General features: G+C 40.3%; 2 protein-coding genes and 1 long non-coding RNA gene across 4 annotated transcripts; 1 reads left to right on the top strand and 2 right to left on the bottom strand.

The window, feature by feature from the left end:
- Positions 1–248: 248 nt before the first annotated feature.
- Positions 249–44,580, top strand: mtnr1aa (melatonin receptor 1A a). Of its 2 annotated transcripts, XM_080880975.1 has the most exons (3): positions 12,272–12,294; positions 15,984–16,058; positions 43,042–44,580. In XM_080880975.1, the coding sequence occupies exons 2-3, from the start codon at positions 16,046–16,048 to the stop codon at positions 43,908–43,910; spliced, it is 882 nt and encodes a 293-aa protein (XP_080737101.1). In that variant the 5' UTR covers positions 12,272–12,294; positions 15,984–16,045; the 3' UTR covers positions 43,911–44,580. The 2 variants fall into 2 exon arrangements, with proteins under 2 accessions (XP_080737100.1, XP_080737101.1); XM_080880974.1 differs by lacking the exons at positions 12,272–12,294; positions 15,984–16,058 and adding an exon at positions 249–593.
- A 5,828-nt stretch (positions 44,581–50,408) lies between these two features.
- Positions 50,409–51,636, bottom strand: LOC308395756. Its single transcript, XR_013971452.1, has 3 exons — positions 51,449–51,636; positions 51,028–51,310; positions 50,409–50,900 (listed from the first exon to the last, which is right to left on the bottom strand). It is a non-coding gene; the product is annotated as an uncharacterized lncRNA (long non-coding RNA).
- Positions 51,637–57,475: 5,839 nt separating this feature from the next.
- On the bottom strand, positions 57,476–59,936 carry LOC308395812 (E3 SUMO-protein ligase ZBED1-like). The gene is made up of 3 exons (XM_080880804.1): positions 58,590–59,936; positions 58,161–58,413; positions 57,476–57,998 (listed from the first exon to the last, which is right to left on the bottom strand). Exons 1-3 carry the CDS (start codon positions 59,705–59,707, stop codon positions 57,582–57,584), a joined length of 1,788 nt encoding a protein of 595 aa, XP_080736930.1. The 5' UTR covers positions 59,708–59,936; the 3' UTR covers positions 57,476–57,581.
- Positions 59,937–65,368: the final 5,432 nt, after the last annotated feature.

Raw genomic sequence — 65,368 nt, forward strand, 5'->3', positions numbered from 1 at the left:
AGCCGTGGAGTTGCTCTTTCACTGCTCGACCACGGAGCGACAGCATTTCTCCCTCGAAATAAAAGCGCCCTCTGCGAACTGTTTGGTCACATGCTGCGATGGTTTGAAGTGGCGGCTTCATGTCACACATGCGTACCGACAAAGTGAATGGCACACGGGCGCAGAAGTGACACCGAGGCGACCAAAGAGAGGGGGAGGCTGCCAGAGCTGGGCGGAGCTCACTTTGGCGGAGAGGAGAAAGAAGAAGAGCAAGAAGAAGGAGTAACAGCGGCGCGTGGAGGGGATGAAGATGAACCCCGCGGGAGGTTATAGGATCCCACCAGCAGCAGCAACGACTCCGAGACCCGGGCTCTAGGAGTGCAGGGTGAATTTGGCTCAGTTGAGAAAGTTCGGCGACTGTAGCTGTACAATGGTTATGAATGGGTCTCACCTGAACAGCTCCTTACCAGACCCCGCTGACACCGTCCTGAACCGCCCGCCGTGGGTTGCCACAACTTTGGGGTGTTTCCTCATCTTCACTACGGTCGTTGACATCCTGGGCAACCTCCTGGTCATCTTCTCCGTTTATCGGAACAAAAAGCTCAGGAACGCAGGTGAGCCCGGGGAAAGTATGCGCGCGAGGCGCCAGAGCGGCGCGCGCCTGATTACTCAGCTAGGTTTGGGGAGAAAATAAAATAAAGCGAAACAAAAACTCTGGTTGACTCTAATTTGCAAAGTGACAACGATAACAGTTTTAGCTGAAAATACGTGCTTATTAATTACAGCTCGTTTCCAAGTGTGTTATTGTTTTGTTTATAGCCACTAAATTATTTTAAGTGACAGAAACGTGTCGTTTTGTTTTGCGATTTTAACGGTTGTCATTTTCTTTTTTTGGTTTTGTTTGTTTTACCAGCGAGCTGATAATTAGAAATCCGAGCAAGCGTAAAGATGCTTCCGCTCGCGACAAGCTTGTCGCACAGTAGGCTAAAGACACAATCCATGTTTTTCTTCTTTACCCCCACTTGTATTACTGACATCAGTATTTTTGCTTTGATATTTATTCATTACAGAGGCCAGTTGTACCAAATAGTCACACACATCAACTCGCCATAGCCTACTTTTGGAGCTGATATGATTTATGATTTACTGTCAAGTACGCGTCAGCTAAGCAGCCTCTGAGGAGAGCGAAGCGGAGAGAAACATTATAGCGATTATTGACAGTGTGAAGCGACGGGGAATGCCCATCACCCAGAACTGCTCGCACTAATGCTTCCCAGGCTTCTCCTTTATCGCCGTTATTCCAGCCATATTTAACTCAGTTTAATAAACGATACTATCAGGCAAAATGTTATGATATTACCAGTCCGATGATGGAACTTTTGTCATATATGCGTGGGCTTTTTATATACACGATCGACCAGTAATACAATTATGATTTCGGCTGAGGATTAAATTGTGCGCCCCCGAGTTTGAAGGAGATTGACACAGCGGTGTTTGCCTTGCTCAGCGGAGGTGGTAAAACGCTCATAATTTAATAGTCGGAGGACAGAGCGCTGCTGAGAAAACCCAAGAGGCTCCTGTCATGCTCAGGTCTGCGCGCATTAGCTGGCAGCTACGCGTACCAAGGTTGTCATCATTTGGAGGCTGTAGTTGGGTGATTTGCTAAACACACCCCTGACATTACAATTCCGCGTACTGCAGAAATGTTAGGGTCAGAATAGATTTCCATCATGTGGATCGAGACCGCCGGGAAGACCCTATGGGATGTACAAGGATATACAGGCTCTCCTTACTTTGAGAAAGCGCGCAGAACCCTCTGCTACAGCTGGATTAGAGCTGCTCACAACACAGTCGTTCTGAGGTGGATTTAGTCTCTCAGGCTGAAAATACATCTGTGCGATTTTGTAAGCCTCTCTGCTGCATGATATGTGGGACAAAGTGCGAGACAAGAGAGGAGATAAATTTAGGAAACAGCATCTTTTGAAGTTGCTCCATTAATTACAGCTAATTGCATGTAAGGAGGTCATAATGAACTTGCAGGAATTCGACCAAGCATGCGGCTGATTTATGTCGCTTCAAAGCTTTAATGTTGCACACCAGCTTGAATGATCCATATGTTTCAGCTATGTTTTCCGTTTTCCATCCGTCGTCTGTCCTCTAAGAAAAGTCTGACACGTGAATCTCCAGAGGAAGTTAGAGGAAGGATCATCAGCTTAATTGCGCTTCGCAAATCCTTCCCATGAATGCAAACAAGGCCTCTGGAAGCTAGTGACGTGGTTCCCCAAAGTTCATGCCTCCGAAGCCCCTTTGCTACTTTTCCATTCAACTTTCAAAGACGTGCATGACTAACTTAAGCTGCTTTCAATTTTATGTTCAAAGCCCATTGGCAAATTGTGTGCAAATTGGCAGACATATTGATTCAGACAAAAGCTTTTGCAGTCATACTTTAATCAGCATTTTTGTTATCGGACCTTATCTGTGGGAATTTGAATCAGAAATGATTGTATGACCACATATTCTACTGACCATCCCCTCTTAGGAAAGTGCTTTAATATCTCTCTCTCTCTCTCTCTCTCTCTCTCTCTCTCTCTCTCTTTATATATATATACATATATACATATATATATATACATATATACATATATATATATACATATATATATATATATATATATATATATACACATATACATATATATATATGTATATGTATATATGTATACATATATATATATATATATATATATATATATATATATATATATATATATATATATGTATATGTATATGTATATATATAGATAGATAGATAGATAGATAGATAAGTGGGAATTATTTTTTCTATGGCACAAACTAAATGTTGTTAGAAACTGCGCATCAGGGCGATAAATTAAATAACAAGTAATGAAATATACTCAGTGGAGAACCTGGCAGGCAATGCTGTCACATATTGCAGGCAGCAGCAGGACTGCTGCCTCTGCATGGCCAAACCCTCCGTCAGCGCATGAAATGGCCAGAGCGTGAGAGAACGTGAAGCCAGCAACACATGGTGAGCGCTTTGAGCTGCGTGGCTGGATGCAGAATCAATGCTGTGAGCTCTACTCAATGCCAATAAATCATCTTAACTGTACCTGTTTTCCAGTAGATGAAGGAAATTCTGAACAGGAAAATAAATAATGGCAACAAGGAAGGGTCTCAAATGACATTTTTGGCAGATTCTCACAAAAGTGGAACATTAGCTCATGGAATATAATCTGTGATGGTTTTTATGTTGCTTTTTCTTTATAAGAACAAAAACAAAAACTTGACGCTGTGCCATGCAGTTCCTTTCCTTCCTAAATAATGTGGCACAAGACTCAGGGCTTCTCCTCAGTTTTTGAAGACGAGCCATGTACATTTTTTTATTTTTACAAAAGACAATGAGCTGGTTTGGCATTCTGTGAAAATGGGTTCATACCCAAAGTTTTAAGCATAATGGAACAGTGGAAATAGAGCAGACCTCGTTGCCTCAGAGCGGCATCATGTGTTTTTAGTAAGCAGCTTCTTGAGTTTGTGAATGGAAATAAAAGATAAGTGTAGGGTTAGTTCTCAAAGGTGTCATTTATGTCCCAGTGTTTTCATACTGATCTCAAGACAACAACAAGCTCAGCAAAACAGGCAAGTTAAGACGGTGATTTACTACTGTACCGTTCACAGTCTGAAGTGAGAAGTGTACAGATATCTTGGTGTGCTGGGATGTGCTGCTGCATAATAAACCAAAGAGCTCCACATTGGAGCAGGGCTGTCTGTGTTGGAGTGTGACGTAGTGTTTATCCTTTTTCAGCGTTGCGTGACTTGGCCGCGTGCCCGCAGAATGTTATTTCTGATCGTTTATTACCCCTTGAGTATCTGTTACAGTGTTATTGGTCTCAGTGTAATGAATATTTCCAGGAATTATGCAGAATTAGGGGTATTTGCAATTTCCTCAAATGAAAATGAATGTTTTAGGTTTCTAAATATCCGTGGGCTTTGTCGGGAGATTCTAAATTGGCTCATCACTGTGGAGCTTAATAAAGAGATCATCCCCTTCTGTAGATGGTATACAGTAGATGTTGATTTCGCAGCTTCCTGTTTTGCTTTCATCAGAGCTAAAGCCATTTGAAACACTTGTTTTATGAGAAGCTGAAGTCTTTTATGCCTAGCTTTACTGGGGCTGCACAAATCTCTGTACGATTACACTGAGGAATAACAACTGTCTTCTGTTTAACTTGATATTTAAGAAGAAAGTTAATGAAATCATTTGCACATTCCTTTTGTATATTGTTGGTCCGAAAAGTCCAAAAAGTTGTTTCATATTTAATATCTCTTTTTCTGATACACAGTAAGGATGTCAGATAACCTGGCATCATTTTCGACAGTATCTCTCGTAAAAACCACGTAAACAATCTATAAAAAGTTTGAAAATTCTTATCTCAAACTGAAAAATTGGTCTATGCCTTCAAGGGTGATTAGACTACTGCAACACTCTATTTGTTGGATTGTCCACCTCATCAGTGGGACAACTTCGGCTTTGAAGATATTCCACTTGAACATACTTTCTTAGTACTGAAGTCAGTTTGGCTCACACTGGCTCTCCCCCCCCCCCCAACACATCTCTGACTTGCTCTGTGTCTATAATCCAACTAGACTTCTCAGGTCATCAGGTGCAGCTCTTTTAACAGTTCTCAGAATTAAATCTAAGTGTGCTGAGGGGGCTTTCACTCACTATGGTCCTGTTCCTTGGAACAAACTGCCTGCTGACTTAAGGTTAGTTACATCCGTGCATACATTTATAAACAGGCTCAAAAGGTTTCTGTTCACACAGGTGTACACTCAACAGCTGATTATGTATGTGTGTGTGTGTTAACTTATATTTTAATTCTTTGTAAAGTTTTAATTTCCTATCTTAAGATTTTCTTTCCATAAAGTTCAGACATCCTCAGCATGACTCATCTTCTCATTTCATGCTGTGCTTTGGAACCATCTGCACCACCTCCTGCTTGAATAGCTGTGGTTATTATTTACTGTACATTCTGTAGCTACTAGAGGTGGGAATCACCAAACATGCCATGATACGATATTATCACAATACTTAACGCACGATACGATATTATTGCAATTTTTTAAAAATATTTTGCGATATTCAGATTCTGTACATAAAGGTAAACTTTATCAATATTCATTTTATCTAATATCAAAGTCTCACACTCAGTCTTTCTCTCATTTCAGTCAGTTTTATTGTTGACAAACTTGAACGGTTTGTATTACAGTCTAGTCCAACTTAACTGAATTCAACCATCTGGTACAATTATAGCTATTCTGAACTATGCAATTTATGAAAACTATGCAGCCCCTTCAGCAACTGAAGAATTTGAAAGTAAATTAAAACAAAATATAATTTTACATTAAATAAAAAAGTTTTAAACTTAATTAAAATAAAACATGTCTTAAATTAAAATAAGTAAACTCATGTTTATTGCTGCCAAAAAAAAGTTAAACACATTTGGACAGTGAAGGAATGTCAGGATTCTTGCTCAGAAAAAGGATCAGCATGCTCTGAAGTCAGAGCACAAAAACCTTTTTTGTAACAAAATATCGATTTCTGCTGTCCCTGTATCGATACATTATTAGCAAACAAAATATCACGATACTACACAGTATCGATTTTTTCCCCCACCCCTAGTAGCTAGCTACACATTCTCTGCATGACCAAACACAGCCAGGCTAAAAAAAACCTTGATGTGTAAAAATCTAGATGTTGAGTTCAAAAAACTGAAAAGATGTGCCTGCAAAGAGTCCAGGCATTGTACAGCCACACTGCATAATGCATCCACTCCCAGCAGCAGTAGACTATCGATATCGGTTGCTTGTATCATGTGTTCCCACCTCTGATGACAAGGCTGCCTCTTTGCAAACCCTGATCAGCCCCTTTTGGCTTACACAGTTTCAGTTTCACCCACAGTCACTGAGGGACAGAATCTAGGAAAACGTTCAACTGTGGCTAGGAAGTTAAGCCGTTCATATGCTGCTGGGTCCACACATTGTTTTGCTCCCTACTAACTCATCATCTAATGTTTTATCATAGAAACTGTATGTTCAAATAGGAAACATTTTCAAGCAAAGTACTGTGAACTCCTTGTTTCAGTAATAAAAGTTTTTAGTTCACATTACTAAAAGACTAAAGATTATCTCACCAGAAAGTTGGTTTATGAAAGCTTTTAATGTGAAGTAGTTGCCTTAGGATATTGTGCTTGTAATAGCATTAGTGTAACGTATTACTGCTCTGTAAGAACACTAAACAGGGTGGCTGATCATCAAGATAAAATTAAAAAGCATTGCTGCTGGATAGATGGAAAAACAAACTAAACCACACAAGCAGTAAACCACCACATCGCTTCTTGTTTAGTGACTACTTACCTACAGGGTAGTGATTACTTACCTGAACAGTAAGGTAAACACAATTATTGAACATTCAGTATGCTTACCATTAAAAGTGTCTGATTTTTGTGAAAATGTACTTTAAATCCCAAACATGTATGGAGGGAATCTCTGAAGTTTCACTTTTATCTGTCAGAGATTTCATGGTCTTTGAAGAGCAAAGCAGATGTCAAGTGGGCTTCTTAGTTTTAGTTATTAAAAGAGCCATAATAACTTGAAAGATCAGAGACTACGTGTGCTCCCAAGTCCTTGACATAAGAGGTATTTTATATCTTTTGCCAAGATGTAATCAGATTATCTTATGAAAATAAACATGTTAGTCATTCACATCCTCCATGCTGCTCATATTAAATTAAATATTTGTCGTGAATTTAATACCTTCTCGCATGTTCATTTCACAGATCGTTATCATTTGAAGAAAACCATGAACTAATGCAAATACTGCCTGTTTAGTTAAGGCCCATATTTGGCTGATAATCGGCTGATGGTGTAGAAGCCAGAGCTGCTTGCTGGGTTTGTTAGTTTCTGTGGTGATGGCTGTGATAAGCATCGGCACGGCACGCTACGGCGGAAAGTTTCAGCAGGTAAAAAACGCAGATAAACCAGAGACACGTAACAGAGGGCAGGCTGCGACTTTGCAGTTAATTTATAGTTTTCCCAAGCTGAATAAGTGAACATTGAGTGGGAGAGGATAAAGATCTGCTCCTTTTACTCACCAGGCACTTAACTTGCAGGTATAGATTAGTTAATGTCCCTCCTGTCGGCCAAGACACGGAAATAAAGGAGCGCCTGCCAGCGCGCCCTGGGGCTGCTTTACACTTGATGACTTCAGAACTGACTGCTCCTTTTAATCCTCCCGCGTGTCCTGAAACATGTAAAATACTTTATATGTTTTTTACTAATTAAGCAGATCTACTTCGTACAGATTTCACACCAGAGAGCTTTTGCGCCTCTCATAAGGATTTAAACTCAAACATTAGATCACGCGCAGATCTAATTAGGCAGCAGATATGTGCATGGGCTCTGGTTCCAGTGCTGGGATTGTGGGGATGATGCTATCATTGTTTGTGTTGCCAACCTTGTCTGGCTTGTTTGCTGCAGCTTTTTGTTGTTAGTGAGTGAGAGAGGAGTTCAACAGTGCATGATGGTAGAGTTAATGATGAGGAGTAAGGGCTGGTGCGAGGCTTTTGCGCAAACTGGACGTGCGGTGAAAGAGAAGGAGGTAGATGTTAGTTTGCTGCTGGTGTGGGTTGGTTAATGCTCTCGTAACATTATTAGCAACAATCATGGGAAAATTGCTCTGTGACTCCTTTTTTTCTGTTTCAGTGTGACTGGATTATTTCAGTCTTAGTAGGTGCCACATTGTCCTGCTGGGCTTAAGCCTCCTTCCAGGCTCTGAGAAAGAAAACTTGACCCAGCAAGAACTCATATGACTTAGTCTGCTTTTTACGGGGGCCAGCATCTGCATGATTTAATCATTTTCTAATATGTCCTGGATTGCCTGACTGCACAAGCCCTGCCAGGAGAAATCCATTCGGAACATACAAGAAATGCATTTGCTGCGTGATCAGGACATCAGCTTTTGTCCCCCCGCCCCCTTATTTTTCTTTAAGAAAGCTGTGGGGGGTTTTTTTCTCTCTTTACTGGTTTACATTCTGCACAGCATTTCACATTCTCCTCACCAGGTTTTTGTGCCTGAGTCTCATCTGAGTCTCCCATCACTGTCTTTGTACTCCACCGCCTCCTCCTCCTCCTCCCATGCGTACTCACCCTCAAACACGCACAGTACACTCATTTTTTTTCTTTTCACTTAAATTTCACCTTCCAGGCTTCATATTCCATGACACCCTGTCTGTTTGCATCACTTTGATCCAACACCCCCACCGTTCTCTAAGGACGCTATGTTGTCAGACCCCGTACCTGTAGAGGAATTCTGCCAATAGCACTTTGCATCAAGCCAGTCAGGCAACAAGACGGTTATCACACAAACCCTGCAGATACCAGATTATGTAATGGCCAATGTTGTTATTGACGCGGTCGAATTTAACAAAAAATGGGCGTCCGGTGTGTGATCTCCTCTGTCGCACTCTGTACGCATATACTCACAGGGGAAAGCACATTTTAGCTTCAAAAGCAACAAATAATGAGTCTATAAATACATATAGAAGAGAGCTTATTCTCAGTCATCCACTCCACCCACCATTCACTGTTCCAGCTCTCCCTCTCTCCCTCTTTCCATGCTTCCCTGTGCTATTTTTAATCATTTACAATATTATACAGTGAAAAACGTCTCTCTGCTTGATAGAAGCCCAGCATGACACACATGGGAAGCTCGGGGCAGTGAGAAAGAAGTAAAATCTAATGCTCATCCAACGGGAACTCTGCATAACACATGCCATACTGTAGAGTGCCTACAGTAGAGCCTTAACTGTTTGATTACACACACACATTTGAGGTCCAGCAGGTTAGAAATGCAAGCTGGTATCAGGAAGGGTGCCAGTTTGAATCCCAGCTGAGAGAATCAGCAGAGGCGGAACAGGGAAACGAGAGGCACTCTTATCTGTGCTCAAGGTGCCCTTGAATGAAGCACTTGGTCGAACGTTACTAGTCAGTGGACAACAGTGGAGGACTGTGGTTGAACTCAGCAGCTTCCAGCTGTGAATGCGTCAGACTGTATGACCATTAAAATAGAAAAAAAAGGAAATCTGCAAGCTCAGCTTTTCTCGCATAAAATGTTTTTTAAAAAAAGGACAAATGCAGAAACTGACCCCATTATCAACGCCACGCTCTCGTCTTGCTCCCTTTTATCATTAAGGGCGCAGTTTACCCACTGGAGTAACGAGCAAAACAGCTCAATCAAAACGCCTCATCAGTCTCTGTGAGCCAACAGAGTGATTCACTTGAATGACATGTTATGATGATTATTATGGCAGACACATGAATGCCATTTGATGCAGCCCTGTGAACACTGTCCCATTCAGATGTAGCAGAACAGTGTCTCGGTTCAGCAGCCTGGTTTATCACTCAGATGATAGCATCTTCTTGCATGCACACTGCAGATAAAGAGTTCAACAGTGCACACACACCTACACACACACACACACACACCTACACACCTACACACACACACACACACACACACACACACACACACACACACACACACACACACCTACACATATAATTTTAGTAACATCAAAACAAAGAAGTGACAGAGTTAATTCTAAAAATAATCCTGAGGTTAGCGGGTAGATGCTGTCAGATTAAATTAGTAACACCGTTCAAACAAAGCCTCGTCTAAAATAGAAAAAAACCCCAAAAAACAGGTTTGATATTTTCACTTAATTTTAAAGTAGAAGTGCCACCATTTACAGAGCACGTAGAAACTGGCGGAAAGTGTGTGCTACTTGGAAGACAGTTCAAGAAGATTTTCTTGTAAGCCACACAGAAACAGAGTCGCTTTTATGACCACTGGAATCTGTGTTTTCTAAGACATTCATGAAGACGGCCGTTTGTTCCTTTTTATTCTGAAGCAGTGGAGATTCATCCTGACTGTTCTCACAAGCACTCTGAGAACATTTGCTTTTGCCTGACAGACACAAACATAGTGGAAGTATTAATGTTTCCAAGAAAGGGACTCTTTCGCAATCCTAAAAAAACAAAACAAAGAATGAGATGTGACTGATATAGATGTAGGTCACTGTAAAGTCCCTTGAAGCTCACAGCCCATCAGATACTGGATGCTATGAACTTACAGGAATCTCATAAATGAAGTTATTAAAGCTGTAGCAATGCACCAGTGTATCGATGGCCCTGCTCATGTGTCATATTAGTTTTTGACAACATAAATATTTAGAGATACCGGCATAAAGAGCTTAATGATTGTAATCACTGCGCTTTTCAACATGAGTATTGGTATTTAGACTGAGAAACCATAATTTTTGACTACCTGCTGATCATTATCTTAATAATGGGTCAAATGACTGTGTGTAAAAAGTGAAAAACTAGCCACAGAGATTCATAACCCAAATCAGCAGATCACCCCAGCTGTACTGAGCAGCTGAAACCACTTTGTTCTGTTTTAAACCAGTTTGTTTGGTTTAGTTCACTCTTGTTTTTTTGGTTTTTTTACACATTAACATACATAGAGCTAGAAGACTTTGAAAATGCCAAGTTCTTTCACATTTGGATTTCTTTGCTGCAGTTTGTCATGACCTGTCAGCCATCATGTAGCGCATGGTCAAACAGCTCCATAGGTTTTTGCACAGTGACATAATCTTTGTACTTTTGCTTCTGTACACCACCACAGTGGATTTGAAATCAAACAGTCAAGATGTGATTGGGTTTCTGACTTTCAGTTTTAAATGAAGTGGTTTAACAAAAGTTGTGCATCAACTCTTCAGCAATTACAGCCATTTTATACATCGTTGCCCATTTTCAGAGGCTCAGGAGGAATTAGGCAACTGAATGACAAGCCGTTTAATTGCAGAGTGAGTCCTGTTACCTTGTTATTTCATGACAAATGAAGCTTATAAAAGGCTGGGAGTTGATTCTGAGTGTTGAAGCTTGTCACCGGAACTCTCAATATAAGGTCCGGAAAACACGAAGGAAGGAAAAATTGAAGGAGGCCATCATTTGGCTGAAAAACCAACATTAACCTACCAGAGACACAGCAAAAATAATTAGGAATGGCCAAACAACAATCTGGTCCAGTCTTTAAAAAATAAATACACTGACCAGGTCAGCAACACCAAAACGCATGAAAGACCATAGAAGTGGTCTCTGCTCAGATTCAGCCAAATGCTGCAAAACCGATCAGACAGTGCAAAAGGATAATGACCCAAAGCAAACTGCAAAAGCAACCCATGAGTTTTTTAAGGCAAAGAAAAGAGATATTCTGCAATGAGGAAGTCAGTCACCTGATTTCAACTCAACAGATCATGCTTTTCAGTTTCTGAACAATAAACTGAAGGCAGAAAGACTCAAAAACAAGCAGGAAATTGGCTGCAAGTAACGGCCTTGCAAAAATATCTCAAGGCAGGAAACAATATTTGGTAGTTAAATATATGTCCTCTTCCAAAGTCTTATGGACCTAACTATATATGAGCATAAGCTAAGACTGTCTGTTCATATATCCATTAAGGTTACCAGAAACACATGCTCTGTTAGCTCAATGATCCACTTATTTAATACTTGAGGTTGCGTAATCATATTTTGCTATCCAAATACCACTGCTGTCATTGTCTGAGTAAGCACCCACTCAAGGGATTTAATTAATTATATTCACCAATGAATATTACTGTTTTTAGATCTCTAGCACTATAATGGATCTTTGTAATGAAACCAGAGTTGAACTTAGTTTCTCTTTTCTCTTTATATAACTGACACGAGGACTTGAATCCATCTCAGTGACACCTATACCTTGTTTTGCCTACAGAATTACGAGTGATTTTGGAATGGCCCTGTTCCCATAATTATAGCAGTGCAGAGGTGGACGCTAATTCTCAAGAGACAGATTATGACACATTCTTTGTGGCCCGTCACGTTCACAGAGTAATTAGTTGAGTCGTCCGCTTCCCTCTAATGAGCAGGAGCTTAGTGTGTGAGATTTCTTGGTCACAGTATGCTTTCCTTTAATGACCCATAAACATGCTCTCTGTGATTATTATCTAAATTAGTGTATTTTGTCACACGTTCACACATTGCTTGGGTTCATTCCAGCGTACTTTGGGCGTTGTCCAAAAGCAATAGGGAATTACGCAGTAGGAAGTTGGATGTTCACACTGCTAGTGCACGCTGACCCAATCTAAGCCTCACTTTCTCTGGGAATATGAGAATGAACTCATATGGCCTGTTGAGGTATGAAGAAATGATCTAATACATTTTATGGAAAAACGTTGTGCAGCAATGAAATTGAGAATGCAAATAGATGTGTGCGATATAATAGCGGGTTATGTTTATTAAGGGAGCATTTGCTGGCTTTGCAGTCAACATAATATCTTATGAGTTGTAATTTCATGTAGAAGCAATTCAGTGCCAGATTAGAAAGTTTACTTTTGCTGTGGAAGCTGTTCACCAATTATGGCTGAATGAGATGGGGAAGGTAGAACGGAGACGCAAAAATGGCACGTAGGAAGTGTATTACAGATTTGATTTTCTCTGTTTGTGTGTAGGTGTTAATAACGAATGACATTCGGACAGTTATAGAGATTAACCTGTGGTCCTCCCATTATCCTGTGCAGCCAGGATCACCCTGTTTATCTGGACTAAGTGCTAATGAGGGGATGGTGTTTTTGCAGCTACTATAGCTGTGCACAGCGAGAGCATGTTAATGATGAGGTCAGTAAGGTTGTGATTTGAGAATTTGGTTCCATTTAGAGCTAGTGCCAAGTTGCCTTGTTCATGAGAATCGTTTAGCATTGAGTGTTATCAGCTCCTCTGTCAAGGCCTGTGCGAAATGAGGGATTTTGGTTCACTTGTGGGGGAGACTTCAAAACAGGAGAAGCATAAACACGGTCCCAAAGATAAGTGTGTTGGAAAACAATGTCTCACTTAAGCATGCAGCAGGCAAAAAGCAATATCCAATCCAAAATCCTATTTCCGGACACCCAGTGAATTGAGATTCAAAGATCACTTGTCTGTTAGGTTGTTAGTTTCTTGACTTTATACCAGCGGTCCCCAACCCCCAGGCCACGGACCGGTCCATGAGTCGTTTGGAACCCGGCCGTGAGAGTTGAGGCTCAGGTGTGAAATTTATGGTTTTCAGGGTTTTTATTCGTTAACTTTGTCTTTTCCTGTGATGTATTTGTGTTTTTTTAAATAAGTATTTACGCATAACCATAGTGACCAGAGAGCATTAAGTGGCAGACAGGAGGATGTTTGTCTCTGTCGTATCATTTTATTTTGTTGTATTTATCCGCGACACCTTAAAGGCCGGTCCGTGAAAGTATTGCCTGATTTAAACCGGTTGAGTACCGCTGCTTTATACAGCAGCCAGTTGATTTGAGTTTTTGTTTGTTTGTTTTTTTGCCATGTGTCACTGGAAGGCAGCCTAGCAACAGACCAGACCCAAAAACCAAAGATGATAAAATTTATCTTACTATTTATCTGACTATGACTCTGTTAAGTCATAGTGGACTTGCAAGAACTAACATCTTTTTTTCACATTACTCAGGAGTAGTTTGTCTCTTGATTATTGTGAGAAATATAAGGTATATATTGGAAGGTAGAGAGCTTGTAAGACAGAGAAAACCCTAACAATTAAGACGACGCCCTATGAGCAATCACTTGTTGACAGTGGGAAGGAAAAACTCTCTTTTAAGAAAGCTCCAGGCTCAGGGAGTGGCAGCCATCTCTTGAGACTGGACTAAAGAAACACTGTGGAACTATAGTCATGTATCACTGTAGCTGGCATAACAGATTCATTCTTTTTAATTGATTGTAGATTAGTCTTATGCACCACACGTGTACTTTGCAGTATTTTCATTAACTATTCAGCACTGAGACAGAGAGCAGAGGAAGAGATACTCTCACACTGAGCTGAAATTAAGAGTTCACAAACTTATAGTAAACAACAAAATTTGCAATCCTTTGTATTTGTTAAGCAACTTTGTTTTGCTGTCTTTATATGGCAGCAAATCACAATATGAGTCATCACTTTGTTCCAGTTACTGGAGACCGAAAAATAATTCATACAGTGATACCACACAGAAGGGAAGCAGAGGTAGATTCTTGTCTTACTAACAGATTCATTATTTGAACTGTGGAACATAAAAATAAGTAATGATTCTTTTTGTTTTATATGTTTTATATATACGATATAAAACATCCAATTTAATTAGAGTTTTGTCTCAGCTCAGCTCTCTCGTGTCGAACTAAGTGCATGTGGACGACTTAACAATAGACCATGAAATTATTCCTGATTTTAGGGTCATTTAGGAAATGTTTAAAAAAAAAAACCTGGACTACATTTGATGGAAAAGAGATTTTTGCCATGTAGATTTTGGCACATACTTTTCGTCTCTGATGGGAAAGTTACACAAACTTGAGATGTGTAGTTGGTAAACATCCGTAAAGGGAGGGTGATAATGTTGCCAGAGATGATGAGCTGCTTTTCTGCTGAGGGTGAAAAAAATATGTAGAGAGTTGTCCATCAAATTGTTGTAAAAGCAGAATATGAGACTCAGTTATCCTCATCTTTTCTTATCAGCTTTCACGTGCAGGAGTCAGTTATCCTGTGCTTAGTGTCGACCCTAAATGAGTAACTGATCATTCATTTATTATCTTTGTTGATTAATTCCACGTATACGTTTGCTGATGTGGTTCAAACCGTAGTCATGAAAGTTGAGGTGAACATTAGGAATTAAACATCTGTGTCTATGCATAGATTTCTCACTTGCTGAGGTCTGATCTGCATGTGTTCATTATTGAGGGGCTGAAATGTTGTGTAGTCAACACACATATTGTCCAGGCTGCCGAGGTGAGCCGTGTGGTGTTGGAGGAAAGGAGGACCCAAAATGCAGGCGATGACTGATGATTCGAGTGATGTTTATTTACAGGGTGGTGTAGTGGCAAGCAGGCAGTGAGGGATGACAGGGAATTAAAGAAACCTAAACTGGAAAAACGAAATAACAAACCTGAGACCATACGAACCGGGGAGAGAGGCAGAGAGACACAGACAAACCAGCAACAGGCAGGAGAACACACAGGGCTTAAATACACACAGCAGTAATCAGGGGATGAGAGACAGAAGGGCAACACACCTGGGAGAAGTCAGAGCTGATGGGACGGGGGAAACGTAACCTGAACACACTCACATGAGACGGGGACCTTCAGAATAAAACAGGAAACTCAGACACAGAGAACCAGACAAGACACTGAACTAAACAGACAGATTCACAAGCAGACAGTGTGACGCCATAGACAGACAGAGGGAACACGGAAGTGGGACCAGGGCAGGCACAGAACCGAAACCTAACAAATGGCAAATCATAACGGAATACATAATCAGAATAAACAAAAGCATAAAGAAACACAAAACACTGAGTCGGCAAACTCAGGACCGTGACACATATATGTACTGCATACATATATATACATGCATTTTTTAAATAAATATTTTAGCCACTTAGGGATGATACACAGTGTTTCAAGCTGATGTAAGAGTGATGTTTACTCTTTTTCAGCTCTCTATAACTGTAAGCTGAATGATGCTACAACAAGGAGGCTCAAGGGAACTGCAGAATCATGTGATGACTCTTTGTGGATTTCTCTTTCCACTCAAATGCTTTTACATTACACATTATCTTAACAGTTGTTACTATGAAAAGACAGTGAATGGTGCAGCTGTTAACACTGTAAAAACCAAATAACATTTTAAAGCTATTTTCTCTCATCATATAGACTAAATAATTATTTCTATTGAGAGATTATATTATTTATTTGCTTATTTATAGTCAAAAGCACTAGGGCCATTTTTCCAAATATTTTAAAGGAATGATGTGTTCTGGTGGTACTAATTGTGTTTTGGTTCTTCTTTCTATCACCAGCTTGTTGTGGCTGAATAATTGTGTGTGTGTGAAACACACAGACTGGATGAGAGAGGGTTTAGATGACAAGCATGGGTGAGTGATTGATGTTTGTCTCCCAGCTGCTCTGTGTGTTTAAACACAATGCTTATTTTTCTTATGTATTTACTGTTGGTTCGCAAAGCATCCTTCCACACACAGATACAGTTTCTGTGTGCATATGTTCCTGAGATTGTATACACACATAGACCCACACACAGACATTGCTAAGTATGATGGGAAAGGTTGAACAGGACAAAAGGTTGTGGGACACTTGAATATGGAAAATAATAATGACTTAAAAAAAATGACAGTGGCTTTTGATACTGGGATTAGTGAGAAGATGACCCTTTGACTGCTCTGTATATGTCTTAACTTTTACATTAAGTAAGTATTAGTAAGGCTATTAAAAGTTATTAACCGTAGCAATAACCTAGTTAATCTTTCCAAAGCCTTAAACTTCGTAGTATGTAAGTCTGCAAACAAGGTCAAAAGATGGGGTTCATAAAATGCAGGAAGAATGGCATAAGGAGATTACGTTACGCAGTTTCAGGTCAATTGGGGTCAGATGGAATGATGGAAATAACTGCTGCACAAACTAATCATATATAATACAGCTCAACAGATGCTGAAGCTCTGGTCTGACCTCGATTTTCCATGGGAACAGGCATGATATATCAAAATATACAAAAGATTTTTTTTGCTGTAGGACAGTTACATAACTCATTACGCTACCATTCCATCACCTAAAGCTGTCATGCAGTCTTGTTTATTGCATATTTTTCTGATGGGAGGCATAACATAAGACAACATACTTTGGATTTTCACTTTTCCCAGTTTTAACTTCTTGCCTTTTATCCAGTGCTGCGTTTAGTTTCAGCAATGGGTTAACAGAAAGCAGTCAGTGTAATCTTTGAATCTCTGAGGCTTCAAATGCTATGTTTTTGGTGCTGCAAACAGGACTTGTTAGAGCTTTTTGCTGACCAGACACACTGGACCCACTACAGTTCGCTTACCGTCCAAATCGTTCCACAGACGATGCCATCTCTCATCTCCTCCACACATCACTCACTCACTTGGACACTAGAAGGGGGAATTATGTTAAAATGCTCTTCATAGACTACAGCTCTGCATTTAACACCATAATTCCCTCCACACTCACCACCAAGCTGGAGCATCTGGGACTCAGCTCATCTATGTGTCAGTGGATCTCCAACTTCCTAACTGGCAGACCACAGGCAGTAAGGATGGGCGGACATGTCTCAGCCTCCACCACTCTCAGCACTGGAGCCCCCCAGGGGTGTGTTCTGAGCCCCCTGCTGTACTCTTTGTACACATATGACTGTGTGGCCACTACCAGCTCCACCACCATCATCAAGTTTGCTGACGACACCGTCGTGGTGGGCCTGATCTCTGATAATAACGAGACGGCCTACCTGAAGGAGATTAGGAATCTGGAGAACTGGTGCCAGAGGAACAACCTCCTTCTAAACGTCAGTAAGACAAAGGAGCTGATAGTGGACTTCAGCACTAAGCAGGAGAGGAACTACCAGACCCCCGTCATCAACGAGTGCCCAGTGGAGAGAGTGGACAGCTTCAAATACCTCGGAGTTCACATCACGCAGGACCTGTCATGGTCCTGTCACATCAACACCGTGGTGAAAAAGGCCCGACAGCGTCTCTACCACCTCAGACGCTTGAGAGACTTCCAACTGCCCTCCAAGGTGCTCAGGAACTTTTACTCGTGCACCATAGAGAGCATCCTGGCGGGAAACATCTTAACCTGGTTCGGGAACAGCACCATGCAGGACAGACGAGCTCTACAGAGGGTTGTGCGATCAGCTGAGCGCACCATCCGCTCCGAGCTCCCTGACCTGCACTCAATCTACAGCAGGCGGTGCTGGACCAAGGCCAGGAAGATCGTGAAGGACTTCAGCCATCCCAACAACAGACTGTTCTCTCTGTTGAGGTCAGGAAAGCGATTCCGCTCCCTGAAGACCAACACAGAGAGACTGAGGAAGAGCTTCTTCCCGCAGGCGATACGGTCTCTCAATCACACCACCACACAGTACTGACCCACACATATGGTTCTTACACACACACTGGACTTTCTGGACTTTGTTTTTGCACAACACTGGTCACTATATTCTTCATTTCCGGTTAATACTTGTACAGCTGCTGTTATTGTGTATATATTTATTTCTATTTAGATTTCTTCATACATTCTTATATAGTTCTATATTGTGTATTTTGTTGTACAGTTATTTTATTTTCAACTTTAATTTATATATTTTATCTTATTCTTCCCAGTTAAATTTACCCTTCATTCTAATTTGTGTTGTACAGTTATTTCATTTTTAATCTTAATTTATATTTTATTCCTTCCTAGTTAAATTTACCCTTTTTAATTTTTCATATTTATTTCCTATCTTATTCATAGCCTTTTCCTTTTTTGTTTTCTTTAGGTCACGAGCAGTTGTCCAAGCATTTCACTACATATCGTACTGTGTATGACTGTGTACGTGACAAATAAAATTTGAATTTGATTTGATTTGATTTGATTTGAAAAGAGCTGCTAGAAAAGTGGACAGATAAAACAGCAATGCATCCTGACAAAACCAAAATAATGAGCTAAGAAGCTAAACTAACTGCAGACTTGTAGTGTTTCTCAGTTTGGACTCTGGTGCCATTAGTGCACTGCCATGTACTACATCATGTTTGCTATATAAGCATAAAGCCTTAATTTTAATAGGGTATCACTGCCTCAGTTCAAAGACAGTAAGCTGTATACTTATCTGAAGTTTGACCTTGACATTTACAGCTTGTTGAGCATCTGAACAAACATCTTTTTATAACTCCCACAAGCACCAAACAAGCCAGTGTGAGCACTTTCATGCAGTCAAAATACCAAATGTAAGAGCTGAAGTTTTAACACGAGTGATCGTTTTCTGTGCGCTCACGACTGCAAATGACTTGCTTTACTGATATTGATCAGGGAAGCTGAACATGAAAGTCATCAGACACGTCAGTGCTGTTTGGTTGCATCAAGGTTGTGAAAACAGCCTTTGAAGTAATGGTTTAAAAACCCCCACTAGATTCATGGTTTCTAATAGGCTACCAAGAGACGAGATCCTGAAATCGTTCAGCAGCAGCAGCTGTGAGAAAGGGGAGCAAACAGCACATACACGCGGAGACAAACACACACAAACGCAGCCCAGCATCAGCTGTTCAGGATGATAAGCTCTGAACTTCCACCATGTATGACACTGCCTTCACAACAACTGTAAAATGCATTTAATAGGGAGCTAAAATAACTTCATCTCCAGGCATAAATATTCACCACAGACTCGTACTGTACTTTATTAATCACACAGGAAAAAACGATTATAGTGGTTAGAATTAATACAATTATAATATAAAAAATATAAAGTGATTAACTGCAACTGCAGGTCATGCTTCCTACTTTGTATGCAGCTTTCCCAAATTTTACAGTGTTCATACAAATGTGTGTCCTTGGATGTAAGTTTAGGTTTCCTTAATTGTTTCCTTGAAATATAAACTACAACTGAAAAATACTCCCTTTGTTTAAAACTCCTGGTTTATGTATGGCACTTGGCAGTGCACCTATTCAGTTATAAATCTTTTCAGTATTTGTGATTTTGTTTACAGCTCATTTAGAATTTTTATATCCCTGTGAAGCTTTAAAACAATAACTATGTGGATTTACCTGAAGTTGTGCATGACCCCAATAACCTTGAAGCCTGATGAGTGTGCTCATTTCATAATGAGTGGCAGTAACTCCTCATTAAATACTTGCTTTCTAGGGACCTAAATGACATAAATGGGATCAATCCAATCTTCTGACAGGATCAAGCTGCTCGAAAATTGCAAATGGGAATCCAAGGCACCTTGTAATTGCTTGTGTGCATGTGTATGTGGGTGGGTGTGAATAGGTAAGAATTTTCAAAGGAGATTTTGTGCAGACTTCTGACACTTATGTTTTTCAGTTCTTATGGTTGCACTATATAGTTTTTGGAGTATACGCTGCTTCACAAAGTGGCATGTTTGCAGATACCAGAGGTGGGACCAAGTCATTGTTTTGCAAGTCTCAAGTAAGTCTCAAGTCTTTATCCTCAAGTCTCAAGTCAAGTCTCAAGTAATGTCAGGCAAGTCAGAGTCGAGTCTCAAGTCACTGGTGTAAAAGTCCGAGTCAAGTCACAAGTCTGAAATTTTGAATTTCAAGTCCTTTCGAGTCTTTAAAAAAGAAAAAAAGAATGTTGCAGTTATGCTAAATGTAAATATTAGACCATGTAATTTTAAAATCTGTGTTTTTCTCAACACATGACAAAATAGTGAACTTAGAAAATATACACAAATTGTGAAATTGCACCTCTTTAAAATGCAGCTCAATTAAACTTAGCTCCAAGAATAATTTTCACCGACAGTTCTGAGATAAGCTGCATGTTATTCTTGGATGCGGTTGTAGGACCGGCTTTAAAACCGCATGACAAAAATATCATACACATTAAAAAAAACTGTATCACCAACGTAGCCTGGACAACATTTGCTAGTTAGATGAAGTCAGCTATCTCATCTTAGCATATTTATATGCATATTTATAATCATACGCTTCTTGGAGTGAGTGCATACACTCATGAAGTTTAGTAACTTCAGGTCACTGCAACAAGCCCAGGTACAGTTTACCGACGGATGGGTGCAGGACCTTGAAATGCACCGTGTAGAAAGTAAAGACCATCGTACGTATCATAAGTTTACCAGTCTCACAAATCGTCATCATAAATACACATTCGTTAACCGTTTATTAATAGGACCTTTGAGCTCAACGGTAATTAATTAGTAGTGGAAATAATTTCTGGTAGCATCACAGAAATGTAGCAGTGACAATAATATTGTATGCTGTAATCGTACTGGGCAATTAGTGATACAAAAAACCTGTTTTATCCTGTGAATAAAAGTATATGTTTTTGTCAATGTACCATAATAACAGAAGCGAAACGCAATATTGTGTCAGGACAATTCACTATTTATGCACAATAAATAAAGGAGCATAGCGCGACAATTTCTGTTCAGCGCCAGACTTACTTGTAACCTATATCACCAATTATGTTAAGAAAAATGACGCATTAACTACTAAAAAACACTGACCTTCGTGTAAATGCTTGGAGCAGACTAACCTGTGAGCTGGAGGGTTCTGGGACGTTATATTTGATCTTTGAATGGCTGCAATCCAGGCCATCCATCGCGTCTTTGTTACTTCGGAAACATGGCTCGAACAATTTCTCTTCAACGACGTAATCCGATAACAACCGATCTCTTTACCCGTCGGCTTCCCGTGGCTGTCATGTGACCGGCTATTGCAGTTAATAATACAACAGCTTCTTGACATTTTTGTGTTTCTTTTTATCGCTGTGATTTCAATTGAAAGCCTGCGTGCGCTAGTACCTCTTGCCACGAGTTCCCAGAATCCTTTGCGGTTCTACCCGTGAATGACGTCACATTTTCAATCTCTATATAATATGCGTGTTAAATTTTATATTTGGGGTGAAATATCAAGTCTTTTCAAGTAAACCGGTTCAAGTCCAATTCAAGTCCCAAGTCATTGGTGTAAAAGTCCAAGTCAAGTCACAAGTCTTAGAACATTTTTTCAAGTCAAGTCTAAAGTCATAAAATTAATGACTCGAGTCTGACTCGAGTCCAAGTCATGTGACTCGAGTCCACACCTCTGGCAGATACTTATGAGACAGGAGTTCAAAGGCATAGGCAAAGGGTGAAGTCATCTTAACTGATGTTAGCCATTTCTTAAAGCTTTTTTTCCTGCTTGTAGGGTTAAATGAACTCCACTATGTATATGAGAGCCTGTTCAGTCATAACGTCATTTCTCCAAAACTGACTATAAAATTATGTCAAGTAGCCCTCTATAAAAGGGACTGAATAGTACTAAACTCTTAAAAGGATGTTACCCCTGCCTCAAAACAAGAAAGCCCAACTTATAACCACTCTAATAATAATGATTATATGTGCCATATTCCAAACTAAAAATAATAACATCCTAACTTTTCTTACAAGTAAGATTATTTTTTTAGGCTTGTACTAATGTACAAAATATGAATTGGTTAATTAAAGCTTCCCAATTGATTGTGACAGGACACTGTCATTGCTACATTAGAGGAGTGCCAGGGTTGCACTTCACAGAACCAGTAAACACAGCTAACATCCATCTTCAGCCCAGTTTCCCCACATAACAAGAAAGATGCTTACCATGAAAGTGTTTTACTTCCTCAGAGGGAGAATATACACTTGTTTGTTTACTCATAGTAATTTATATCATCTGCATAATGTTTAGTAGACAAATTAATATTACGTGGTAAGCTGTCACATGTCTGGAAAACCTCTATTTAAGAATTCTCTTCTATAAAAAGCAATTAGCTTGCTATTAGCAAATAGCAATTAGCTTGCTATTAGCATGCTATACAAATAGCAGTTAGCTTGCTATTGTTAGGATTTTTGCAAAAGCCTGAAGTCACGTCAAGACCAAAGCAAGGTCTACCACACAGACAGATTGATTGTGAAGCAAAATTTGCTTAAAATTTCCTTTACATTTTCTGGTAAGACTCCGGCTTCATGCCAAAATCCAAAGATTGGTGTGAATATGAGTATGAATGATTGCCTCTAGGTGCCCTGTGATAGACTGCCTATCTGTCCAGGTTCTTTCCCACTTTTCACCTCTTGCACCTAGAATAGACTCCAGCCTGTTATTGACTAAGATATTAGTGTAACTGCATTAACTTTAGTGTCACACAGTAATATAACACGTCATACTAAATAAAGTAATCACACTAAAGTACCAACTTTGTTGTCACTTACAAAAGCTCGATCTTCATGGGCGGACAGAAAAATGTGCACTTGCACTACAATCAATAGTGGAGCAGTCTTTAACTTTTGAGCAGTTAGGGTATGAACATTATTTTAATTTTAATTAAGCTAAACTGCAAACTGCACCCAGGTGCGCTGGTAACAGATCATCGACACAATGCAAACATTAGCAAAGACAACATTCTAACACAAAGCAAGCAGCAAAGGACACAGAATGATCTTCAAAAGGCAACAAAAGCAGTGATGAGCAGTCGGCTTGTAGCCAAAATTTCTACCCCCACCTGTTTCTGCTTCTCTATGGGGTGGTTTTCAACTTTCTACTTTCCAGCTTTGTGTTTGCACTTAACACAAAGCTAAAATAAACCTTGTGTATGTGTCTATTAAGAATTTGTATTAGTTTGTGGTACTGTATCCTTGTGTTGACATTGTCAGCTAGTATTGTATTTGATAGCATACGTCAGGATGTGTTGTACAGAGAAAGATAATGCATTACTCGTTTTCAGTATTTATGTTTATTCGGAATTATGTTGGTGAATCTATGCAGAGCTTCGGATAAGTTGCCAGCATCTGTACCTGTGCTGGCTGCGTGGATGGTGACACGTGGTCACATTCATAGCCACATGCTCAGAGAAGCACACACACCTGTGTATTTGCATTTTAACATCAATGCATACATTGCTTTATAGCTATTCTCTGCTTCAACATTCTCCATTCACAGTGCCCTTGAAATTAGATGTCAGGTCCCATGAGGATAACAACTGAATCAAATGTAACATACAATAAGAACGTTAGGCTTCAGTTCTTTATTTTAGCTATCAAAACAGGCTCCATCTAATAGTCTAAAGCCCTGAGGCTCTTTTCATCACCTCTTGACTCGGAAGAGTTTTGGAGGAGAGTCGAATGTTTCAGCACCCTCCATGTGACCATCTGCAGACAGTACTTCTGTTCATCTATACAGTAGCCTTCTGTCTGCAGAGCTGGATGTGTACACTCCTTGCATAAGTGACAGGACTTCTGTTCTCCTTTTTTTTTAAACAAATGTTCACTTTGAGGAAATAGAGCTTTATCTGGAAAGTGATAGATAGATTACATTCTGTTTCTGCTCCCAGTTGAGTTGCAGGTGATGAGCATATGAAAGACTGCAGATTTTAGGAGAGATGGGCACTTAACTGGTTTTTGGATTTCACTGTGAGTGAGTGTCTGAGAGATTCAGGGTCAGTTAAGCAGTGGCCACTGTTGCACTGTGTTCAAATCTTTTCCATGTGTCCTGGTTGAACTTTATGTCTGTTTCCCTCTATCTGGGTCAACCCATCAGCCCCCTGCCGTGCTCTGGTTTGCCTTTCAGACAGCTACTCTATTAGACTGAAATCACCTGTGAAATACTGAGGTATGACTGAGGGGGGGTTAAAAGGTTTTATGTGGGTGGGATAAGTGAGGACAGTTTGAAAAATCCCTTTTCCGCCAGATAATTTGTCTGCATTGTGTGTTCACAAAGTGTTCTTTGTTCATCTGAATGGAAAGAAAACAGATTCATACAGAACAGCTAGTCTTTATTTTGATGATTGTAATGCTGTGTGCATGTTGGTATATGTGTATCTATGTTAAAGGTCTGTTGTGCAAAAAGTTTTTTTTTAAACCTTGACTGTAATATTTTATTTTTCATTTTTAGAAATGGTGCTCTGTGGTGCTCGGTGGCTGCATGCACTTTTACAAAGTCAGCAAACAGCTTTATCTTCATCAGGGTAATTTCCAGCCGTAGCTCTGAATCCAAAAGGACTCCTTGCATTACCTTTCAGATGGATTGATGATGATTATTTTCCTTTTAGTGAACACTCTTCTTTTTGGATTTGTAATGATAACAGTCACCTACCTGACTGTTTGAATGGTAGATTTCATTTAGAAATTGTCCAACCAGTTTAACGAGTTCTTAGAATCAGTTACTCACATTTCTGCTTTTCCACTGACTGCATCAGTGATTTCCATCCACTGTTTGCTCTTCCTGTCGTGTGGAACCAACTAGCGAATGCTCTAGCGATGTTCGGGTGAGTCATTCTTTCACTTTTGGAGTGTTTTCTAGTGTGAAAAAAACAGGTTTCTTAAATAATTTGCAAAGTGTTGCACTTGGTGGAGGTGTGATCTCTTGTAGCCTAACTACTTCCACATTATTTATTTAGCTCCTTTTATAGGTTTTAAGTCATCATCAGAGGCGATTTAGCGATTTTTATCATGCAAAAAGTGTTATTGGTGTTGTTGTGGACAGCATAATATGGCTCAGTTCTCGTCTGCATTTTTGTAGCCTGCAGAAATCTCTATGCACTGGACAAGAGTTTTGGTAGCATTCTAGTTTCTGTTTGTAGTCCATTTGTAATCCACGCTTTATTAACCAGTCATTTATTGTCAGGGTTCAAACAGTATCTTAAGCCATCAAAATAGAACAGTGTTCATTTTGATGGGTTACAGTGAGGCAACCACCAGGCCACCATGATGGCTTCCTAGAGCATCTTAACCCATCAAAAAGAAATGTGCTGTTAAACCTCAGCTGTTAATATTGCTCAGTCCAACTGCCAATTCCTGTTGTGGACAGCATAATTTTGCTCAATTCTTGCTCTTCGACTTTTAGAGTTTGTTCTGGACTCTTTATTTATGAAATTTTATATTCAATTTTCGTACAGTGTCAGTTAGTCTTGAGTTCTCTATTGCATTAGTGTTCTTAGTTGTTATTTTATCTTTGTTTCCCGTCGTGTCCAGTTTATCTGTCTTTTCTCGGTATCCTGCCATTAGTTTCCCCGTGTTTGTTTACCTCCTTCCTCCCCAGTCATGTCCCATGTCTGTCTGGTCTGTCTGTGTTCTGTCTCCATGAGTATGTTTGTTGTCCTGTCCTGTTGTTTTCTCCCTTCCTGTTTCCATGTTCATCTCCTTGAGTTTCATCCCTTTGTTTCCCCAGACTGTCAAGTCTCCATGTCTGTTTAGCCCCAGTCCCAATGCCAAGTTCACGTGTGAGCCTCGGTGTGTGTGTGTGTGTGTGTGTGTGTTATTTGCTGTTTTATTTTGATAGTCTTGTGTTTTATGTGTGTAATGTACATTTCTGCTTGCCCATTCACATTAGTTGAGATTTAGTTCAGCTGTGTGCCCATGTGTTTCCACTTCTCTTAATCAACTTCTTGTGTACATATTGTCTGCATCTCCCTCTGTTCGGTGTTGCATTTTTTACTTCATTGTGTGTATGACTTCTGTCTATCCAGCTAATTGTCAATCAATAGTTGGTCAGCTAGTTCCTTCTATGCTCTGTTTTGAAGTTTGTTTTCGTTGCATTTTGTGCCAGCAACAAAGCTAAATAGTTTTGAGTTTAATTTCTGTCTATTGAGTCCTGCATTCGAGGTCCACTTCTTTTTTTTTCCTTTTTTTTTCTTTCTTTTTTTCTTCTTTTTCTTTATAGGGGCTCGTGTCAAACTAGCAAGTATTTCAGGCAGAGCTTCTGGTCACAGCTGTCAAAATAAAACACGTACGCAAGCGAGAGAATCTGCCCATTTAAGTCATAACACGGACCTGATGCTGTGAATTTCCATCAAAATTAGGCTCTTGTGATCTGATATCAATGAGACATTTCTAAAGGTCTTTTACGCCTACTTTCCAGGTGAAAAATACCACAATGAGCTCATATTTAGATTAAAACGTCACAAACGGTGAGGGGATGCCTGGATCTGTCTATCCATCGGATAGCAGCTGTAAAAGCAATTTTGGCAAATTCAGCTTTGTTTAGCTTAACTCATGTTTGTCATTCTGATTTCCCAAAGTGACATCAGGTCAAGACCTGAAAGTTCGTTGCACACATGCCATTCATTCATCTAAAGTATTAATTATCTAGGTCTTATTCTGACACATCAGTTCCAAAGACTGGTGTCATAAACTTACCCTTAATATCAGTTATTATAGTATATTATCAAAACTAAGTTAAATAACACATTTACTGATGTAATATAACCACTAAACAATGACAGCCAAATACCTTTTATCATTAATATTTAACTTAGCTAGCTGCCTTTCCTCTAAAGCTTTTATTATTTCTTTCTGATTCATAACATAGAAAAATTTTCCACATGCTTAAGAATTAGAAGATTGCTTTGGAGGTAGCAGTCTGACAGTCAGTAATGATACCTGATTTAGGTGCTTCTAGTTCCTCAGCTTCTCTGGCCTCTTTTAAACTTTTTAAGCTGTAGTTCTTTCAAGGTCTTTGAACTCTCCACTGCTGGTGTTATTTTATTCCATCCTGCTGATGTGTTGGTAGTTGCGCCTCATTCCCTTTTGTCTCTGCATGTGTTCCAGAGTTGTAGAAACTTTGCTTAGCTGCCTCTCATTTCTCTCCTCTCAGATAAAGCTCCCCTAGGATGTATAAAGGCTTGCAGAGGTAAATATTCGTCCTATTGTCAGTTAAGAAGTCAATGCTGACATTGCCTCTGAATTTGACAATGCAGTGTCTTTTGGTCTTTTATTTTAAAACTCAAAACTCTGGATTTCCTGTCGTTTTCCTGGTAAGTTTGTGTGACTTGATCCAGCTTAGCTGGCACAGAGGGCAACAGAGCTGGGAGAGAGAAGGATTGATTACAGGTAGAGAATGCTGCGCATCATTAATCAGCACAATGACAAGAAAATAGCTTAGACTCATGTCCCAAACCTGCTGTCTTGCTTTCAGACAGTAATTATACAAATGACTGCAATACACACATGGAGGAGGAGAATAAAACAACAGTAATAAGTCATATGGATGACTTACATACATGTAATACTCACTGAAGTTTGGCTTTGATGTTTCTTATAACTGTGAAAATACATGACTATTAACTGTTCAGTCTCTTCCTTCACTCTTTCTTTTCAAACCACAGCACGCTCCTTGATGTGAGCATTTTCCACCAGTGGAGAAAGCGATTTCAGCTTCTCCACATGAATAACAAAGTTGCCGTTTTGCTAATTAAAGTCACAGTGTTATGTGTCCCATAAATATCAATTACCGCCGATCAGCAAATACACATTCATTTGAATGGGTCCAGCATGCAGTTGCGAGTGTGCCTCCCACAGCAGGACACAAAGGGTTTAAACTAATACTCTGGCTAATGCTCATTGCACCTGAGGCCATACCTGGATGTTAAGGACTTTAAAAGGCACGCAGTGGGGCTTATATCTTCATCGCGGCATCATTTTTGAGAACAATAACAGGAATGAATTCTTGTCATTTTTCTGTCTGTGCCTTAAGCAGAAGTTGTGGGTCTGTTCGTGCAGTTATTGTTTTTGTGTATGGAGTTCCTTGTGAGATCGTAGCAGATGGCTGATGTTAAATATGAGTATGACGTTAGACAAAACCACTCTTTGCCTTACACCGTTGTGAATATTATTTATATTTAACTTGAGCTTTATAGTCTTGTGGGCTATACATTTGCCCCCACAAGCAAAGCACTCCCCTGTGGGGGAGACATGAATCCCTTGAGAGTTGCTTAAAAAAATCTGCCAAATAAAATATGCTCGACTACCTGCTGTTGTGAATAAAGGATCAGCCAAAATGAGCTACATTTTTCTGAATTCTGAATGTCTGATATGAGACAAGAAAAAGTAACAGTTGGATGTAGTCAGGTTTTGACCTCTGACATCTCCCTTGTTTGTTTAAGAGTGTTTTGCACGTCTGTGAATCACACTAAAAGTATGTGCATATGTCCTGCGAGATTATCAGCTCGGTAAGTGACGAAGGCTGGCCATCCTGGGAAGCAGCTGTATTGATAAAACCACTTTTGAAAGTTGCTCTTATAGAGTTTTTAATGAGTAAAAGCAAAGACAGGCACGAGATACAGGCTAAAAATAGACTTTTTTCTTTGTATTTTTTTATTTCTTTGTTTCAGCTTTCCTTTCATGTGACATATTTATATTCTTGTGACAAAGATCAACAATAGGTTGGTTTATCTTGTCTAGCCAACAGCACAACAGCGCCAAATGAAGCCATTTTCTTGTAACCTTTGGCAGACACATGCTTTTATTCACTTTTACAATGATCACTGTAAGCACATTGTTTCCATCGCTGCTCGCTTTCATGTTGTTGAGTCTTTAGTCATTCTTCCTCTGACCGATCTCTTTATGCCAATAGCTATACAACATGTATAGTTTGAGAAGGATGAGATTTGGGACGTTTCGAGGTCCACTTCTTGCCTGTCACTCGCCCCTCACTACATGACACTACCTGAATTTATAAGAAATGTAGCAATCGAGATGTCACCGAGCTTAAATTTGTATTACTGCAAGTTCAAAGAGATTTTAGTCACACTGGAAGTGTCTGAAAAATGATCTTCTGTAGGCTACTCTAATATTGCCCTACTTTGTTTTCTTTTTGGAATCGTGGGATGAAAAGTCAACCAAATGCAGATATGTTGTAGCTAAAGGTCTTGCTCACTAGGGAGCAGCTGGACTACTGTAAATCTTAGCAGCACCAGAAGCTACAAGAGCTGTGGCCACATGGTCCACCCAACCTACAACTCCTAGGGGGTTTTCCAAGTACAGTATCTTGTTCATAGTGACCTGATATTCATCAAGATCATAGTTGTGGAATAATAAATACTAGCACATCTGTGACTAAAGATGACAGCATGTTGGTTCACACAGATACAAGTGTTGCAAATTTAGTTCATTTTCATGCCCAGTCTGGCAAACAGGTTAATTTTTTTATATTCTGGATTTGCCACTAGTTCATGACACATGAAGACTATGTAATCAGATTGACAACATGACATTGGACAACTTGTCTTGGAGGCTTTATCTGGAAGACGTGACTGGACCTGTCAGGCTGTGTCAGGCCACCAGCTGTGGGGCCCTGGCTGACATCCAGTGTGACACCACCCGTGGTGTTTTGTCATCTCTGCTCCCTGAACAGGGAAAGTAAGTGTGGCAGACAGGTATTTTCACAACACATGAGCCTCAAAATTGTAGTGGTCGCTGTGGGAAAGAGGCCCAGCAATTTGAGATTGAGACTGCTTAGTTAGATGTTTGAGGTTTTGAGTTGATTGGGCAGTTCTCCCTAGATCTGAGATGTTGCTAAAGTGTCACTTAAGCCGCATCGCACCACTGAGACCCACCGGACATCCTAATTGTGCCACGGGAGAAAGGGAACTCATCGATCATTCCTTAAAAAAAGGCAAAAGACAAAAAACATTGACATGTATTATGTGTTGCTGTCGAGAGAGGAAGAAAGGTCTGCTGTTTTAAATTTTTCCTGGACAAAGGACATTGTCTACTTACTCGAGAATATCGCTGAGGAATTTCCTACCCTGTGGGAAAGCTAAGATAAACATTCTCGAATGCCGTGAGTCAGGAAATAACCTTGAATTAAAAACAGTCTGATAAAACCAAGGAAAAATGTGTTGCCATGGTCATTGAGGAAATTTTTGAACTTGCACTGCCTGTGTGTCAGTGTTAACTGCAGTGATTAACACTTTTATTCTGACATTTAAAAATAATCCTCAGGCTACTGCTTTGTAAAAACAGCGCTGGTGCTGGATGCAAAACAGAAATCAGGTTGGCAGTGCATCACGCTGCTTTCCACTCTGCTCTTTCTGTTTGGTACTCCTTTAGCAGAGAGGGCACTTGAGGTCACTTTGCAAATCCCTTCTTTCCTTTGCCACACCAGGGTAGGAATAAACCTCTTCTACCTAAAAACCTTGTCAAAAGGGCTTCTTTTTTCCTACTTTTCTCACAGCAGCTGAAAGCAAATACTTTATCACAGCAAAGGAGAAGACAACTGATACACTACTGACTGTTTTGTCTTATATATTTTATTATTAATGCACTTTGCTTTTTTGTTTTTCTGAACCAATCCTAGAGTCTTGAAATAGCATTGTAAAAGATGCGAGGGGATTAAAACGGCTGCGAGTCTCATCATTCACGGCTGTCAGCGGCTTCATTCATAAATACAATATTCACAAATGCAATAGTGACCCTGGGACATAATTACTCTGCTTCTTTAGAGGAGTGCCTCCATCTCTTCTCTGTTTCTACAGTTTTTTTTCAACATCTTTTTCTCTTGCGTTATTTTTAATGCAATTCAAGTAATTTTCCAACATCAAAGTTGTTGTTGTTTTTGTGTGCATTTTGTCACATTTCTGCGAGCAAAACCAGGAGCTGCCACTCTAAATCTGCCAGGACAGAGTACCATGATAATCCATTTCTTTTTTTACCCTGTCATAGTGACAGATGCAAGAAGTTTTAAGCTAACACACACACTAGAACACATGGGATCCTTTCTTTCATCTAGGTATCATCTTTATATAAGAGCTAGCAATCCAGTATTGGGATTGGCTATTTCACTACAGGTTACAGAATGCCTTCTCGTTAATTTGCATTGTACCATATTCCATAGTTGTGCTAAAAGTAAGTAAAGTGTTTGGCATACTTTGAATTGAAGAACATGCAAACTCCACAGACAAGCTGTGAGCCAACAGTGCCACCACCCCACCACTGTGTCACCTTACTTCAACACCCTCACGTGTATTTATTGTACGAATACGTTCTTCACACAGTATTACCTAAAGTAGACTAAAGGATGACGGCACAATTTTTTTCGTTGACCTCTCATTTATATTCTTATAAATGTCGATTGTTTTTGTCAGCTGCATTTCTTTAAAAAATGGCAACCAGCCAATCTAACATCACCCGGACTTCACTTCAGGTTTTTTAATCATCAAGAGATCAGAGAAGCGCTCGAATGCATTGTTCTTCTTTTTTACTGAACTTAATTGCTAGTAACAGAAGAAGGCATTTTTAACAATACAAAGCAAAAAGGGGCAAAAAAGGAGAAAAGAGCAAACAAAGAGAGGACAGAAACTAAGATGCCAGATGAACTAACAAACCTGTTGTTACAGATGTTTGCAAAATACATCAAACTACGTCTTTATCCAGGTAGATCATAGCAGGTGTCCATCCTATTATAAACAGAGGCAGTTTAAGATATGGGATGGCAGTCATGTCCATCTTTTCGACATGTTTAACTTTTGTAACCACTGAGCTATTGTAGGAGAGTTAGGTTTCACCCAGTTAATGGTAATCAGTTTTTCTTGCAATCATAAATAAAACATGTAAAATATAGCACATATATATGGTAAAGTTTGCACTTTTATAATGTTTGCAGTTCCAGGACATGTGGCTATGGTCCCTAACCACACTGCATTTTCTTCAGCAATTGTTATTACCCAATATTTTTAACAATGCTTGTCCTTGGAGGAGCCCTGGAGAACCTCATTTTTACTTTCCAGTCAAATTATTTTCATGGCTGGCTCCCAACCCCCCTGTAACAGCCAAAACAAACATCCTAGTGTTGCGATGTCCAAGTGTCATCATCATCTATAGTTGTAACGCGCTCTAATTTCCCACTGACCTGTAACATGTAAGGTGTTTTCTTGATGTCATTAACAATTTGTAAATATGAGATAATTGATTTGCTTTATTGTTACAAGTCGGGATGCATGTATCATATGAGTCTCAATATGAGTTGGATTCCTTTGGATACTGTCCCTGCCTGTGTGTGTTTTAATGCAGTGTCTGATTTGTAGATATCTAGACAAGCCTTTTTTTTTTCCATTTAACATTTTTTGAATAACTCTGAGCTAACCACCTGTAACACCCTGTTGTAATCTACACAGTGCTGCAGTCCACATACTAATCTGACTCTGCAAGTCAAATAGGTATTTGTGCTGTTATACTTGCAGATAACCACGGTACTTATCTCATACCATTTTGGCTGCTGTGTTAGTTATATTGTTGCACAAATGGATAATGGAGCCTTTTTCATTCTTAAAAATCTCAATGTGGCAAGATGTATTTATGTAACACTACAAATAAGCTTTTGTATCGTTGTGGAGATTCTGTGGTCACCGAGTGTGAAGTGAAGAGTTTATTACCCCCTTTGCCACTGTTTCATAATTGCTTTTTATTTCTACTACAGAAGTATTAAGTTTGTCTGCTGGGAGATGCACATTATTAAGAACTAAGTGAGGCTGCACTAAACCGGACTCAGTTTTCAGCCAAATAAAAATACATCATACACTGTGCTGCCCCGTGTTCTCAGGAACTGCCATTCCTGTTTTCGCACTTTTGTGAGATTGAAATCTTTTGTGTGTTTGTTGGTCAGGAAAAACAACTTTGTTATACAAATAAAAAAGCTTTGTGTGAAAATACAGTCATTTATAATTGAAATTCAAAGTGCAAGATGTGTTTATATACACATTTATATGTTGTTTACATAAAATATATTTCTATACTTACATGATACATTAACAAATAAGTTATGATTCTCAGCTCATTTATTCTGACCTCAGTCACAACATCAGTCGACGAAATGCCTGGTTTGGTTGTGCAGTTTGGACAGAGTGACACATAATATACAGCTTGCATATTCAGACCGACTCCCCCTGCTGCTGACCTTCAGCACATACACATTATTTTATAAGGAGGCTCTTATGGGAGTAAAGTCGCTGCACTCTATAGCAAAATCTGTAACTGGGACATGGCTTGTAGTGACCATGGCTGTAGTATCTATGACAAAGAAGCACATAACTATCTATGGCAGTAGTGCATGACATGTTTAAAGTGGAACCTCACCTCCAAATTAAAATTACACATTTTTCTTCTTACGCGGAGTCCTGATTTTGTAGGTCTAAAGCTATTTCTCCATCGAGATTGTTTTAGTGAGTTTTTTATGACAGCTATGTAGCTAACATTACAGCTCAGCTGAAGGTCCTTTACTGCTTAGAAATGAAATACTTACTACACAGAGTTACTCAAAACAAGGTTTGTGGATTTTGTTTTATTTTTATAGTAACTTGATCGTGATTTCTGAATATATGAATGACATTGCTCGTGATTTTCTCGAAAAACTTCTGGATCTGGAAAAAGGCAGACATCTCTGCGACTGATGTCTTCAATGCTGAGCAGCTCCTACCTAAACAATTTAGATAAATAAGACTTCAGGCCAGAGAAAAAAAATCTGGAGAGAAATGTCACTTTAAATAACAAAATGCAGTCTTCTCCCATCATGTTACCATAGGGCTAAAGGTAATTCTTCTTTTGGTCTGTTATTAATTGCTGTCTTTGTTGAATACTAAAATGTTTTTCTTGTAGTTGAAGATAAAAATGGGCAAATTAACAAACTCCAAACAGAGAGAAAAAGAGCTGCTGTTTTTTGTATTATTATTATTAAGACAGCCAAATTTATTGCTTCTTTCATTTGCATAACCCTTTTTAGCTTTCTAGCATAATGGTAAAAGGGTATTCTAATGATCAGTAAGCCTTTTTATATAACAAACATGCCTTAGGTAACACAGTGCTCTATTGGAACAAAGCAGTTTTGATGCTGAAAACAGGCCCCCGCACTCTGAATAACACCCCAATAAAAAAATGTGTATAAAATGTAAATAAAAACACAATTTTCTTAAACAGATATTTAATTGAAAATAAATTGTAGAAAACATCTAGTGTTTAAACTGGGATTTTTACTGTTTCATTAAGACTATTTGCATTTTGAATTAGTTGGCTGCAACAAATCTCAAAAACATTGCAACAGGCTGGTAAAGTAACTGCTACTACAAATAAACAGCTGGAGGAACATTTCACAGCTAATTAGGTTCACTGGCAACAGGTCAGTCACTTCACTGGCTATAAAAACAGCCTCTTGGAGAGGCAAAGTTTCTCAGAAGTAAAGTTTTGAAAACAAAAAAAACCCTACAAATTGTGAAAAAGTTTCAGAACATTTTCCCACAGCGTACAGTTATGAAACTTTGAATTTCTCATCATCTACATACATCTGGATAGTCTGGAGAAATCTCTGTGTGCAACCTACCAGGCCACAAATCAATAGTGAATGACTGTGATGTTCAGGGCCTCAGGCAGCACTGCATTACAAACAGACATAACTCTGTAATGAAAATCACTGCATGAGCTCAGGAACACTTCCAGAAATCGATGTCTGTGAACACAGTTCGCTGAGCCATCCTCAAATGCTGGTTAAAGCTCTTTTATGAACATGATCCAGAAACCCAACCATTTCTTCTGGGCCAAAGCTCATTTAAGAAAGACTGAGGCAAAGACTAAGGCCAGCAGAAGAAGTCTGAAATTACATGACATGAAATTACAATAACATGGCTTCATAGCAGACGGGTCCAGGTGCTGAACTGGCCTGCCTGCAGTCCAGAACTTTCACAAACTGAAAACATTTAGCCCAGTTTAAACAACTGATATGTTTTCGATGTTCTATTCTATAAAACTTTTAATTTGAATTTTACAAAGCGTCTACAAGCACCCAAATATGAAGCCTTATGTTGTGCTGTTCGCTAGCAGACGGTACACAGAGTCAACTCACTCAAGAGAAACGATGCTTATGAAAAAGTCCAGTTGATTAAAAGTTGATGAGTTCTTGGCTTAGACTTAATTCAGTGCTAATGCCCAATTATGGGCAATAACCGTGTAATTGGTCTTCCCTCTGACTTGGCCAGAGTTTATGTTGGTGTCTGCCAGAGAGTTCATCATTGTCTGCTAGGACCCACTGTAATGATCTAGTAGCTGATTAGGGTAAACAATCACATGCTGATTAGTACATGGTTATAATGAGTCTAAGGTTTTAGGCCTGTTTGAATTAATAACGTTAACTAGGATGGATAATTTGAACTGATAGGAGGGTAGATCTTTCATATCACTGCAATGGCTTCAGGAGAAAAAAGTGACCGCCCTTGTATGACCCAGTAGAATCCAGCTCTTCAATCCCTTTGGAAAATATGTAGAAAGACCTTGGTATAGCTGCTCAGAGACACTTTGCATTCAGCCTGTCTGAACTAAACTAACTGCTCAGAACAACTGGATAAAATCCAAATTCAGATGTTTCAGGGTAAGGGAGTCATTATTACGAAAATTAGCATTGACTTAGATTATTGAAAAAGTAATTTAGATGGTATGCCATGTCTGGGGATCAGTTCAAAAATCACCATATTCGCTTCTGAGATTATGCTGCGACACCGTAACATGTGGGAAAAGTCAAGCTGACATTAAATGAACTGTGTATCTTCTCAGTTTAGCAGACTGTGCCAAAATTCATTGCAAGCTACATTGGCAAAAAAAAAAAAATGCTCAGATGGGCTTCACTTCTGCCTAAGTCCTAATAGAAACTGGTTTAAAGTGTGGGATTGCAGAAATGGAAAAGGGACACTGCACCAGGCCATATCTCTCCTCGAGCCAAATGAAAACTCAGAGTGATGCGTCAATCACAGGACTAGTCACAGTGACAGAGTCAGTGAGTGAGAGAGTCCAACAGCCAAAAGAGCCACCTGCCTGTAAGCATTTCACCTTGTCAAGGTCAAGGCTGTTAATACTGAGTGACTTGACTTTAAAACCCTGTAACAGGGTTGTTACAGTAAAGAGTAGCTGTAGAAGAGAGGGGGAGGCCACTAAAGTTGACGGTTAGCACGTTGTCTTTACACTTTCTCTGAACGTGGAAACATGTTTTCATTTGGTAGTACACACAGTTTTACTAACTGCACCCTTTTCCACACACACACACACACACACACACACACACACACACACACACACACACACACACACACAGTACTCAGTGGAATAAATAGGAACTGATCAAGTGTTTTGTTTTTTGTTCTGTTTTTTAAAAAAGTGAAAGGGGTCACTTTTTAGCCAACCTACAAAATTACAATCTCTCTCTGTTTTTTTATCTTTCTGTTCTGATTATGTTCAATTTAACACTCTGTGGTATTTGCATGCTATCCTGTCCGGCACTGAGAGGTAGACAGACAAAGTTAGCTGCCAGCTGGTGAGCACTATGAAGCATTAAGCTGCTAAAAAGGCACATATTTCCCTGAGGAGTGGGTGGAGGCTGAAACATGGCTAAAGGGAGGGTGAATATTGGACATTAACATGACTATTGATAATAATAGTGAGTGCTGGATGTGTTAAGTGTAAAGAAGAAACCATTTCTTTCAGATAGGGCCATGAAGGTTTGGATTTTTCCCCTTTAGTAATAAACACTTTCATTTAGAAACTGGGTTTTGTGTTTACTTCTGTTATCTTTGTCTCATATTTTTGTTTGATGATCTGAAACCATTAAGTGTGACAAACATATAAAAAATGCCACTAAAGTGCTGTTTGTTTTGCATAACCTTTTTTTTATTGGTTTAGTGGATGAAGTGAAATGTGAAATGCTGTTGAACCATATGAAAGAGACAAAACAATAGATACACTGGACAATATAACACAATAAAGTTTAATAATAATACAAATCTGGACTCTATAAAACATTACGTGATTAATTCTACATTTCTATAAATCAATTTTTAGGTGAATTAGACTTCAATAATTTTAGCTACTTGTGCCAAAACTCTGGCAACTGCTTGTATTTGTGATAGCTATTTATTTGTACTTTTTTGTGGCAACTTCTCAACAAAAAAAGTTGCTTGTGTTACCATGAAATTGGTTCAAAATACTTCGTTTACTCGTTGAACAGGTCAAAACTCAGGTAATACAAGTCTAAGTAAACAGGGAAGATGTTGTGGGGCCGTTTGTTCACAACTGTGTACGAAGCAAATTAGTTGTCACTGTTAAAAAAAAACAAAAAAAAAACAATCAGATGGATTTAATTCCATCACTGTGATCATCTCTCTTTGTCACTCTGTAAAACAGTCTAACCAGACCTTTAGCTAAACCTGGTTCCAATAATGGTAAACACATTTTCTCTTATGGACTGTTTGATTACTTAAATGTACAATGTGGAGGGTTTTAATCATGAACTATTTGTATATTGTTCACCATACTCACCCATGTTGTCGTACAGAAAAATACTACACGAAAGTCTACAGGTGCCTGTGGGGAAAAAAAGGAAAAAAAACTTTGTTTCTCAAGGTCCTCACAAAGATAGATGAACAAAAAGCGCACCACACACATACATATATAGTAAAGCTCTCTTGCAGCCGTGGGATCTTGTGACAACAGCAGGTGCATTTAATTCCGTATAGAGGGCAGCCCAATGAGACATACAAAAGGACAAACTTAATTAATAGCCACATGCGATTCCTGGCAGTAGAATAGCATGGTTTATCGGAGATAACAGTGCCACTGAGCACCAATGTGCTTCTAATGCTTAGGTGAGACTGACAGGTCTGTCTACAGGTTTACAGGTTTGTGTCTGTAACTGGCTGCACAGAAGTCTGTGCAAACATTTAATTGCTTTGCGCACTGCAGTGATTGCAGAGATACATGTGATGCACCTTAGCTTCTCTGCGACATAGAATCCGTCTTATCATTTGTGACAAGCTGTCAATACATCTGCAAATCCGGGCTTGTCCTATGTTCATAAGCAGAACACATTCCACTGAGCCGAGTGAAAGCTAGGGAGAATGCCATGTGGCTTGATCTTAGGGTCCTCCAACATCGTCATCACAGGGGGTTCAAGCCAAAGTCCAGAGCTGTGTGCCTGCACACACAAGTGAGTGTGTTCCTGCAAGGTGTCATCAAATATTTATGCTTTTGTCTCTTTTGCTCATCATTGGAAAGAGGCTGAGAATTACAGTAATTTTCTGTCAGCTGTCATTTTGCAAAAGTGTGTCCCTCTTTAACAGGGTATATCATTTTCTCGTCATTTCTGGGGCAAAGAAAGCATTTGCATCCCATTGATTACTACCCAGTCTGCTGATCAGGGGTTTCAAACTTATTTTAGTTCATGGGCCATATACACCTCCAAATGTTTCCCTTCCTTTTACAGTTTTTTACAGACGCTAGGACACATTTCCCAATACTTAGGTCACGTTTGCAAAACTCCTCACACAGTGAGCACAACAGAAGTCTATGTGGGCTAAACTGAGGACCAGTTATCATTGTCTTGGCTGAAAATGGATTCAATGACCACATCTCTCAAATTTCATGAATCATCTTCTCACTCAGACACAACAACTGCCAAAAAGCTTTGTACGGACAGGACATTTTGCATGTGCTTACATACTGTTTTCAAAACTGTTAAACTCATGGTCAAAACAATAACACAATGCAAAACTTCAAAAGACAGCAAAATCCAACGGCAATATTTTATTGAAACATATTTTAAATCTAACAATGCAGTTTAACCAGCCACAGCTGATTCTCATTGTGGATGAACATCTACACAGTTGTTACTCCTTCAATTTTTCAACTCCTTCAATTCTGGCATGCCAGAAGATTCTTTCCTAGGTGTGTTGCCCTAGATGACATAAGATGTGATGTGGATGAGAACCTGTGGCCAAATGGAGAAGACCGAGTAGATTAGCATTACTATTGTATGAGTATCAGTGGATGGTGTGTATACAAATTCTTGTATTTTGGGATTACTTAGTGCAAAAAAATAAAAATACATAAACATAAATACATGATGTCTGATTCATTCCAGTAACATATATTGAAATTATAAACAGAGATGTGTCCTTGTTTTACACAGGAAAACACTGTGTAATGCTACATGTTGTTAGTGTTTTTTAGGTCATTGTTTTGTGGGTGACAAAGTGTGTTTGTCGGCTGTCAACCTTTGCTAGTGTTCTGGAGGAATGTGTTCATTTGAGACCTGAATGAAGTGTTTTGGTAGTTGTAGTGCATTTTGAATGTGAAATGAACTGCTTTGCCAGGCTGAGGGTCAGTTAGGAGAAATGTGTGAAGAGTTTTGCAAAAGTGACTTAAGTATTGAGAAATGTGTCCTAGCGTCTGTAAAAAACTGTAATACTGCTGGGTTTAAAGACTTTACTTTGGTGTGGTATGACAGGCCATCGGTACTGACTTGCCATACAACTTTCCTAATAGGAAATGGGCTGGTAGCACTTTATAGTTAATTTTGAGCACTCAGAGCACTTTGCATTAATTCTCTTTCCCCCAGTCACACATACAGCGATTTATCTGATTTTATTTTTTATATATGTCTCTCACACACACACTCTCTTTTTTTTTTTTTTTTTTGCCTGTCCCGTTTGGCTCTTTTGCCATCAGAATTGTTGTCTAAAGGCAAAGAAAGATGCCCAACAGATTTACTTTACCAAATTGACCATCCCAGCCTTGCCATAATGGTCCATTTGATTCAACTTTTATTGTTTATTTTATTTTCACTTGAATACGGGACAGACTTGACTGGGGGAAAGAAGGGGAGAAAGAAAGAGGGAAAGAGAAACAGCTGAGAAGAGAGACGGGGGAGAAGGGCAAAAGACAAAAACCAACAGAACGGGCAGAGAAAAAAAAATGCATATATCAATCACCTGGATCACCTGCTGAGAAAGAAAAAAGAAAACAAGCAGAAGAGAACAAGAGTAATAGAATAAACAACATCACAATGATATATGGGAATATGACAGTAAATACTAAATATTAAACATTAATGTGCAGCACATAAGATCAACAGAACACAGTGTGCTTTGAGGTAGGAGCCAAAAAGGGTGTAGTTTGTGGGTGTGATCACCCATGTGTACACCTGTGAACATGGACGCGCTTGTTTTTTTTAAAAGGTTCCTTCATGTAATGATCTGCTAGAGGGTGTGGGGGGGCCACAGCCCCGTCCTCCAGGGCATGAAGCAGGTATGGAGGAGATCAAAACTCCAGACAATCAGAGGCCCCCAGAACACAAGAGACCAAGGAAGACCAACAGAGGGGCAGCCGCGCCACTGTCCCAGAAAGAGCTGAGGAGAGTCCCAGATGAGGGCTCACTCAGCAGCCGCAGAGCAGAAGCCAGGGGGAGTTGCAGTGACGCGCCCGTGAGCTCCGCCGGCAGCCAGCTGTGCCTGAGTGACCGAGCCCCAGGCCGAGAGGCCGGGGGCACCCCACCTCCGAAGTGGCCCGAGCGAGCCCCAGGCTCCAGGCCCCGATAAGCGGCCGCCAAGGAGTGAGCCGGTGTGTACCCGGACGCCCACCCCCAGACACAAAGAACCACCAATGCACCGATACCTGAGGGAGTCCACCACTGGCAGGGGAAGTGGTGGTGGGTGGAGATAGGCCTCCAAACCTTGGAGGGCCTGAGATGTCCCCAGAGAGGTGGCATCTGATACCCAACCTGACATATAGACACAGACATACAGGCACACACAGACACAAACATCCATTCCCACCCTCATGCTCTCATATGCACTTACTCCACACTCAACCAAGGTGGAGACAGACATAAAGAGACGCTGTACACACGATCACACTCCCCAAGCGTACTCTACGAACCGGGTCTAGGTACCCTTGCCCCTGGAGGGGGAACTGCACCCAGACCCAGGTGGACACACACACTCTCTGATGAATGTATCAGGGGCAACTTGGGGTTCAGTATCATGCCCAGCATCCTTCAGCCTCTGGTAATACAATTCTGTGTATGAAGTGGGGATCACATTTCGATTCATAGATGACCCTCTCTACCACTGGAACCACAGATGCTCCGAAACTAAGATATATATGAGGTGGCCCTGAGAGGTCAAATACACTTCACCTTATAAAAGAACCACTAGCAATTAAAAAAATGCTTCAAAAGCACACAAAACACAATAGAAATGATATACAGCTCAACAGAATGAGGAGAAAGATTTCACAAAAGAGGATGGAAGTGTTTTTACGGAGACAATAACGTGATGGAACAGCTGCACAAGTCACAACATAACAGCTGCATAGCTAATAGCAAACATGTATCTACAGTGTTATATGAATCATGTGATTCATATAATTACCTAGTATCTTTCTCTTCCTCACAAAAGCGATGAATGCTCCTTGTTTTAAGTGTGTCTTCCTGTGCAATCCTCTCACAGCTGTTCTGTCACGTTAATGTCTCCCAAAATACACTTCCGTTGTGTTTTGGGAGATGTTATTTTTTTCTCCTTCCGCTGTGTTTTATTCACATTGCTGTTTTTTCACCCCTTAGCTGTAAAAAACTGATATTGTTGTCACCTCACCAGGCGGGCGGCGTGGGCAAGCTCGTGAATGCGGTACTCGAGAAGGAGGTCACCTAGGATTTTAAAATTCATACCATAGGTGTTTTACTGGTGTTTTCTTAAGTTACAGTGCAATCAACTGTTCAGGGCCTACATAGAATGATACAATTTTAAACAACCACTCTCATGGCAACATCGATTCATACCAACTTCCTCAATTCTTCCTGATGCAAAATTATGCCCTATTCTTTGCAATTTTGACATTCTCAAAGTCATCCAGTGGGACAGACTTGGTCCTTTGGTGGCTGGGTGTTTCCTGCAGACTGTATCTTTATAATCCCCACTTTAGATCATGCTTACCTTCCATGCGCACTGTAGAGTCCTTCCTGACAATTAGAAATATGCATTATTTTCATTATTCACTAACATCAAAAGGTAACAGCTGAATGTACGCTGATGTTCACACATGCCAAATCATCGAGGGAAACTACTACTGTGTTTATGCATTCACACAAGCGCACATGTGCATATGCACACATACAATACCAAACTACAGATGGATTCCCTCTCAACATCCAGCCTTGAGGCACTTTTCCTCTGGCTTAAGTTACAAAATTGCAAGAGAAACAAATGGATGTCTCTAAAGTATTGTGTTAGTGGGGGGTCTTCTTTGTTTTAGCACATTTGATTACATCTATTTTAATTAAGGCCAGCTATCATAGCCAACACGCAATGGGCTCAGATTTTCAAAAGGATTGTCATTTCCACTGGGCAGATTTTGCCTTTAATGCTGTAAGAAATGAGGAGCCTTGCATCTTGTGTCAGATGATCACATAGAAGATCTTCTCAGTGATATTTATACAAATTGTAATTCTGTGTTCTTGCTCAATTTAAAAGATTCTGACTCAGGGGAAAGATGGGAATTAGCAGCAGAGCTTTATCCATGTCTTAAATGATCCAATCCAAAGTCCACAGGGGTGACATCAACAATACTTTATCAATGATGCGGTTTTCATGCCGTCATATTTGTTCTGTACTCGTTTCTTTCTTCATAATAAGTCACAAGACTCCCAGAAAGGTGGGGAAAACTAAATATGTTAAAGCGAGGAACATTTGGCAGTCTCTGGATATAATGACTCCATGTCTCCTTTAATTGAATGTTGAGTCTGTTCTCAGTTGGTCATCCATGTCTCTGCTGTTTGTGTTTTCGATAGGGAACATCTTTGTGGTGAGCCTGGCAGTGGCAGACCTTGTGGTGGCCATCTACCCATACCCTCTGGTCCTCACCTCCATCTTCCACAATGGCTGGAACCTGGGTTACGTCCACTGCCAAATCAGCGGCTTCCTCATGGGTGTCAGCGTCATCGGCTCCATCTTCAACATCACCGGCATCGCCATCAACCGATACTGTTATATCTGCCACAGCCTCAAATACGATAAACTGTACAGCGACAAAAACTCTGTCTGCTATGTGTTGTTAATCTGGGCGCTGACTGTTGTTGCCATCGTGCCCAACCTGTTTGTGGGCTCGCTTCAGTACGACCCGCGGGTTTATTCCTGCACATTTGTTCAGTCGGCTAGCTCCGCGTACACCATCGCCGTGGTCTTCTTCCACTTCATTTTACCCATCATGATTGTCACCTACTGCTACCTGCGCATTTGGATATTGGTCATACAGGTAAGGAGACGGGTCAAGCCAGACAATCGACCCAAGTTGACGCCACATGACGTTAGGAACTTTGTTACCATGTTTGTGGTGTTTGTGCTCTTTGCTGTGTGCTGGGCACCGCTAAACTTCATCGGACTGGCTGTAGCGATCAAACCGGAGGTTGTGATTCCCCTCATCCCTGAGTGGTTGTTCGTGGCCAGCTACTTCATGGCCTACTTTAACAGCTGCCTTAATGCCATTGTGTATGGCGTGCTGAACCAGAACTTCCGGCGCGAGTACAAGCGTATTGTAGTGTCAGTGTGCACGGCTCGCATCTTCTTCCAGGACAGCTCGAATGACGCAGGGGAGCGGCTCAAGAGTAAACCGTCACCGCTCATGACCAACAACAACCAGGTCAAAGTGGACTCTGTCTGAAACAGAACTCAGAGACATAAAACCAATATACTGAGAGTATGAGGAAGAAAAGGAAAAAAAGCTGAGTAAGAAAAATACCAAATATAAACCACAAACAGCTTCTGTCGGGAGTTATACGGTGCTATCTGATCTCTGAACAATCACAGCAAGAACAGGGGTGCGTAACATCTTTGTCTCTGATCAAGCACTTTTGTTTGACTCTGCAGTCCCTGTAGTACAAAACAATATATGATGTCTGTTTTGTTTTCATGTTTACAATGATGATATAAATGTATCATTAAATATATAAGTATTTATTTTGTATGAAATGCCATGTAAATACACAATATATCAGGTTCCGGTTTCAAAAGAATAAAAAGAACATTTTATGAGGCCACTAAAATAAGATTTCTACAAATCTCGGTTGAAAAGATACTCGCAAGTTTGTAAATGGAGTTAACCAATTTTAATAACCTCATTCGTGACACTGTAACACTAACTGAGTGCAAGCAGTGTGGCTTGCTGCTGTGTTAGTGTAACCTACAGTACCGTCCATTACATTAGGTGGAATATATTCTTTAGTAAAGACAATATCTCTCGCTCTCTCTCTGTCTCTACCACATTATGTGCTCATTATACTGTATGCATGGATATTGGAAATTATTCATATGCAAAATAAAATCTGATACTGACGGCGTTTTTGCATTAGCCCTGTGTTCAGTGTACTTACCGATGCTCGTTTTACTACAATTCTGGTTTATTGGGGGTGTTTTCTTCTTTCCTTTGGCCATCATGTGTTACAGTTATAAATGGCTTTAAACAGTAACTTTGTTTGCTGCAGTCTTAGCCTCTAACCCTCTCAAATGACCAGTTTGTTTCAGGACACTGCATTGGCCTGTAAATGATGTAGTTTGGTTTGTCCTCTATTCATATTTTTTTTTGCCAGTGTGACAGCTCTGCTACAAATCTGCCTGGGTAACTGGGATTTCACACACGGTGGAACACAGTCATCATTACCTGTAAAAGCATCCAATGGATATGATATGGCAAGGTTATGTAGCAAGTGCTTAGTTTTGTCTGCATTGTCTGAATGATATGAGTGGCGGTTAAACGTATAAGCTCATAAGGTTCTGTCTGCAAACAAATTTTTAGGTGAACTAATGAAAATTGTGCCCTTCACTGTGCCCTTCACAGTGGGAAGAATTCTGCAATGCGTAAGAGGCCGGGACAGTTTAGGCTACTATGCATCAGCACTTGCATGCGTGTTGCATAGTGTGCGTGGGCTACCCGGTTAGTGGAGCACAAAGAAATAATGCACCGCAGAGGAGAGTGGCCCAACCATGCATTTGAAATCCACTTGGCTTACATAACAGCAGCTGACCATCATCCTCAAAGCAAGAGCTAAAAGAGCCAGCACCCACAGGACTCCCTGCCCCCTTCTCAATCCGTTTAATCCCAAGAGCTGTGTGCGGTAGGAAGGAATGAATGGGTTGGGGATGAGCAAATGTAAAAATCCCAGGGATTTACACTGCCCCCAAACAGAGTCATACAGTAATCTGAGGCCAGTGATTTTTATAGCAAGGGATGCAACAAAATGGAAAAGGAAAATCAGGTGTTTCATGTCACTGATTTAGGCTTGTCTTTATTTACTGATTCAGTGTCCAAAAAAAGACCATAAAATGTGGTGTTTACTATGGCGAGGCCATGAAAAACTCAAACAGAGCACTCAAAGTTCTGCAGTCTGTCCAAACTTTAGATGGAAAAGAAAGTAAATCACTGCAAATTGATGTTGTCTGGGGAAAAAAATATGAATACATTGAACATGTCTTAAAAAAAAAAAAAGACAGGAACAAAATAGAATAAGTCAAACTGGACAGAAAACAGTTCATCCAAAAATACACCAACAAAAACACAGCATATGTTCTTAATGTCTGTCTCTGCACATTTGGATTCAAGCCTACCTTGAAAAACCTTTGAAAGTCAAACCAGTTTTGCAAAAATGTTTACTATTGTAAGTGTGATTAAAACAAAATAGTAGTTAAGCCTTATACAGGGAGTGCAGAATTATTAGGCAAGTTGTATTTTTGAGGAATAATGTTATTATTGAACAACAACCTTGTTCTCAATGAACCCAAAAAACTCATTAATATCAAAGCTGAATGTTTTTGGAAGTAGTTTTTAGTTTGTTTTTAGTTTTAGCTATTTTAGGGGGATATCTGTGTGTGCAGGTGACTATTACTGTGCATAATTATTAGGCAACTTAACAAAAAACAAATATATACCCATTTCAATTATTTATTTTTACCAGTGACACCAATATAACATCTCCACATTCACAAATATACATTTCTGACATTCAAAAACAAAACAAAAACAAATCAGCGACCAATATAGCCACCTTTCTTTGCAAGGACACTCAAAAGCCTGCCATCCATGGATTCTGTCAGTGTTTTGATCTGTTCACCATCAACATTGCGTGCAGCAGCAACCACAGCCTCCCAGACACTGTTCAGAGAGATGTACTGTTTTCCCTCCTTGTAAATCTCACATTTGATGATGGACCACAGGTTCTCAATGGGGTTCAGATCAGGTGAACAAGGAGGCCATGTCATTAGTTTTTCTTCTTTTATACCCTTTCTTGCCAGCCACGCTGTGGAGTACTTGGACGCGTGTGATGGAGCATTGTCCTGCATGAAAATCATGTTTTTCTTGAAGGATGCAGACTTCTTCCTGTACCACTGCTTGAAGAAGGTGTCTTCCAGAAACTGGCAGTAGGACTGGGAGTTGAGCTTGACTCCATCCTCAACCCGAAAAGGCCCCACAAGCTCATCTTTGATGATACCAGCCCAAACCAGTACTCCACCTCCACCTTGCTGGCGTCTGAGTCGGACTGGAGCTCTCTGCCCTTTACCAACCCAGCCACGGGCCCATCCATCTGGCCCATCAAGACTCACTCTCATTTCATCAGTCCATAAAACCTTAGAAAAACCAGTCTCGAGATTTTTCTTGGCCCAGTCTTGACGTTTCAGCTTGTGTGTCTTGTTCAGTGGTGGTCGTCTTTCAGCCTTTCTTACTTTGGCCATGTCTCTGAGTATTGCACACCTTGTGCTTTTGGGCACTCCAGTGATGTTGCAGCTCTGAAATATGGCCAAACTGGTGGCAAGTGGCATCTTGGCAGCTGCACGCTTGACTTTTCTCAGTTCATGGGCAGTTATTTGGCGCCTTGGTTTTTCCACACACTTCTTGCGACCCTGTTGACTATTTTGAATGAAACGCTTGATTGTTCGATGATCACGCTTCAGAAGCTTTGCAATTTTGAGACTGCTGCATCCCTCTGCAAGATATCTCACTATTTTTGACTTTTCTGAGCCTGTCAAGTCCTTCTTTTGACCCATTTTGCCAAAGGAACGGACGTTGCCTAATAATTATGCACACCTGATATAGGGTGTTGATGTCATTAGACCACACCCCTTCTCATTACATAGATGCACATCACCTAATATGCTTAATTGGTAGTAGGCTTTCGAGCCTATAAAGCTTGGAGTAAGACAACATGCATGAAGAGGATGAAGTGGACAAAATACTCATTTGCCTAATAATTCTGCACTCCCTGTAGACTTGAAGTCAATCATGTAAAGAAATATCCCAACATCCCATGTAAACTGTCGACTTGTTTGATATATTTGGATGAGCAAACATTTAAAACAGCCTAAAAATATGTAAGACACTCAAACAAGTAGAATTCAACAACACAAAATGCAACGGGATATTTAATGGAAAAAAGCAAATAAACCTGCATTTATCAGGCTTCAAAATAATATAAGCAATGTGGTGTGACACTTGTTGGCACCAGTTCTTAGGTACAGTTGTTTAAGTGCTCATTAACATATTTACCTAATCAGCTATTCACATGGTAGCAACTCAGTGCATTTAGACATGTTGAGACAACCTGCTGAAGTTCAAAGCTAGCATAAAAATGGAGAAGAAAGTTGATTTAGGTATTCAGAAGAGTACTTCTGAACCCATAAGTTCATGCTGAACCTTAAAGTAAATGAGCTACAGCAGCTGAAGAGCACAATATATGCCATTCCTGTCAGCTAAGAGCAGGAAACTGAGGGAAAAATGGACAACCAACTGAATCAATTAAACACCACATCTTGCATGAGTATTGTTGCGGACCATTTTCATCTTTTTAGGACCAAAGTTTACCCATCTTCTGATAGTGACTGCTTCAAGCAGAATAACAAACCATGTCAAAAAAGCTCAAATCTTCTTTAACTGGTTTCTTGAACATGATAATGAGTTCACTGTGCTCAAATGGCCTCTACAGTCACCAGATCTCAATCCAACAGAGCACCTTTAGGATGCGGTGGAACAAGAGGTTTGCATTGTAGATTTACAACTGACAAATTTTCAGCAACTGTGCCACAAAGAATTTAGGCAGTTTTGAAGGAAAAAGAGGGGCCCAACCCAGTGTTGCCCAACCCAGTGCTACTGGTCAGTAAGTCTCAATCCCAATAATTAAACCCTCCATACAGACTGAAGGGTACAACCTAAAGCCTCTAAAACCCAGAGTCCTGTATTTTCCTTGTTATTGAAAGGTGTGGTTATTATGTTGAAGAGCTATCCAAATTCTGCAGAAATAAATCACTCCCCGTAAATTTAATCATATACAAGTGGCTTAAATTTCAAACAGCTGTGTATTCTAGTATTATTCACACCAAGAGCAGAAATCGACAACAATCACAGATTTGTTACATCACCAGCAGGAAGCTCTTGCAGCTGTGTGTGCCAAAGTGGCACTCCTCTAAAAATCTGTTACAGTCCAAAAAGCAAAATGACAGTTTACAAACATATAAGCAAAGACTTTTAGAAGAACGCGCTCTGGACAGACCTGCTCGGCCACAGAAACAGTTTGTTTCAGACCAAAGACTAGAAAAGAACTTCCCACTGTGAGGCACGGTGGTGGAAATGTTATGGTATGCTGTTGCTTCACGGTCTCAGGGGCAGCCTCAGATGAAGTAAGACATTCATAAAACAATGATCCTTGGCACACTAACACACTAACAAAGTTTACGGACGAGTCACGTCCAAGTGTGGCACCAGTAGGCCCTGTATAAAAAAGGCTTGTCTAAACATTTCAAAGGTTTGTAAGCTATGCAAGGAGACCAGCACATGAGATATTTGATGAAGAGTGGATGCTATATTAGTTGGAGGCTCCAGGAAAGCAGGTAAGGGAAATGAATGTTTTTTCTTTCTTTTCATTGTTTTGTTATTTCAGTGGATTTATTGTTTAAAATGTCTTTTTTTTCCAACAGCAGAATATTTGACTCTTTATCATCTACTGCTTGGCACTTCTAAAAGTGTACAAAGGATTTATGTTTTTAGGAAACATTTGGAGAAATGTGCACACTCAGTCTCCTTCACTCAGTCAAAACTGCAAAGATTGGATTTCATTTTTGTCCATAGGGCAAAGTTGCAATAAGCTAATATGGGTAAGTAAATGTTGTTAGTGTGGCCAAAAACTTGGGCAGTTTTAATCTACTGTGAGCATGTTCATGATGGCACAATGTCGTGTGTCACAGCTGAGGATTTCTTTGCACTCACTTTTTACCTTTACTTCATGATGTTATATTAGAACTCTGCACTGACAGTCTGCCCCTGTATTTAAGGTGCACAACTCTGTAAAGGTTAAAAACAGCTAATAAAAAAAGTATACAAGTATATAAAAAGGAAGCGTGGCGCTGGTCACACTCATAAATAAGCCACAGCTGCCCTGGGGCGCACTGACAGAGGCTCATGACCCGATGCAGCATCCTCAGGCTTAGGTGCTGTCTGTAGTGGAGCCTGCAGGGTCTATTTGGTCACTGGGTTGCAGATGGACACCCAGAACCAGAACTCATCAACAATCATGGTCTTTGACATGAAAGTTTGGTCAGTTTAACTTACAGTTTTTCTCGATTGCTAAAACACATTTCTTGAAACTACGCCTCATATCCTCACAACTGTAAACACAAATCCATAACATCTCACTCAATTTCCCAAACATCCTATTTCCAGGTCAAAATGAAGCTCTACACCCAAAACTATTCACTCCTGCTGAAAAACCAAACTTTGCCCTCAGACATCAAACACAAGCCCTCAAAAACACACACACCACAACAGAGTTTTGCACACTGGTACAATTAATTCAAAACAATAGTTCCAAAACAAATAGGTTGCTTATGGTTCTCCCCTTCAAAACCCTTGTCACATGATAAACACAAAAGACACAACCAATGTATGTACAGTGGCACATTGTCATTCATGTACTATACAGTACAACACACACCAGAAACATTATCCCACCTCAGCATCTTGTCTTTGGTCTGGGTCAGGCCAGAGAATCTCATCCACATCACAGGCTATATTGGCCCCAGCCAGGCAGCGGGGGTAAAATCCTCTTGCATGCCTGATCCACCCCTGGCATGCATCTACTGATATGTCTAGGCAGGCCTCTTCGATGGCCTGAAGGAGGTGAACACGGACATAAGGTTCTCGGTCATACACTTTCCACCGCCATGCCGAAAATAACTCCTCTATCGGGTTTAGAAAGGGAGAGTATGCAGGCAGAAAGATATTAGAAAACCTTGGGTTATTGGTAAACCAGTCACGAACCAGAGCAGCGCGATGGAAGCTGACGTTATCCCACACAACAACGTAGTGAGGCTACTCTGGCTGTGCTGGTTCCCTGTAGTCCAGCTGGAACATATGTTGTCTTAAACCATCAAGAAAAGCAAGGAGAAGCATAGTGTTATAGGGTCCTAGTACGGCATGGCGGTGGAGTACCCCTCGTTGGCTGATGGCTGCGCACATAGTGACATTCCCCCCACGCTGACCAGGGACATTTACAATAGCCCGATGGCCAATTATGTTCCTCCCCCTTTTCCTTCTTTTGGTCAGGTTAAAACCTGCCTCATCCACAAAGATTATTTCATGGGGAACAGGCCGTCCTTCAATCTCAAAGATTCTCTGCAAAACACATAACACAGTAGAGTCAATCGGTACCCTGAACCACAGTTCAAGAGTGCTGAAATGGCAGCATAAACTGCCATGCTGTGATGGTACACAATACTTTATACAGTATCAAAACTCATACCTGAACATATTCCACACGTTGGTTTTTCACTCTGTCAGAGTTTCGTTCGAAAGGGACTCGGTATGCCTGTTTCATCCGGAATTGATTCTTTCGGAGGATGCGGTCAATTGTGGAGAGGCTGATGGCATTTATGCCTCGAAAAAGATGATCATCCTCAATCACTCTCCTTTGAATCTCTTGCAGGCGGATTACATTATTTGCAATTACCATGTTTACAAGTTCCCTCTCTTGCTCCTCCAACAAAAGCCTTAACCTGCCTCCACCAGGTGGTCGTCTCTGTGTCCTACAAAAATAGAAGCACTCATTACTGTAACTGTCACACATTCATTTTACAGGCAAATAATGGAAACATACTCAAGACACATAAGTTCAGTAACTTAAACGTTACTGTACAAAGCAGTCTTACTGCAAGTACACCTACCTGTTTTCCTCCCTGAAGGTTCTGATGATGGAGACAACAGTGAAGCGACTCAAATTCGGTTGTACTCGTTGCCCAGCCTCCCTCATAGTCATCCCATGGACAAGGACATGGTCAACTAAAGTGGCTCGAATTTCATCCGAGACTGACTGTCTTCTTGCCCTTGCTCTTCCCCTTCCTTGTCGCCGTCGTTCTCCACCTCCACCTCCTTCACCACGTCCTCCTCCTCCTCCACCTCTCCCTCCTCCTCCACCACCTTCCTGTTGTCCTAGACCACCTCCTCCTCCTCTTCCACTACGTCCTCCTCTTTCACCATGTCCTCTTCCTCCACCACGTCCTCCTCCTTCACCACGTCCTCCTCCTCCTCCACCACCTTCCTGTTGTCCTAGACCACCTCCTCCTCCTCTTCCACCACGTCCTCCTCCTTCAACACATCCTCTTTCTCCACCACGTCCTCTTCCTTTGCATCTCTTTGGATCCATTGTTTCAAACCTGAATGAGCTGACTTTGGCCCTTTTATCTATCCATCGCAGGTTCTGATTGGTGTGTGCTAAATTTTGACTCCTAGTGTTTCCACCTGGTTAATTGTGTGCTAATTGAGCTCAAGCTATGCTGACTTAAGTTAACATTATTGCATGCTAGTGCTTTCTAAATGACTACATGGTGTAAGCACTGTAAAATGTAGGGATTTGTGTGTAGAGTTTTGCAGTAACAGTTCACCAAATTTGAGTCATGTGTCAAAGCAGGGAATAGTGTTTATAGTTCAGGGAAATGGGTGAGCTTTTTGAACAATAGCGTTACGGTTTTGAAATTTTAGTTTAGAGGCCTGGTTATAGTGTTTAGGCAATCGAGAAAAACTGTAAATTGAATTACAGTTTTATGTCATCATATCAAAGTTGCTTTGAGGTGCTTCTTATTTTGAGTTAAAGACCCAATAATACAAAAAATACTGAGAATTTCACTGAAAAAAGCCTCAAAGCAGACAACTCCCTGATCGATGACAGGGGTGTCAATCACAAGGCCCAGGGGTCAGGTGAGATTTCAATACAGCCCACTGGATCGCATTGGAAAATGTGAAGGAAGGCATAAGCTTTTGACTTTACTGTATTTTCATTTATAACTTTATAAGGTTTATAACCTTTCCTTTTGATAAAGATCTCCTCCATGTCTAAGTAAATCAACAATTAGATGACAGGAAGTTGCTTTTCCCCCCCACTATGTACAATATAAATTTTTGTAGTTCAACTTTTTTTTTATTTTTTAGAAAGTTTGGCCTAAGATCAAAGTGGGTTGTGTCTGGTCTTTGATGTAAAATGAGTTTGACATCCCTGCCCTATGATCAACCTATTGGCAGTCAGATTGAAGATTGAGGACTCTTTTCACAGGAGCCCTCCAGCAGAACCAGAGGGTGACTGTTCCTTGAACCCAGACTGGTTGCTGGTTCAGCAAGAGTGGGAGCTGATAGCTGCAGACTCTCCAAAAATAGAATAGGAGTCAAACTTTAACCCTGCACTCTGCGAGCATTGTTCTCTACTAGGATAAAATGGTGCTATAAGGTGGTTAACATATGTTGGGGCCTGATAATTAAGGACATTGTATCTGACTTTAAATCCAATCCAGGATTAAGCAGGGAGCCAATGAAGAGAACCCAATAACACAGAAGTGGATGTTTGCTCAGTGAAACTGTAGATGCACACATGCAAGTGGTCAGAACAGGACTTCAACACAGCTAAAAATAGCAGCAGCATTGGTAGAGCTCCAGAGGTCCACGAGGAGATGACCTTCAACGGAGCATCAGAACTTATTTTTAATCAGGTATTGTTATTTCTGTTCATCAGAGGAGTAGCAGAATGTTTGGATTGCACTTGTGCATTTAGTTCTTCTGCTTTTGCTTCTTTTTCTCTGTGGCCTGAATATCCTGTGGGGCTGCTGCTGAAGCCTGGTATATAAAACAATCCGCTCTGCATTCTGGTAATTCCACAACTTACCTTACAGCAAGAAGGCAAAAAGACATGCAGTTAGTAGGGTTAGGTTATTTGGATTTGAACCAAGGATCATTATTATTATCATTACTAGCAAAAACTTCCATTAAACTTGATACGGCACAGTTGAGAATTTTAAAGAAAACATTGAATAACTAACAATATGGAATATAGAAATGCAATAGGAATGGGTAACTTGGCAACAGCCCTATCCTGTATGTGGTATGGCTCATATAATAATAATAATAATAATAATAATAATAATAATAAATTTTATTTGAAAGTGCCTTTCAAAACACTCAAGGTCACGGTACACAGTAGAATAAAAGCAACATAAAAGCAAGCAGTTTACAGAATCATAAAAGCATAAAACATAAACAGATAAAATAGCAGAGTGGAGAGGTTATGTGGGATAAGCTATTTTGTACAAGTGGGTTTTGAGTTTGGACTTAAAGAGTGAGAAGGAAGAGATATTTCTTAAATCAGCAGGTAGGGAATTCCAGAGTCGTGGAGCAGAGCAGCTGAAAGCTGAAAGCGTTGGAGCTTGTGGATGGATTTTTGAGTAAGACCAAAAAGAAGTGAATTACAATAATCAATCCGGGAAGTAACAGAGCTATAAACTAGAGATGGCACGATACCACTTTTTTATGTCCGATACCGATACCGATATCATAAATTTGGATATCTGCCGATACCGATATGAATCTGATATAGTGTTTTTTAATCAACAAAACTGTTTTTTAAATATCTTGCTGCATTTTGTATAAGTTCATACTTAAGTTTAAAACAACAACTACACTAAAGCTATTCTGTTATACCTGTATGCAAAAAAAATATTTCATAGTTCAGCAATACTGATCAATCTAATAAACTTAAACCTACACCATCCTCCCTATTCTGGTATTTTAAAGAGTACTTAGCATAAATATTAAGCAACCTAACTAATAGGGTTCCAACTCCCAGCAACAACAAAAATAAATAAATAAAAAATAGGGAACCACCCCTCACGCTCCACCTCATGATGCTTAATCGACGTAATCAACCTTAATTTGATGCAGTGTGAAAAAAAATGCACAGAAATCAATTATTTTTCAAGAAATATTAAATAGATTCAACATCTTTCTTCAACAAAATTGCAGACTGCACAGATGGTACCTTCCCAAAGGAAAAAGTACTATAGCTTACTAGGGTATATTAGACTTAATAGTTACTATATACAGTAATTGACTTCTATTCATTTTACATCAAATTAAAACTTTGGGTGTAAGATTCAGATAATTATTTATTAAAAGCTAGACATTTTAAATGAGAATAAGAAAGAAAAGTATGTCTTTGTGCCCCCTTTTCCCTGGTAATGCCCTATCGGCCCCCCTGGCTAAACTTTGCTAGATCCGCCCCTGCACAGTTACCAGCCGTCAGCTACGTAGAAAAAGATCCTCGAGTAGAAAGTAATATTAAATAAATTCTAACAACAGCTGATCAAGCTTAAACGTGCTGCTGTTGTTCAGCCGCTGGTTTCCTCTTTCTGGTGCAAAGTGGGCCAAAAGCAAACAAGAGACACGGACTCGCGACAGAAAAGCCGATCAGCTGATCATTAAGCAGTTTCATGATTGAAGTAGCAGCAAGAAGAGGCAGTCGCTTGTTAAGCTTAACGCAGGAATGCTTTACAAACATTCAGAGATGGACTTACACACTTGCTTTACTTCTCTCGGGATAACTTTGTCGGAGATGAAATGCCGAGTTGCTAGCGAAGCTCCAAATGCTATCCAGACCACCGACAGGTCCCGCATGCCACAGCCGCTCTATCACGTGATGCATACTGCTCCAACGTGCTAACGTTCTGAGGTGAGTTACGGCGTGTAGCAAGTTTTGTGAGGTGCTTTCGTGATATTTAATGGATCGGATTACATTTTTTATTTTTCTCCGATATCTGATCCAGTAATTTAGGTCAGTATCGGACCGATACCGATACGTAATATCGGATCAGTCCATCTCTACTATAAACATGAATGGCAGTGGCATGTGGGTTGAGAAAAGGACGGAGACGATTAATGTTGCGCAATTGAAACTATGCAGACCGAGTAACATTATTAATGTGTGAATTGAAAGATAAAGTACTGTCGAGGATGACACCCAAACTTTTCACAGAGGAAGAAATGAAGACCGGTGAGTTATCAATAGTAATAGAGAAACTGTTGGTTCTGGATAATGTTGATTTAGTGCCTATCAAGAGGAGTTCGGATTTATTACTATTGAGCTTGAGAAAATTAGAAGAGAACCATGAATTTAGTTCAGCTAAACAGAGGGTAAGGGAGGATGGGGGAAGAGCAGAATCAGGTTTAGTGGACAGATAAAGCTGGGTGTCATTGGCATACAGTGTTGGGAAGGTTACTTTTAAAATGTATTCCATTACAGAATACAGAATACATGCCCCAAAATGTATTCTGTAATGTATTCCGTTACGTTACTCAATGACAGTAACGTATTCTGAATACTTTGGATTACTTAATATATTATCATGCTTTTTACAACAACGTGAATGTACTATTGCTGTGTGATTTATTACTATTACTGAAGGTCCGCGACTCCGAACTGTAGTAAAGGGACCTCTGACTAATATGGCGGGGTCTCTGTCGGCTCGTAGCCGAAAAATAGCTTTACTTTGTTGTCTGGGTCAACTTTTCTTGCGAGAGACAGAGAGAGGCGTTGAAAGGCTGCTCCAACGGAACTTATTGTTTTCGGAGGAAAACACGAACACAGCGTACAGTCGAGTCCTAATAGCTTACTTACAACTGGGCTCGTCAGGCACTCTTCTTGGCTGAAGTGGTTATTATTATATTTACATGCTTCCAGCTCCCGTTTTTCCTCGATGACAACTCGTACCTTTCCACTCCCCTTTTTCTCCCTCCTCGCGCTCACAGACCCATAACGTGTATGGCAGTCCATTCTCCCTGCAACACGGACTACACTGCCCATGAGGCTACATTCTTTAGAGCTATGCTTGTAGCATTCTGCCTGTTAGCTTAGCACAACAACAACAACAACGAAAAAGCGTCTCAGAGAGAGAGAGAGAGCGTCGCCCTGTAACCATGGCAACCGTAACGCTGCCGCCTGGAACAACAGAACGTAGCTGTCAAACAAAACCCAAACAGTCCTGACCCGCGACAAAATGAAACAGGAAAGTACCGCAGTGTAATCCATTTATTTCAACAAAGTAACTGTATTCTTAATACCACCTTTTTAAACGGTAACTGTAACGGAATACAGTTACTCATATTTTGTATTTTAAATACGTAACGGCGGTACATGTATTCCGTTACTCCCCAACACTGTTGGCATAACAGTGAAAATGTATATTGTATTTACGGAAAATATGTCCAAGCGGTAGAAGGTAGATAATGAAAAGAAGGGGCCCCAGGACAGATCCCTGGGGCACGCCAGTGGTCAGAGGGAAGGGCTGAGAAGTAAAGGATTTGAGTTGAATGAACTGAGTGCGATTCTGAGTGCCGAAAATTCTCAAAATTATTGGGATATAGACCAGTTTTTTTTTTTCAATATTGGGGTGATGGCGGCAATTTTGAGGGAAGCAGGAACAGTTCCAGTGGTAAGTGAAGAGCAGATGATAGCAGATATGAGGGGAAGCAAAGAAGGTAGACATGTCTTAACTAGTGCTGTCAAGAGATTAAAAAAAAATAGAGATTAATTAATTATGATTTTTAATTAATTGATCTAATTAATCTCTTTTTTAATCTCACCTAAAAATAGCTGAGGAAAGCCCTCAACTTATTGTGGCAGACCAAAAGACTGATATAACAAAGAAAGTGACTTTATAAAGTCATTTATTGTTTAACAAACGTTAAACAGATGCAACCATTTACATACTGTTGTATTCTTTTGTAAAATAAGTGGAAAAATAAATACAAATAAAATCAAATAAATTAAGTGCTGCAACTTAGCACATCAGAGTTGCTCTTTTCTGAGCAATACAGCACTGAAATTCCTCTGCTTCAGATAATGAAAAATAAAACTAACATTGCAGTGCTGCAAGTTAGCACATCAAAGTATTCTTCCATCACAAAAAAAAGTGCTGAACATCAAGCAATCTATTCTAGTAGGCTACAAATGACACAGCAGCTATGCTGACCACATGTGTCTCATTTCTTCTTCCTCAGCCAGTCGCTAAGACACACCAGCCTGGTAACATTTTCTGGAAGCAAGGCTGCCCTTTTCTTTTGCACTATGTGGCCTGCAAGGCTAAAGAGTCTCTCACAGGGTACAGAGGTAGCTGGGGAGGCCAGGTACTTTTGTGCTAGGACTGACAGCTTTTCATAGACTCCTGAGTGAGCATACCACCACTGCAGGGGACAGTCATCAATACTGATGCTGGGTTCTGCTCTGTAGCGCTGCAGCTCTCCAGACTCAATTCCATCTTCTGAGTCAGAGTCAGACCCCAGAAGGAGTTCGCTCCTCCTCTTCTTCTGAGCTGGTCCATCATCCTCTGTGGAGGGCTGGAGACTATCTGCTCTTCTGGGCTCTGCTGCCTGGAGCATATTCTCCAGAATGGTCCACACCTGAATGAATGAATGAATGAATGAATGATTGTGATTAAAACTAAGTGCTTTTTTTAATTTTTTATTTAATCTTGTAAAGAACTTTGTGTTCCATATAATAAATAAAAGTTTGATTTGATAATGAATTGGACTCATTAGTCCAGCTTAACCTTATTGTCCTACCTGTTCCCTCTTTTCTCTTGGAAGACATTTCAAATCCTTAAACCGTGGATCCAATGCTGTGGCCACCTCGAACCATATCTCGTTGCCATTAGCTCGTCGTGCTGCCAGATCCTTCTGGAAGGCATTCTTGAACTTCACCACGTAGGCAGGATCATCATCAGTAATGTCCATGACACGGTACAGATGGCGAAAAGCAGGCAGCACTACAGAGCAAGAGACGTAGGCCTCACCACCCAGCAGCTCTGTCACATACCTGCAGAGGTGGAGAGGTTTGCTAAATAAACCTAGCTGGATTCATTTAAATCAAAGTGTAACTGATTTCCAATTTAATTGTCCTTAAAAGTTCCTTGTTATGTTCATTAATTTTGATTTTACACATGTAACAGTAGTTTATATAATTAAAATGGGAAGGCGTTTATTTGAACTTACTTGCATGGTTCAAGCAGGAGCTCCAGCCTCTGCAGTTTCGCCCACTCAGCTTCGGTTGGCAAGACCAACCTGTGGTTCTGTTGGTCCAACGTAGCCTGGACAGCCTCTCGGTTACATAGGAGGCGTGAGACCATTGCGAGAGTCGAGTTCCACCTGGTGGGTACATCCTGTATAAGTTGATCGCTCTTCTTTCCGAGTGCTACTTGTTGTTGGTTAAGTTCTGTGGTACTCGCAGGGCTTTGTTTAAAATGACCAACAATCTTGCGGCACTTTGCCAGTACACCGACAAAACCACTGCTATCGAGACATACCGTGATGGTCCTCTGGAGAATGTGAGCATTGCAGGCGATGTGCTCATATGGAAGTGCTCTCATAGCAGCCAGCATGTTTGCTGCGCTGTCTGTGCCAATGGTGGATATCTTGTTTTCAATACCCCAGTCATTTGCTACCTTGAGGAACTGTTCGGCGCATTTATCAGCAAAGTGCCTGGTTTCTGTTCTCATGACGGTCAGTGCAAATGAGTTGAGGTTCCACTCACTATCAATAAAGTGTCCAGTCACCCCAAAATAGCTGTGGTTGCCAGCTGAGGTCCAGTGATCTCCGGTTATAGCAACACAGTTGGGAGAATCCTCCGCCAAAATCTCAAGTTTGTTTTTCTTTTCGCCGTCGTACATTTTGCTGATTTTGGTCGTTACTGTAGTCCTGCACGGCGGCTTGTATGACGGGTCATTGGACGCAATTTGCAACACCTCTGTCAATCCTTCGTCCTCTACTATATTTATCGGCCTACAGTTCATCGCTATCCACTTGGCAATAACATTAGTCAGCCTGTCGGTCGCAGACTTGCTCATACGAGGGGTATTCTCTAGTTTTGTTTGGCGAAAAGCTTTGCTCTGGCTTGCTATATTGCTAACGTCTTCACTGCTAGCTGTTGCTGCACTCGCGGCTGGGTGCTTTGCGTTGAGGTGATAGGCCAAACTTGAGCTGCTTCGGTGGTAAGCAAACTCCTTCTTACACTCTAGGCAGACCACTTTACCTTTGTCAATGGTGCCGTCGGGGCGTTTATGAAATACAAATTTCCCGTTCATTGGGCCAACAACTCTCAGATGCGCCTCCATATCCACACTGTAAGCTAATCACCACTTCTCACCTTGACCTCACGACGTGACTCCACCCCCAACAAGTCAAGCACAAGGAGCCCAGCACATAAAAACGGATTTTATAACATAGCAACTCTCATACAAAATCAATGACGTCAAGAGATTAAAAATTAGATTAACGAGATTAAAAAACATAACGCGCTAAATAGCATTGTAATTAATTAATCGCAATTAACGCGATAATTTGACACCCCTAGTCTTAACCAAAACTGTAGGAATGGGGTCTAGCTGACAAGTAGAAGGTTTTGACTTACAGATGAAATCTGAAATATCAGTAACCGAGGGGAGCTGGAAAGCAGAAAAACAGTGTGATGGGAGATGAATTACACAGGAAGAGCTAAATGGAACCTCGGAAACCAGTTCTTGGTGTATTTTGTGAAGTTTCTCAATGAAAAATAACATTAAAGAATCACAAAAGGAGGACGAGTAAAGATGAGCAGGTCATCAGAATCAGAATCAGAATACTTTATTGATCCCTGGGGGGTCATCATCAGCAATTTAAGGCTATACTTTACCTGAAAGGAATGGGCGTCCACACCTGCTCACAAACTGGCCTCAGTCACATTCAATTCAATTCAATTCAATTCAATTTTATTTATATAGCGCCAAATCACAACAAAAGTTGCCTCAAGGCGCTTCATAGATACAGAGAAAAACCCAACAATCATCTGACCCCCTATAAGCAAGCACTTTGGTGACAGTGGGAAGGAAAAACTCCCTTTTAACAGGAAGAAACCTCCGGCAGAACCAGGCTCAGGGAGGGGCGGCCATCTGCTGCGACCGGTTGGGGTGAGAGAAGGAAGACAGGATAAAAGACATGCTGTGGAAGAGAGACAGAGGTTAATAACAGATATGATTCAATGCAGAGAGGTCTATTAATACATAGTGAGTGAGAAAGGTGACTGGAAAGGAAAAACTCAATGCATCATGGGAATCCCCCGGCAGCCTACGTCTATTGCAGCATAACTAAGGGAGGAGTCACATGATTTGTATATACAAATAAACAGAAACTTTTTATACTTTTTATTTGAAATAAATATTTTAATCAGTCACAATATAAATGTTACAAATCTTGGTATCTAAGGTAGTTTCTAGGCTACGGTTTACCAAGATTTGAACCAATTTTCCAGGAGGAGTCTGGGAACAAACTTGCAGGCATATATTCGCTGTGATCATTATAGTATGATGATGACGATGACGACACCTGACTCCTGATTCTGACCTGCATAAACTGCCATGACAATGCCATGTTGTAAGAAAAGACTGTTAAAGGGGCTTGGATGATGCAAAAACTTCATGCAAAAGTGTCACAAAAGTTCTACAAAACATAGCTCTGGGTAAATTTTCATATCAGACTTTGACCACGCATCAGTCCTCCAACATTGGCAAAGAGTTAAGTATGCTGAACAGCATTACAATGACCCACTTAAAAGGCGTTTGTCTTCTTTGAAAAACTATAAGGAAGCCCTTTCACTTCATATTCTACTCTGTTTCTTGCTTCATTCACTCACTTTCTCTCCGTTTTTTCTCAGATCTCCCAGCTTTCATCCACTAATGGAAGTCATTTTCACATACCTTTTACCCCATTTCCCAGAAGGGCATGTCAGCTCTGGTTTCTGCTCGAGCACAAGAATGATATGGACCTCATCAGAGCGAAGAGAGGGGGGAGGAGGATGAACCGAGAATAATAATAGAAAAGTAGAGTTGGGATGCATGCTGGAGAAGATGTCAGAACCTGTAACATAATGTGGACATTAGCTTCTCTTTTTTTCCCTGAAATCCTAGGGGAAACAATCAAGCATTATGCATCTTGGCCATAATGGTGATGAATATGTTCCTTCTGTTCTTCATCACTTTGTAGTACTAATGTAGTGGAACACTTTCCAGCACAGGCTTTCAGCAGTTTGAGCCAGCCTCTTTCACATGAAGTTTTTTCTTCCATAAAATTAAATTGTGAAGTTGTTGCATATTGTTGCAATGTACATTAAACATTAGATGCAGTCCTTCCCTACCTACTGTACTCTTTATGATTATGAAGGCACTGAGACCAGCTTCAGAAAACACATGCAAACAGACGAAACAGTGCAGGCAAAATTAAGAAAACATACTTTATTCTGTATTTTTTGCCACTTACATATGTGATTATGTATATGCAGCTTGTTTTGGTAGTGGCCTGTGTTTTGCAGTATTGTTTTTATTTCTTTAGTAAATGTTGTGGCTGTGTTGCTAAATTAATAAAGATGTTTTCCTGATTCATTTCTGATTTGTTTGACTTCATTTGTTTTCTCAGGGTTACCACAAAAGCAAAACATTCTGGATATCTTGTCATTTCTGAACAGCCCTTCAGCAGCATCCTCAGCTTGTTGCTGTTTGTGTTATTCTCAGTGCTAACTGATTATTTGGGCCACTTATCCTGGTTGGAGAAGTGGTTAAGAAAATGGACAGATGGATTGTTTTGTGACTGTACAGATGAAGCCAAAGAGCTTTTCAACAAACAATGCAAGGATTAATCAGACATTCTTGGCATAGTGAAGTACTTCTTTTGCATAAATTTGCATCATAGATATAACTGTTTTTTATTCACAACATTTTTACACCAACTAACCTGATGTGAATGTTTTTGGGCTGTAGGAGGAGGCTGGGAAGAACACAGGGAGAACATGCAAACTCCACACAGAAAGCCTCCAGATGGCCACGCCCAGGCCCTTCTTGCTCTTAGGTGATGGTGCTAACCACCCCACCATCGTGGCTGCGTGGGTTCTCTCACTCTGGCTGCACTCCGGCTTCCTCCCACAGTCCAACAAATTGAACGATAGCTTAACTGGTGCTGAGTGTGAGTGAGAATGGTGGTCTGCCACTCTGTCATGGCCCTGGGATGGGCTGGTGACCTGTCCAGGGTGTGCCTTGCCTCTTGCCATATGACTGCTGGGATAGGCTGAATTGGATAAGCAAAAAAAAAAATAGATGGACTGAGGGATGGATGATTTTGATGCTGTTCATTTGTAGATGCCCTCCAACAGTGGATGCCTTTCAATGGGTTATTTATGCATTTTATAAAACTAGTGCAACTTTGGGCAATGATTGATGTGATGAGATTCAATGGTTATGACTCCAGGACATCAACTGCTGAGAGGAAGAGAAGGCTTAAAAACCTCAGAAAAAGCTATACCTGAGGTCTGCTTCACTAAGCTGGATTATGAACCTGGTCAATTTAAGAGCTGCAGGACTCTTACACTTGATGAAATTCCTCATTTTATTCAGAAGATTTTACTTTTAGTGAGCTTGAAAAAGCTGCAAATATACAGCACAAACAAATGCTGAAGTTAACTGAAATAGCGCATAATACATGCTGTCATGTATTGTAGCTCGCCTTTGTCTCTCTTTCACTTGTGTCTCTTGTCACGTGAGTGAAAGAGATCCACCCACCCACTGGAAAACTTTCTCTGTGTTCCAAGTTATCTGAGTGTCACTCAAACATTCACGAGCGATGTTGTTTCCAGATTGCTGGTCCAGTTCTTAATTGTTTCGATCTTCTGTTACTTGAATACTTGCCAACCTGCCTGTGAGACACTGGCCCAATTTCTGCTCTCGCTGCACAAGTGACACACGGACACAACTCGAACGCGCTTGCTCCTGCAAGGAGTTCATGACTCACAAAAGTCAGTTCAGTTAATGGTGTTGGAAAATAAGAACCTTCACTTCAAAGTGAATGTTCAAGCACTTCAAGAAAGCAAAAAAAACCCCAATTTTTTTTAAAATGTGGAAACTGTGTTGTCATGTGTGAAGGTGTTTTGTCTATTTGCATGCATTTTGTCTGTGTAGAGCTCTCAGCGCCTCCTTAAAATCCAATGAAGGGCAATAAAAAGAGACTTGGCAAATCAATGATATATAAGAAGCATGTGACCCAAATGTCTGCTGAAGCTTCTGCTCCATAAGTGAGAGGAAAAACAGCAGCAGACAAAAGCATCCATCTGTGCAGGAAGATAAGGTGACTGTGAAGTTACACAAATGAATACATGAAACAAAGGGTGAATTACATGTTTCCATTCTTTATTACATGACCTTGTTCTGCAGTGGTTTGCAGTGGCATGCTGGAAAAACAAAGAGAAGCTGTTTATCTCAAACCAATATGAACTCCTAACTTTTGATTTTTGATGACTGTGGATGCAACCATGCATTTATCAGCATTATTGGTACTAGGTCTATATGTTTGAACATATTATTGCCTCTGTTCACCACTGCCGTGGATTTTAAATCAAAAAATCAATATATTATTAAGGGGCAGGCTTTCAGCTATGATCCAACGTTTAGGAATTACAGTCATTTGTATAGTGCCTCATTTATATAGGCTCAGATGTAGCTGATTTATTATCCACTGTGGTAATGTCATGGTGCTGGGTTGTTGACCCAGCGTTTTGTGTTTAGTGTGATTATTGTCTTCTGTTCTAGTTTATTCTGATTTTGGTATCCTGTGCCCTGTTCGTGTTGTGGATTTCCTGTTTTATTTTGAAGGTCTGTGTCTGTTGTCACTGTGTTCAGCTTGTATCCTCCAGTCGTCTTGTGTATTAAGATCAGCTGTGCTTCCCTCCTGTGTGTGATTACCTGGGTTCCTTGTGTGCGTGTGTGTGTATATAGTGGGTGTCGGTCTGTGCTCTTTGTCGGCTTGTCTGCGTTTCATGGTGTTCTGTTCCTTAGTCTGCGTCTCTGCCCTTCACCCCGTTTTACTATGATCTCACGTTTGTTATTTAGTTTCCCAGTTTAGGTTTGTTCAGTAGCTTCTCTCTTCTCATTTCCTGTTTTTGTCACTCTGCCACTTGTAAATAAACTCTCACTCATATCATCAGTCATTGCCTGCATTTTGCATCCTTTTCCTCCAACACCACACTGCTCGCCCCGGCGGCCGTGACAGGTAGGTATTTGAACAATGATGCTTTTTAAAAATTATTTTATACACTATGTGCCTGAGTGTATCCAGTTAGGGTGAATTACATGGTAGATAATTGTCCTTATCATCTCCAAGAAAATGATGTGCCTGAGAGATAATCAAAAAGTTAAATTACACATTTCCATCACAACTTCATGTGTGAGTTCATATAGTCTTTAAAAATGATTCGTTTGCATTAAATAAAAGGTTGAAAAATTAAATAAAAAATTACTTTTAAATTTGTAACAGGATTGACTTGCATACTTGCACTTTAGACACTTTATTTCAGTTGCTTTTTACTTTAATTAATCTAATTAACAACAACAACCCCTCAGGTCAGGGGTTCTCTCAGCTCAGGCTCCTGGTACACTCCTTTAAACAGGGGAGGCGTGATGAGCTGATGGAGCTTCAGTGTGTCTCAGCCTCCCCTCCAGCTGTGCCCAAGCCGCGCCCAAGCCACACCCTGCCACATTTTTATTTTTTTATTTATTTGTTAAATTAAAAAATCTATGTAAACTACGGTTATAATGGTAAAATGTGTAAGGGCTAACATGACCATGACTGTGGCATTGTAGGTCAGAACCAGCAGGGATGCATGCAGCCGCAAAATAATCTTATGTGCACATGATCCAAGAGCTGGTGATGACAATGAGAGATGTTATGAGTTACTGTGTTTGATTTGGACTTATTTCTGT

Source organism: Rhamphochromis sp. 'chilingali' (assembly GCF_963969265.1).
Source record: "Rhamphochromis sp. 'chilingali' genome assembly, chromosome: 4".
NCBI lineage: Eukaryota > Metazoa > Chordata > Actinopteri > Cichliformes > Cichlidae > Rhamphochromis > Rhamphochromis sp. 'chilingali'.

Bases quoted from the DNA above. Each gene is read 5' to 3' on its own strand.
- mtnr1aa (XM_080880974.1), top strand. From the start codon at position 410: ATGGTTATGAATGGGTCTCACCTGAACAGCTCCTTACCAGACCCCGCT. The intron at 594-43,041 runs GTGAGCCCGGGG...TGTTTTCGATAG, and splicing joins CAAAAAGCTCAGGAACGCAG to GGAACATCTTTGTGGTGAGC.
- LOC308395812 (XM_080880804.1), bottom strand. From the start codon at position 59,707: ATGGAGGCGCATCTGAGAGTTGTTGGCCCAATGAACGGGAAATTTGTA. The intron at 58,414-58,589 runs GTAAGTTCAAAT...CCACCTCTGCAG, and splicing joins CTCCTGCTTGAACCATGCAA to GTATGTGACAGAGCTGCTGG. The intron at 57,999-58,160 runs GTAGGACAATAA...TCATTCATTCAG, and splicing joins CAAGAGAAAAGAGGGAACAG to GTGTGGACCATTCTGGAGAA.